The sequence below is a fragment of the Ambystoma mexicanum genome, chromosome 6p, assembly GCF_040938575.1.
Source record: "Ambystoma mexicanum isolate Mex_15411 chromosome 6p, UKY_AmexF1_1, whole genome shotgun sequence".
Lineage (NCBI taxonomy): Eukaryota > Metazoa > Chordata > Amphibia > Caudata > Ambystomatidae > Ambystoma > Ambystoma mexicanum.
Window position 1 is genome coordinate 1213030405 of NC_090935.1, and position 72089 is coordinate 1213102493.

The window sequence follows — 72089 nt, forward strand, 5'->3', positions numbered from 1 at the left end:
CTGTCATTCGCATTCTGTAGTTTCCACAGAGCCACCCTGTTTCTGGTGTTATGCCACAGGAACCCCTTGCACAGACTGTGTAATTTAGTAAAAAAGCGCCTGGGCACCATGTGTGGGACGTTTGTAAAGAAATGCAATAGCCTAGCCAGGACTACCATTTTCAGTAGGGCCGCCCTCCCCACCATGGCCAGGGGAAGTTTTTCCAAAACTCCATACTATTCCTGACGCCCTCCACTGCTTTCTCTGTGTTGTACTTGTGCTCTGCTGCCACTGTATGATAAATATCGATCCCCAGATAGCTAAACATTTTGGTATGCCAGGCTATCTGCAGGGTGGGTAGGTTCATCTGTGGTATACCTTTATATCTACCCAGGGGGAACATACTCGATTTTTTGGGGTTGCCCATTATTCCGGATAAAGCTGCATATCACTCCATCACTTCTAGGATGTACTGCAGGTTCTCCTCCGTGTAGCGCAGGTACAGGAGCATATCATCTGCATACAGTGATACCAGATGCGATACCCCTCTGGTGCGCACCCCACCTCGCTGTACTGCTGCCTCAGGTAAATTGCCAGTGGCTCGAGCGCACGGATGTACAGCATCGGGGACCAAGGACAACCCTGTCTCGTGCCTCTACTCAGTTGCCACCTCTCCGAGATGATCACCCCCGTTTTTACTCTAGCCATCGGGGAGCTATACAACATCCTCACCCACCTCAGATATCCGGGTCCCATCCCATATTCCATTAGGGCGGCCAGCAGCCAAGGCCACCGCACCGAATCAAAGGCCTTAACTGCATCTAGCGAAACTACTGCTATTTCATCTGGGTCGCCCTCTGTCTGCTCTATAATGTGATGGAGCTGCCTGTGATTATCAGATATACTCCTACCTGGGACGTACCCAGTTTGGTCGTGGTGTATTAATTTGTTTATCACCGGCTTAAGTCTATTCGCAAGTGCCACCGTAAGGATCTTGCTGTCTTGGTTCAGCATGGATAGTGGTCTATACGAGCCACAATCCACGCTGGACTTATCCGGCTTGAGGAGGGGAATGATCACCGCCTCTCTCAGGGATTCCGGCAGCCTCCCTTTCTCATATGCCTCATTCAGCATTGCCAGCAGCGGGGGGAGGATCTCTTGTCTATATGCTTTTTAAAAAATCTCTGGGGAGCCCATCCGAACCTGGGGCTTTACATGTAGGTAGCTGCGTCACCACTGCTTCTATCTCCTCCAGTGTGATTGGGGCTTCTAAGCTTTCCCTTTCCTCTGCGTTTAATTTGGGCAGTTCGATATCTTCCAGGATCTCCAGTGTCTCCCTCTCCATGTCCCTCCCCCTGTCTGCGTAGAGGTGCTTATAAAATCTGAAGAAGCTCTCATTCACTGTTTCCTGGGTATTCCAGACTTGCCCCGCTTCTCCCACTATCTCTCTAAGTGCGGGCCTAGGTGTCTCATTCTTATACAGCCATGCCAGCAGCCTCCCAGGTTTGTCCCCTCTGGCGTGTTGCCGTCTGATATATTTCTTGTAATTCAGGTTGCATAGTCTCTCCCAAAGTTCCCCACCAGCCACTTGCAGCTTACTCACCTCTTCTGCCTGTTCCCGTGTAGTTTCCTCTTTTCCCATCATTGTTTCCAGCTTCTTTTCTACCTCTTGCAGTTCTCGCTCTATGCCCCCCTGAAGCCCTTTAGATTTAGATATGGCCGTTCCCCTTATCACCACCTTAAAGGCCTCCCACAGGGCCCCTCCGACTCCACACTTCCCGTATTATGTGCGAAGTAGCTTACCATCTCTTCCCGGAGGCTCTCTCGGAATGTGGTGTCCCTCAGTGCCTCGGCTCTGAGTCTCCACGTTGGGATTCTGGCTCTCGGGGGCTGGTGTCGCCATTCTAGCACCAAAGGGGAATGATCCGATAAGATCCTGGCCTTGTATTCTGAGCTCGTGACTTCCCCGGCTATTTCAGGGGTAGTGAACACATAGTCCAACCTCGTGTATAGATCAAGTGGGGCAGCGTAATGTGAGTAATGTCTCGCTACTGGATGTTGCCGCCTCCAGATGTCCTCAAGCCCAAAATCTCTTAGCAGAGCCCGTAACATTCTCGCCGCGGGGGTGGGTTTGTCTAGTTTTGTATCCGATCTATCTAGTTTAGGATCTAGCATACAATTAAAGTCCCCTCCCAATATGATTGCTCCACCTGCAAGGGGGGTAATCTTGGCATACAGGGTTTTAAAGTAAGTCACTGTGTCGTGGTTGGGGGCATATGTGTTGTTAATACATAGTTCCCTGTTCTCCAGAAGCCCCCTGAGCGCTACCATCCTCCCGTCTGGTTCCACTATGGTCTGTAGTACCTGAAAGGCACCTGTGGTGCCACCCAAATGATCACCCTCCTAGCTTATGCTGAATATGTTGCTGTATTGCTAGATTAACACAATCCAACACTCTCTGCCAAATGAAAACAACCTTTTGCTTGCGATGTAAGCAAAGCCTATCTGCGTTCAAACAGATTCTTTAATATTTGGAGCAATTCATCACAAATATCCCATCCTCGTCGCCAAAAATGTATTGCTCGCCAAGAGTGCACGGACAGTCATTTATCACCAGTACAGTTGCAGAGCCAATACTTTGAACGCAGGTAGACGACGCAATGACTTACAACCACACGCACACTTAGAGAGTAAGTAGCACTTATACGGCTATTTATTCAGAGTTAAACATACATAAGCAATAAGTGATAACACAGGAATAAATCACAGATAAATCACAGAAAAGATAGTAAGTTAGCAAGAATACATCACCATGGGCGTAACTGAATCCCTCATCTCGCCAGAAGCGGCTGGAAGACCCGGTAACAGCCAGGCCGAGAGCACAACAGCCCACAGGTATGTCAGACCAAGGCGTCCCCCCTCCGACTGAGGTCTTTGTGCTTTTCCCGTCTGACCGCTGCAGAGCTCCGCATATATGCACTCCTCAAAAGGGGTGGCAATTTCTCGAACCTTCTGGTATTTGCGCTTGCGCATTGATGAGTGACCGTTGGTTGCCAGCTGGGTCAACCGACAGTAACCCCAAGGAGCAAAGCGCTTCCCTCTCCTAAAAACGCCACAGAAAACAGTTCTATAACTCATCTTGAAACCTTGGCGCGGACATAGCAAACCACAACAAACCTTGTTATCTGGTACCAGCCGGCACCTGCGGATACTAGCTTTCCCAGGGCTGTGTCCTTAGCTGAGAAGGCCTGCATTCCAGGCCCAGCAGTGAATAACGTTGAAAACATGTTTTTTCGCAAAGCAAGTGCAGCTTTCCACTGAGGCATGGATAAATATCCATTATGGCTCTGAGTGCCCCCAGAATGCATTGCGCAGCAGCGCCGTGTTTTAGATCAAGCATCATAATCCACCCTTGGATATTTACTTTCCATAGCCCAGTGGTAGAGGAGCTGGTCTTTGAAACCGACGAAATATTAAAACAAAGTTGGGAATGCATTGAATACAACAACAACCAGCTATTATGATAGCTAATATAATACAAATGCAAGCAAAAGCGTAATGCAGTGTACCCCCAATATCAGGAATCCATGAAAATAACCAATCCCACCAATTCCCAGTATGATCTTGGGACACTTGGGAAATGAGGTCCCTCAAACCTCGAATATGACTTTCAATGGATCGTGAATGGTCACTTAGATTGAAACAACACATACCTTCAACTGCGTTACAACCTAAATTATGCTTCAGCAATAGATAATCAACGGCAGCCCTGTTTTGCAAAGTTGCTTTTCTAATAACTTTGCTATGAAGGAGTAACTCTTCTAATGCTTGAGAAGTATGATTGAGTCCTTTTACTACTAAACATGCTAATTTTATTAAAGATTTGTAACCCCCAGCAGCTAAACCCCAAACTCCCACTAATGAAAGGGTTAATGCTAGAACCTCAGCCTCTGATAGCAAATGCACATGTGAATCACAATCTGGGGATAGACCCACGGACTCGAAAGTTGACCTTTTGCTTCAAGATATTGCTGGGTGTAAAGTGAGCATCATGAGTCCTAATCGAGTTAAGGCACATGGACCTACGGAAATGTTAGCTGGAATGTAAGTGTATGTGATGTTGCCACATGAAAAGAGCCATCCTGTTGGAAGTTTTACATGTTTTAGATGGCTGGCAGCTATCACTGTATGATTGCAAGACATAGTATTATTTACACTGGTACATGTGCTTGGAACTCGAGAACACAACATGTTCTCAAACACGGTTTGATTTTTCTGTTTGGTTAAATTGAGCTGTTGGCATTTGCCAATTTCATTTGCATTACAGTTCATAAAGTAACACACATCGCCTTGAGTTACATTGTAGGTTATAATATGTGTCAAGTTTCTCCATTTGCGATCCGTTTCCTGGCAAAACCTGCAGTACTCGTAGACGGAAAGGATTGCCTGATATCGGAATCTTGAACCAAAGAATCATTGTGCATGGCGCCGAAAATATGCTTTAGAACTGGAACTGGCGTTGGCACCGCTACTAAGCAAATAGTCAGTAAAGCTTCAGCGTTGGGCACATCAGTAAGGCAAAAGTGCGTAATGTTGAGCACCTGTTGTGCTAAATATGTCCACATATTCTCCGTTTGGGTGATCATCGGGGAATATTTTCGCCGCCCTAAAGACGTCTCTTGCATAGCTGACATTAATGTTGTTTTCACTTGCACCTGACGTGTTGCCGCATTCCATGAATCCATGTCTTCGGTCTGGCTGGCTTTTCGGCATCGGCAGAGGGCTGCTTTTGGATATCATGGCTCATCATCATCGGTTTCCCTTTGATTGCTGGCACGGATGTGACATTTTTCATTGGTAGCAGCATGCCGTTTGACTCTCCCAAACGGAGTCCATTTAGTCCCACAATTACACCAGCCAGACACAGGATCTACAAGGCAAATCCAGAAAAAAGGTATCAGTGTTGAAAATCACTCTCTTGGGTAACATTTGTCTGCGGGCACATACTGCCATTTCTTTCTACCGGGCTCCATCACTAAGACTACTTGGTCTTTGCCTGATGCAATAACATCTGCGGGCACTGGTGGGCCACTTGGCCTTTCAACCCACACCTTCTCACCCGGTACCATACTGTCTGAAGAGCCAAAACCATGATCCCCACGAGTAGTTAACACTGTAGGAGGCTCCCCTTTTTTAATCATGGACAACTTAACAGGAATAATAATTAACTGGGCCACCCGATCGCCCTTGTGGATCGGTAGCAATTGGTCCCCACTAGTCATCAAGATGACTTTGATCTCGTCTTGGTAATCGGCGTCAATGACCCCCCCTAACACTTGGACTCCCTTCAATGCTAAGCCAGATCTAGGGGCAATCCATCCCATATGCTCTGGAGGAATTTGTACTCCAATCCCTGTTTCAATCACAACAATCCCTCTCGGCTCTAATCTGATTTCCTCATGACAATGCAAGTCTACCCCTGCTGACTCTGGAGTCGCCCGATAGGGAGCTAAAGAACCCAGGGTAATTTCCCAATACAATAGGGTTCCTCTGACTGAGTTGGGTTGAATCTGAAAAGCAGGAGTCATTAGCCGCATCAAAGGAGTTTCATGATCATTCACAGGCCTATTGTTAACACTTGCACCGCATCAAACACACAATCACGCCAGCCTGCCAAACTGCCATCTCCAGATTTGCGCAGCTGTTCTTTCAACAAAGCATGCATCCGTTCAATTAATCCTTAAGCTGCAGGGTAATAGGGCACGTGGTAGAGCCATTCAATACTTTTTTCCTGACTGTACTATTGGATTAATTTGCCTTTGAAGTGTGACCCATTGTCACTTTGAATCTGCAAAGGCACCCCGTAGTGCAACGTGATCTGATCCAACAACTTAATGGTAATCAGTTGTGTGGCACGCTTGCACGGCAAAACCATCATGTATCCCGAGTATGTATCCACGATAGTGCATGCATACTGACAACCTTTACTGATTGGCAGGGGACCGATATAATCGATCTGCCAAATTTGACCTGGTAACTTTCCTCTTCGCAACGTACCCTGGACAATCTGAGGGATAGGCCTATGCTGTTGGTGTTGGCACACTGGGCATTGCAAAATGATTGTTTTCACTACCTCTAAAGGAATACTGATTCCTCAAGCTTGTACCCACCTGATAGTAGCCTTTTCTCCAGGGTACCCACATTTCTGGTGAGCCCACTTGGCCAAACCCTCCAAATCGTCTTCCTGAGCCTCCGCATCCACAGATGAAATCTTGGTGTGTTCATCTGCAACAGAATTAAACCAACGTTCATATGAGTCTGTAGCACAATGCGCGTCCACATGATACACAGTGACTTCACTTTGTGATAACATTTCCACAATATCTTGCCACAGTTCTTTTCCCCACAACTCTTTTGAATGAATCTTCCACCCATTCTTTTGCCAGGTTGGCAGCCACACCGCCAACCCATTCGCCCCTGACCATGAATCTGTGTACAAATGACATCGACCAGGGGTCTCTTGTTTCAATGCTTGGTAAACTGCGTAAAGCTCTGCAAACTGACTGCTCTTCCTTTTCCCTGACGTTGTCAAAATCTTTTTGTCTTGGGATTGTATGACGCCGCTTTCCAGTATCGACCGGGTCCCACATATCGGGCCGAGCCATCTGTAAACCAGGCATGTCTGTCTGCTCCACGGTCAAATCGACATAAGGTACTCCCCATTTCACGGGAGACTAGAGTTTTTCAGACACTTCCTGTGGTATGTAATCTGAGGGCGGTATGTTGGCTACTTGCTCATATAATTTTGCAACCCCACCCTTCCCTGATTTGGCTCTGTCTTGAATGTACCATTTCCATTTAATTATGCTGGCTTCTTGAGCATGTCCTATTATGTGTGTTTTAGGAGAGCTCAGCACCCATTGCATAATCAGTATTTCTGGCCTCATCAATACATCATGGCCCACCGTCATTTGGTCAGTATCAACAAGGGCCCAGTAACATGCTAGAAACTGCTTCTCGAACGGAGTGTATGAGCTACCAGCATCGGGCAACTTACGACTCCAGAACCCCAATGGCACACGTTTCCTGTCTTGCTTCTGCCACACACTCCAATTAGCATAATTGTCTTGTACAGACACATTCAATTCCACTTCACCTTCCTTTAATGGCCATAGATCAAGCACCTGCTGCACGGTGTCTTTCGCCAAATCAAATGCTTTCTGCTGCTCTTCCCCCCACTGAAACTCATATTTCTTTCGTGTCACTTTGTAGAGGGGGGCCAGTATCTGACCTAAATGGGGAATGTGCTGCCTCCAAAACCCAAACAGCCCTATGAACTGCTGAGCTTGCTTTTTGTTCATTGGAGTGGTGAACTCAAGTATTTTCTGTTGGGCCTTCAGCACCATTTCTCGATGCCCATTATGCCACTGAATCCGTAGGAATATCACTGTCTCAGCTGGGCCTTGAATTTTGTTCGGGTTAATCTCCCACCCTTCCTTCTTCAATCCTTCCATAATGACCTATAACTGGTTTTGCACACTGCGCTCATCCTTGCCCTTAATCAAGATATCATCAATGTAGTGAGATATTTGTATGTCAGGTTTACACAGTATCTTGTCCAGGTGCTCTGCCACCAGCCGGTGACAGATAGTCTGGCTATGTATGTACCCCATAGGTAACCTTGTAAAGGTATACTGACGCCCGCTCCAAGAAAATGCAAACTGCTCTTGGCACTCTTGCAATTGGCACAGAGAAAAATGCATTGGCTAAATCTACCACTGCATACTAAGTCCCCTCAAACTTTTGGACATTCTCAATCAAGGTAATGGCATCTGGGACCACGGGCACTAAGGGAGGAGTGTGTTTATTCAACTTGCAATAATCCACCGTCATCCTCCAAGACCCATTCCCTTTTTCGACAGGCCAGAGAGGGTTGTTCCACACGGTAGTAATAGGGCGTAACACACCCGCCTCTACATACCCTTTGATGGTGTCTGAAATTTCCTTGTGCCCCCCAGGAATGCGGTATTGCTTCATTGCTACCCGCTTGGTTGCCACAGGCACCTGTACTGGGGGCATCTTCAATTTGCCTACGGTAATGGGTGTGCAGGTCAATGCACTCACCCCAAACTAGTATGTTTTACCTCCAGGTCCCAAAGTCAACCCTTCTAGAATGTCAAAGCCAAGTATGTACTCGGGTATCGGGACAGTCAGCACTTGGTATTTCTGCCTAGTCAAATTGCCTATTTTCATCTCCACTTCAGTTTGTACTGCAGGGGTCTCCTTCCCCCCTAGACCTGTAATAGTAAATTGTCTGCCTTTGAATCGTGCTGGATTTCCATGAATCAGAGAGGCCTCCGCCCCAGTGTCTATCAATGCTCGCACCCCTTGCATATTTCCTGGCCCCCAAAAAATCTTAACATTAACATGGGGCCGCCTATCAACTTTTATGCGAGCAGACGCTGCCGGAGCTTGGCTGTAGCCCTAGTCAAATTTTGAATGAGTGTAACCTGATTCTGCCTCTAACATTGCACTTACCACCTTCCTCAAATCAGCATATGTTGGCTGGTACGGGGAAGGTGTCCCCATAGACCATTCTTCCGGTTCTTCCTCAGGAGGGGCAGAAGGTGAGGTGTCCCTCTGGGGCTTAGTCACCACCTGTTTCTTAACCTGTTTGTAGCACTCCTTGGCTGCAAGCCCTCTCTTTTTGTATAGTTCGTTCATTACCCTGGTTTCAATGCCAAAAACATGTCCTTTCTCCAGCATGGGGTCTGGCATGGATTCACATGCTCATGAATATTCCCCGTCGTCAGGCCGGGAATCCTCAGTATAGAAAAAAATCGGTATCAGTTTCGTTTCTGATCTGTCTTTCTTAGTAGTAACCAATCACTGGTCTCTGGGTCATACTGCCCCCAGCCAATGACTGCCCTCTCCCTAAGCCCCGCCTCCGGAAGCCATCCTCAGATTTTTACCGCACGTTCAAGTGTTGGAAGTCCTCGTGCTGTAACTCTCAAGCTTTTGCTGCGTTTTCGCGCTTTTTCAGGAGATTTTTTCTAAATTTTCGGTTAAATAGAGCCTCAAGCTCCACCGTTTCTACATCCGATCAACGGGGATCCGTTTCAGAGTTTTCTACGCCCCGCAAGGGTGAAGATTTCGTCGAGTTACGCTTTTGGAGGATTCCAGAAGTTCCGAGGCCTACCCCGGACATGGCCCAGGAGAAAGGAAGCTCGACGATCGGGAAGCTGTTCAGGACCTGCCCTGGATGCCAGCTCCAGAATGTTTTCAAGGAGGACGAGCATTCGTTATGCCTCTACTGTCTCCATGAGGACAAGACGCACAAGGAGAAGGACTGTGCGTTTTGTGGGAACATGTCGGAGCGGACCATGAGGGATCGCTACCTCCGTCTCGTCAACTGGCTGGAAGGGAAGAGCCCGTCAGGCGAGAAGAAGAAAAAGAAGTCCGAGCGGTCTTCTAAGTCCTGTGAGGGCGCCCCGGCGACGGGGGCCCAACAAAAGGCTAAGCACCGCGTGTCCGCGGGCACCAGGAGCGCCGAACGGTCGGGCTCCTTGGCCGCCAGGCAGGGCGCATACTCCCCGGCGCCATCAACCACGAGCCAATGCTCTGGCTCGGGTAAGAGGAAGTCCGAGAACCCGGCAAAGCTTCTGGAGAGGCCCCGGCCGATCTCGAAGATTTCGGCAGAGGGGGAGCGAGGCTCGGACCCTCCCCCCAAGGTGAAGGCCCCAGGCGTCCAGAAGGTGACGATGGCCTTAATTCACCCTGCTAAGACCTCGATTGAGGATGTCGCCGCGGCCCTGGCTCAGCCTGTGGAGTCTACACCAGTGGAGGCGCCCTCAGGACCCAGAGACTCCCTGCCACCGCGGAGGGAGTCGTCTTTCAGGCCCATTGAAAAGACCCCCACGAAGTCCTCGTTGGAAAAGGTGGGGGAGGGGCTGGTGGCCATCATGGATACGGACACGACCTCTGAAGAAGAGCTCATCGAAGTCGTGGAAGAGGCCCACCCCATCGGGAGGGATCCCGACGAGGGCGACGACAAGAGCGACGGTGTCGCCGACAAGACTCCTCAAGAGCCCTCACGCCCGTCGTTTCCGGCGCCGCAGGACACCTCGGCGGCCATTTTGTCAGCGATTCAGTCCTTATGCTCGGAGATGAGGACAAGGTTGCCCCTTCCCCCGACGGAGGTACCTGAGCCAGACCCGACGGGGGAACCGGAGCCAGGACCTTCGGAGAGTCCACTGCATAAGAGGAGGAGGACGCATCCTACGCCACCTCTCCCACCTCTGCCTTCCCCCCGGTCTACTACCCACGGGGATGATACAGGCACGGACACGGCTACGACAGGTACAGATGACGACGGAGGCGACGACGGGACGTGTCCCCCGTCGCCCCCTGCTCGGGCGTCCCCGCCCGACGAGATTGGATCCTTTCATGCCATGATTTCCAGGGCATCCAAGCTTTTACAGCTCTGCCCAGAAGAAAAGAAGAAAGAAGGGTTCCTTTACCAACGGCGCGAGGCTAAAAGGAAGACGGTCCTTGCCGTACCGCTTCTTGATGACATCTGGGATGAGGGGCTCGCCCTCCTCAAGAACCCTGCCACGGCACCGGCAAAGAGGGACCGGTACGAGAAGAAGTACCGGGTCCCCAACGCTGCCCCCTTGTGCCTTTGGGCACAACCTACCCCGGATTCGGTCGTCTCGGCGGCGACAAAGAAGAAAGCTGGGGGGGCATCGGCCTCGACATCAACTTCCCCGCCGGACGGCGTGGGCAGGAAGTTGGACACGATGGGACGACGGATCATCTCATCCGCAGCGACGACTATTAAGGCGGCCAAGGCCCTGGCTATCGTAGCCCGCTACGACAGGGAGTTGTGGTTCAAAATCGCCCCTCTGTTAGACTTCCTTCCGGACGCCAAAAGGGCTGAGGCCCTTGAAATCCTACAGGAGGGTGAGATTGCTTCGGACCACGCCATCACGGTGGCAACAGACATCACCGACACCGGTTTCCGTCAGTTGGGCAACGGCGTTTGCTTGAGACGACAAGGATGGCTCAAGGCCACGGATTTCCACCAGGACGTACAAACCAAGGTTTTGGACATGCCCTTCGACGGGAACAACCTGTTTGGGAAGGCGGTTGATGAGTCCCTTCAGGCCATCAAGACAGACACAGAGACTGCCCGGGCACTGGGAGTTCTCCAACAACGACAGCCGTCCTTTCGGAGCTCCGGAGGCAGACAAGGTGCCTCCAAGGGATCCGGCAGTAGCTCCTCCACTTACCGCCAAGCGGCAAGATCTTCGTCCCAGGAAGCCTACAAGGGACGCGGCAAGTCAGGTGGTGCCCGTCGTCGTCGACAAGGAGGCAAGGCGGCCTCCAAACAAGATTGAACCGACCGTGGGGTCGGGCCCCCGCCGAAGCACCCCAGTGGGAGGCCGGCTGGCGAGATTCGTCAGCGTGTGGGAGTCCATCTCCAATGACCGTTGGGTGCAGGACGCCCTGGCCCAAGGGCACGCCCTCGAGTTTCAGAAGAAGTGCCCTCATGTTCCACCCGTGGCCAGGAAGGAAAATCACGTCCCTCAACTACTGTTGGAAGTAAGGGCGATGCTCAAGAAGGGTGCCATCGAGCTCGTCCCAAAGAGGCTTCGGGGCTCCGGAGTTTACTCAAGGTACTTCCTCGTAAAAAAGAAGACAGGAGGATGGCGCCCCATCCTGGATCTACGACGACTGAACAAGTACATCAAGGCACAGAAGTTCCGCATGGTCACCCTCCAGCATGTGCTGGGACAGCTGGAGGAGGGCGATTTCCTGTCGTCGTTGGACTTGGAGGATGCCTACTTCCACATCCCCATTCTAAAAAGACACCGAAAGTTCCTCAGGTTCGTGGTCCAAGGGCGGCACTACCAGTTCAAGGCCCTCCCGTTCGGATTGAAGTCGGCACCCAGGGTGTTCACCAAGTGCCTCGCACCGGTGGCGGCGCGGCTGCGCCTACAGGGGATCCACGTCTACCCCTACCTGGACGACTGGCTCATCCGGGCAAGGACAAGGGAGCTCGCGTGGAGCACACTGCGAAGACCGTCCAGCTGCTCACGGACCTGGGATTCTCCATCAACTTTCCAAAATCCCACCTGGTTCCGTCGCAAGTCGCCCTGTTTCTGGGAGCCAAGCTCGACACAGTGGCGCGGCTGGCCTCGCCGTCCGAGGAAAGGACCAGGACCATTCTGGGCAAGGTGCAGCGTCTGCTGGCCACGGACATGGCCAGGGTAAGATCTATCAAGTCCCTCCTCGGGATGATGTCCTCCTGCATTTATCTGGTGCGCCCTTGCAGGCTTCGGATGAGACCCTTACAGGAGTTCCTCGACGCCCGCTGGATCCAGTCGACGGGCAGCTTCGAGGACAGGATCCCTCTCAATGAGACGTTCCGTCAGGCGATCCGGTGGTGGGGTACCCGCTCCCATCTGTCGGCGGGCACGAACTTTCAGACCCCAGCTCACCAGGTGACGGTGACGACGGACGCCTCCCTGGAAGGTTGGGGAGCACACTCCGGAGATCTTCATGCGAGAGGCCTTTGGCTCCCACAGGAGAAGTCTCTCCACATCAACATCTTGGAGCTCCGCGCTGTGTTCTGGGCCCTCAGGTCTTTTCTTCCGTCCCTCAAGGGCAAGGTGGTGAGGATCTTCACCGACAACACCACCACGATGTTCTACATCCGGAAGCAGGGCAGAACCAGGTCCCCGGCCCTATCCAAGGAAGCCCAAGATCTGTGGCATTGGGCCGTCGCCCAAGGGATGTTTCTGGTGCCTCTTCATCTGGCACGAATAAAAAACACAATCGCCGACTCACTCAGCAGGGAGCTGCGCTCGTGCCACGAGTGGGAACTACGCCAGGATCAAGTGGATCGACTCTTCCGACGATGGGGCGAACCCCAAATCGATCTCTTCGCGACGGCAACGAATTCCAAGTGCCGGAGGTTCGCCAGCAGGTTCCCCCAGCCGAGGAGCATGGGCGATGCTTTCTCGTTCCCCTGGGACGGCCTATTTCTTTATGCGTTCCCTCCGCTGCCGTTGCTGCTCCGGCTCATCAACCAGCTCAAGAGGTCCCGGTGCAGGATGATCCTCGTTGCACCGGCGTGGCTGAGACAGATCTGGTTCCCGGACCTTCTGGACTTGTCAACGTCCCCACCAGTCAAGCTGCCGACGGACGCAGACCTTCTCTCCAGAGAAGGAGGCGCCATTCTTCACCACAACCCGGAGTCGCTGAACTTGCAGGCCTGGCTCCTGCAGCACTAGAGTTTGGAGGGTACGACATCCCGGCCGACTGCAGAGAGGTTCTTGCAAAGGCCAGGGCTTCCTCAACTCTCAAGTGCTACGGACATAAATGGAAGAGGTTCTCTGTCTGGTGCCGTGCACAGAAGATTAACCCTCTGCGGATTACGGCCCCTCAAGTACTGCCGTACCTACTGTCGCTGGCCAAAGCTGGACTGGCTCACGCCTCCATCAAAATACATCTGGCTGCAATCTCCCGATATACCAGGACGACGGGATGGGCGTCCTTATGGTCTCATCGCCTGGTGAAAGAATTCATGAAGGGACTATTCCGATCATTCCCGCCGGTGAAGGCTCCTGCCCCGGCGTGGGAGCTTAATGTGGTGCTGACCAAGCTCATGGGGGCCCCATTCGAGCCTATGCATTCGGCGCCTTTGAAGTTCCTGTCATGGAAGACAGCTTTCCTCGTGGCCATCACCTCCGCACGACGAGTGGGAGAGATCCAGGCAATATCTTGCAAGCCTCCATACTTGACTTTTCATGACACGAGGGTGGTGCTGAGGACACACCCATCCTTTATGCCCAAGGTGCCGTCGGACTTCCACCTCAACGAGCCCTTGGTGTTGCCAGTTTTCTTCCCGTCGCCTTCGTCGCCGGCCGAGAGGACTTTGCACTCGCTGGATGTAGCTAGAGCGCTGAAGTTCTACGTGGACCGCACAAAGAGTTTTCGGAAGACGTCACAGCTGTTTGTGAACTTTGGGACTGTGAATCAAGGGAAGGCTCTCTCGAAGACTTCCATTTCCAGATGGCTCTCCGGCTGCATCATGCACTGTCACCGGTTGGCAAACCGACAGCTGCCCGACCGTCCGAGAGCCCATTCGACCAGAGCGATCGCTGCTACCACGCCGTTCCTGTCTGGTGTGTCCCTGCTGGACATCTGCAGGGCTGCGACGTGGAGGTCGACGCACACCTTCACAAGATTCTACTGCGTCGATCGGGACTCCAGGGAGGAGTCCAGGGTCGGCCAAGCAGTGCTGCGCAACCTGTTCGCCTAAGGTGAGCCTGGTGAGGAGGTAAGAGTTGCTTAATGTTGAGTTGTTGTATTGCTTAATGTTGAGCCTGTTGCCACCTCCCGTGGTTGTGCATGTGTGTACTGCTATGTATTCTCTTGTTCATGAGCATGTGAATCCATGCCAGACCCCATGCTGGAGAAGGAACAAGTTACTTACCTATAACTGTTGTTCTCCAGCATGGGTCTGGCATGGATTCGCATGCGAACCCTCCCGCCTACCCCTCTGCGGCTCTTCACTTGGTCATACTGCCACTTTACGTGCTAACAAATCTGAGGATGGCTCCCGGAGGCAGGGCTTAGGGAGAGGGCAGTCATTGGCTGGGGGCAGTATGACCCAGAGACCAGTGATTGGTTACTACTAAGAAAGACAGATCAGAAACGAAACTGATACTGGTGTTTTTCTATACCGAGGATTCCCGGCCTGACGACGGGGAATATTCATGAGCATGTGAATCCATGCCAGACCCATGCTGGAGAACAACAGTTACAGGTAAGTAACTTGTTCCTTCTGGTCACTCGGGAGTCTCTACTATCTTGCCTCCTGCCTTCAGTTCTTCTCTACTATGCCCCTCTCTCTCCCGTGGCTTGTCATCACTCTTGTCCCACTCCCCTAAATCTGCGAGTTGCCGAATGGCATCCACTACTTAATCAGTGGGTTTGCCTGTCATACCTACAAGCAAAGTCATAATGACACTTTTGTATGCGGGGGGGCAGTTCTGATCACCATATTCCTGGTTGAAACTGAAAGCGGTACGACCCCCATGTGTCTTGGTGCATCTATGTGAATTGCCTCTTTCATACCATGCTCTCTGACCTTTTGAATCGCTTCTTTCAAAGTATACCGCTTTTCCTCGCTGGGCTAGTCTGTGGTAATAGGATACTTTCGATTACATGCCTGGGCTGCTAGGTGCAACAAAGACACCTGTGGAGCTTGCCCATTCTCCTTGGGGGACGGCCCTGCCCTTAAGGCCTCCTGTACACTGGTGTCATTGTACAAAGGCAAAAAGCGCAGTGAGTCTATGGCATCTACCAACAACCCTGCTGCGCCGCCATCTAGCAATCTCACCATCCATGTCAATAAAGGCTCCCCTGACCTTTGCCTCAAACGAGTAATGATTTCCCCAACCTGAGTGTAATCTTCCAGCGTGGTTAAATCCACAACCCCGCCTGCAGGATTCTGCGGGTGGGGTCCGGCACGCCGTTTTCTAACCGGCTTAGCCGCCACTGTCTTTTGATTAAGTTCTGCTTTGGAATCTGACTCATTTGCCAAGCTGCTCTCTAGGCTTGTTGAGTCAAAAATGTCTCTATCCCACTTATCAGGGTCCCAATCCACACCTGCGGTGGCGATTACAGCTGCCACTTTCCTTTGGTTGACCCCTCCCCGTCTTTTTCTGTACTTGTACCGGGCTACTCTGACTGCTGCCCTCTCTGCCACAGCCCGATATTTATCAGCTTTATCTTTGAAAAGTTTCATTTGAATCTGCTGCATCAACGCAATCTGCTTTTCTGCAGCCAACTCTTTTTCTAATCACAAAATGTTATCTTTCATTTCCACATTTTTCTGATGTATCTTTCGGTAGGCATGCAGGAGAACCCAACCCCGCCTGCCCAGCGCGGTGCATTCCTTTCCCCTCTCTACTGAAATCTGTTGTAAACAAGACATTGCTTCTGATGGATCAGCGTCTCCCAATCCATCATCCCATGTTTCACTTAGCCCCGCGCCACATGCCCACACCTGGGCCAATTTATCATATGGGCTTTTAGCCCACCCTGGAATTATAACATCGGAACATTCACCGCCAGCGGGAACGCCCTTTTTCCTGAACAAACTATTCCTCATTACAGTAATGTACAAAACCTCTTTATATATATATATATATTTTTTTTTTACACTGCAGTCACTCGCGCAAACACGCACACACAAAAAAACAGATTAACACAATCCAACACTCTCTGCCAAATGAAAACAACCTTTTGCTTGCGATGTGAGCAAAGCCTATCTGCATTCAAACAGATTCTTTAATATTTGGAGCAATTCATCACAAATATCCCATCCTCATCGCCAAAAATGTATTGCTTGCCAAGAGTGCGCAGACAGTCATTAATCACCAGTACAGTTGCAGAGCCAATACTTTGAACGCAGGTAGACGACGCAATGACTTACAACCACACGCACACTTAGAGAGTAAGTAGCACTTATACAGCTATTTATTCATAGTTAAACATACATAAGCAATAAGTGATAACACAGGAATAAATCACAGATAAATCACACAAAAGATAGTAAGTTAGCAAGCATACATCACCATGGGCGTACCTGAATCCCTCATCTCGCCAGAAGCAGCTGGAAGACCCCGGTAACAGCCAGGCCGAGAGCACAACAGCCCACAGGTATATCGGACCAAGGCGTCCCCCCTCCGACTGAGGTCTTTGTGCTTATCCCGTCTGACCACTGCAGAGCTCCGCATATATGCACTCCTCAAAAGGGGTGGCAATTTCTCAAACCTTCTGGCATTAGCGCTTGCGCATTGATGAGTGACCGTTGGTTGCCAGCTGGGTCAACCGACAGTAACCCCAAGGAGCAAAGTGCTTCCCTCTCCTAAAAATGCCACGGAAAACAGTTCTATAACTCCTCTCGAAACCTTGGCGCGGGCAAAGCAAACAACAACAAACCTTGTTATCTGGTACCAGCCGACACCTGCGGATTGTAGCTTTCCCAGTGCCGTGTCCTTGGCTGAGAAGGCCTGCATTCTAGGCCCAGCAGCGAATAACGTTAAAAACATGTTTTTTCGCAAAGCAAGTGCAGCTTTCCACTGAGGCATGGATAAATATCCATTATGGCTCTGAGTGCCCCCAGAATGTATTGCGCACCAGCGCCATGTTTTAGCTCAAGCATCACAGTTGGGCCTATGGTTATGCCTTTCCACTTTTTTTTAATCATCTCTGGTTTCTCCTGAGTGAGGTGAGTTTCCTGCAGCAGGGCTATGTCTATTTTCTGCCTCTTCAAGTACATCATCACTTTATTTCTCTTCAAGTAGGTATTAAGCCCCCTGACATTCCAGGTTATTATTTTGAGGTCACCCATCACCCTTTCGATCCTTCCCTCCATTTCGCCCTCCACCATCTGTGGCTCGAGGGTACCCAACATGGGTTGTGCACAGAGGTATGCAGGTCCATGCTCATTCCTTAACCTCTATTCCTTCAAACCCCCCAATTCCCTTCCCCCCTCCCGTCCCAACCCCAACTGTTGCTCAACCCTCTCTCAAACGCTTCCCAACTGCCCTCCTCCCCCCCAAACTTCTCAACCAAATACACTGCACACATCCCCCCGCCCTCCCCTCCCTCCTCCCAACCCTTTCCCAACTGTTTGCCAGCTCCATCCCTGGATCTCAGGCTTCCCTGCATTTAGTTCTTTAATCGGCGATGCTGATCTCAAGAACGGAGCAGGAGGTTACCGGTCTAATGGCAACCCACCTAAACTAATAGTGGGGGTATAAGAACTGGCTCCACTGGTCTCCCGCATTTTGCGCTAGTTCGCCCTGCCTGGGCTCTCGTGCATATGCTACCCATTAAAAGCTGTCACAGCTAGCATTGCCCTAACTTATATTCCAGTCCCAATGTCTGATTAAGCGGCATCTCGCTGCCTGCCACCGCAGTTCTACTTATCTGTTCCATCTTCGTTATGGTTATCTGCGTCCGACGGGCAGTTCCGGGAGTCCAATCATTCTATCGCTTTTTCCGGGGTGTCAAAGAACAAGGCTTTGTTGTCATGATACACCTTCAATTTCGCCAGGTACATCAGCATATATTTGTAGCCCGCCTCTCGCAATCTTCTCTTCACTGACCCATAGTTCATCCGTCGTCTCTGCACCAGTAGAGTATAATCCGGGTATGCTGTGTTGTCCGCTGATGCTCTTCGTATAGTGCCCCTTTTACGGAAATGTTCAAGGATCTTCTCTCTATCTCGATAATTTAGGATTTTTGCTATTATCGGTCTTGGGGGAGCACCCGGCCGTGGCCTCCTTGTTAGGGCTCTGTGTGCCCTCTCCACTGCGAAGCCCTGAGAGAGCGCACATCCCCCTATTTCCTGTAGCAGCATCGTCTCGACGTAGTCCGTCGGGTTCGACCCCTCTGCCCCTTTTGGTAATCCCACGAGACGGATGTTGTTTCTCCGGGCCCGTCCCTCTGCTTCTTCTTTTCTATCTTCCAGGTTGCTCACCCATTGTCTCAGGACGTGTAGCTCCGATGCGTGAGACGCGCATGCCGCAGTGTTTGGGGCCAATTCTTTCTCCAGTTCGCCTGTACGTTCCGCTAATGTTCGAACATCCTGTCGAAGGAGATTCATGTCTTCTCGGACTTCTCCAACTTTAAGTTCCAACGCTACTTTGAGTTCCGCCATGGCGGTCTCCAATTTAGTTGCCCAAGTAAGTTTAAGGTCAGGGATTGCCTCCAGAATCTGCTGGTTGCTTTGCGCTGCGGTAGAGTCTGTAGAGGGGGTCTTTCCCTTACTTCTAACTCCTTCCTGCAGTTGCAGGGACCTAGCAAAATCCTCCAGCGTGGATTGTTTCACTTTGGGCTTCATCGCTCTATTAGACATCTTGCCGCTGCCTCAGTACTACAATTTAGCTGTCCTGTGTGTGTCCATCAGTTATCCGAGGCAATTTGTGGTCAGCCGTGGCAGCAGAAAGCTGCAGTTAATGTCGACTTTCAAGTGGGTTATCATCTCCAGCGTCGCCGGCTGCTGTGACCACCCCCCTGCTTTAGTGCGCCAGTCTCTGTTGGGCCTGGTTACAGCCGGCCTCCTTGCTCTTTGCACCTTGGTGGCTGTTGATTGTACCACTTGGTTGTGTGCCACGCCTTTGATTGTGCCTCTTGGTTGTGTGCTGCGCCGCAGATCAGCCCCCAAAATGCTCCCGTGGGGCACCCACGTTGCTACCTTCCATCAAATTAGTTTGCTGCCATGGGCTCCCTGCCACACCATGTCCGGCGGGTGTCTGTTATTCCTACACCCACTTTACTCTCTGCACATGTTACTGGGCCACCTATGAGGCATAGCATCCGAATGCCGGATGCCACTAAGTTTCCGGGCCGGTTTGTTCCCCCTGACGAAACCGCCACTCGTCCTGCAGGTGCTGCCTAGTCTTTGTCTCCACTTTCGCATCTATGCCAGCGCCGGCAAACTCTCCCGGGCTCACCGCCGGTCCCGCTCCAACTGCGGTATTAGCAAGCCTCACAACAGCGAGTGGCCACTATCTGGTCCCCTTCTGTAGTGAACGGAGGTGTCCCAGTATACCTATGTGCCTGTCCGGGCATGACGTAGGATCGTGTCCCCTCACGGGTGCTCGTTCCCGAGCGCAGCCCGTGTGTGCTGTGTCTGTCCCCGTGGCCCAGGTGTCACGCCTCGGGTGCTCTGCCCCGCGTACTAAAGGCGTCCGCGCCAGATCACCTAGTTCGCTGTCCCTATGTGCTGTGCCTCAGCACACTTTCGGCCCCTCACGCTTCCCATCCAACTCGCAGGGCTTGTATTCCGACAGCCTCTTCTGTGTTCTCCCCTCGCAGAGCGGTCTTCCGAAGCGGGGTGCTTTCCGTTCTTCCACGACTTCAGCTGCCAAGGTCTATGCTTCCAGCTTCGGCAGCCCCCATCGGGCTGATTCCACCTTCATTGTGCATTTCAGATTTTGCATGCACCTACGTTGCATGCTATGTTTCACGCTTCGACGTGACAACAGGTGCAGTTTCTCATTACATTCGGTGGGTTTGCAGCTGCATTAGGCATCGCTCTCCTTTGTTTGGCAGTCGGGTCCGGCCGACATTTTCTTCCAGAGCTTCGTCTCTCTCGCCCTTGCTACAATGTCTACGTAGCTACTTTGTAATCCTCCGATTTCGTCCAGGAAGCGATCGTTCTATGCCGCATACATTCCCACCATTGCCTCAAGTGCAATCCTGATGTCTCGTGCTGCTGTTTTAGGTATCTTTATGCCCAGGATGTTGTAAGGATCGGCAGGAGATGGTTTGGAACACATCCTATGTCATGGCTGCCTAGCCATGCCCCCAAGATAATGGTATTATTATGCGAGCATCTAAGTTTGGCAGACAGAGATTCACAATTGGGAATCTGTCATGGCCACTGGGCAACAACCACTTGTTCCATCATATAAAGGGTCCAGGTGGACCCAGTCTTGGCGCCTTTGGCGCCAGGCTCATGTGAAAGTGTGCTCTGCACACTTTATTTCTGGTGCACATGTTCTTTCCGCCCCTTCAGGGTCCCCACATGCATCCAGGTTGGCCGTGGACATAGGAAAACATTGAGCTGCATGTGCAGCATCCTCTGGGTGCGGCAAGGTGGGGCCACAAGGCGGAGCCAAGGGGGCATAGCTGGGACCAGGCTATTTAAGCCTACCCCGCCCGCATGCAAACGCTTTGTGTTAGTCTGCTTATAGCAGCGTAACGCTCACCGCCGCCTGAAGTGCTCTTACCTGTTTTCAGCAATACCATTGCTTGGAGCGCAGCTTACCTGATGTCAGCAACATCATCTCGTGCGCGCATCTGACCTGATTCCAGCAAAACCATTGCCAGAAGCGCATCTTACCTGATTTCCAACAAAACCATTGCCTGAAGCGCATCTTACCTGATTCCAGCAAAACCATCGCCTGAAGCCATCTTACCTCATTCCAGTAGTCACCGCAGTCGGAGCGCATCCTCACCTGTTCCGGGTGTCTAAGCAGGAGCTCGTCTCACTCCGCATCCTCGTGAATCCCTCCATCCAGCAACCGCTGGCAGGCCTTCGGATAGCTGCCTCTCGTCAGACGTCGCCAGGCCGCCTCTGCAGGAGAAAAGGAGAAACAAGGTTAGAAACAACATAAAGACTTTGTGCTAAGGTCCCGCGCAACACATTCCTCGCACTTGACCTTAGAACCAAACTTACTTTCTACATCATAAACTCCTCTGGCCCCCATTTGGACTTGCTTTCAACACTGCAACTCCGCTGGGCCCTTCACCACCTATTGGGGAGAAGGAAAGACATTACACGGGTTACGGACAATAATCACGGAAAAAAGACATTGCAAAAGGATATGGACAATAATCATTGTTGAGAAACACTTAACTTAGAAGTGGATCAGCCACAGCCAGTCTGGGCCGCCACGCACATGGACCAGTTAAGAAACTAGATTAATTAAAGGCGCCACTGCAGTTGAGAAGCAGGACGGAGAGAGCTCATCCTCATAAATAAACAGGTGATACTATATGGATAAACGCATGCTCATCTCGTTCTGGGAAAAAGGGTTCAAGGGAAATCAAAAGTCCGACCACAGCATTTTCACGGCCTCTCGTATTCTCTCAGTGGCAGTGTCTGCAACCAGCGCAGTCCACACTACCAGAGCAGGGGAAGAAGCCTGATCCAGAGGAGCCAAGTCCAGGGAGGGCTGCAACCGTGCCCCAACGCCCCCGCAGAGACCAAGTGAGCGTAACAGAACGCAAAGCCTCTCTGAATCTCTGTCTGGGCGTTAAGGACACCTCGGAAACTGACCAGTTCGCCCAATTGCTGGGGGAACTGCGGGCCGAAGTACATGCCTCCAGACAAGAAACCAATGCCTTAAGAAGGGACCTTATTGTAGCCCGAAAACGAACTGATGACTTGGCAAGGCAGATGCTTCAGACACAGGCCGGGCAGGTTCCATTACCTGGAATTGCACAGACTCCTATGCCGCAGCCATCACCAATAGTTCAAGTGTGCTCCTAGGGGCTGTGCCACTGCCCCCGCCTGAACGTTTTACCGGCAATCCTAACAAGTATACCATATTCATGAACCAATGTTGCCTTCACTTTTTGTGCCATCCTGGGGCCTTTCCTAACGATAGCGCAAGAGTCGCCTTTGTACTTTCATACTTGGGAGGCAGCGCAGCGGACTGGTCGATAACATTAGTAAATCAGGATGATCCTCTAATCCGAAACTGGAGAATTCCAACGAGAACTGGAGAAATTGTTTGCTAGACACACCCAAGGACAAGCCCTGGATAACGAACTATTGTCCCTCAGACAGGGAAACCATGACTGCTACAATCGGAAAACGTCACAGCAGTGGATGGTTCTCAGTTGTCATCCGGCCCAGTGACGCAACATACCGACAAAGTCATGCTGATGTGTCAGGATGGTCATCGGAAAGACATCTCTTTCGATCTTATCGGGGCTCCTCAGTTCCAAATGATCTTAGGAATGCCTTGGCTGGAAACCCATAACCCCAGGATTGACTGGCGAACACGAGTGCTGACCTTTCCTCAAGAATGCGCCAATTGCTGCTACCACAAAAGCGTGAAGCGCCAGGAACTCAAGGCGAAATCTATCCTGGGGCTCTCTGGTTCCCTACCCCCTGAATATCTGGATTACCTGGACGTGTTCCAAAAGGAGCAAGCAAATACCTTGCCTCCACATAGACCTTACGACTGCCAGATCGATCTGGTGCCCGGAGCACAAATCCCCTGCAGTAGAATCTACGCTCTAAGAGAGCAAGAAAACCAGCATCTGAAGTCTTACCTGGATCAGCACCTAGCTAACTGATTCATCCGCCCGTCTAAGTCTCCTGCCTCCTCTGCTCTCTTTTTCGTACTTGAGAAAGAGGGCGACTTAAGTACTTGTATAGATTATAGAGCCCTGAACCAGATCACAGTAAAAAACAGATATCCCCTACCACTCATCCCGGAGCTGCTAGATCAGGTGAAGAATGCTCATATCTGCACAAAACTGGACCTACAAGGAACCTACCACCTTGTGAAAGTTAAAAATGGAGACGAGTGGAAGACGGCATTCCAAACCAAATACAGACTTTTCGAGTATCAGGTCATGCCCTTTGGGTTATGTAATGCACCAGCCGCGTTCCAATTCTTCATGAACGATGTGCTTCACAAATTATTGGACGTTTGCGTACTCGTTTACATTGATGACATTCTTATCTACTCAACGTCCAAGGAGGATCATGGTGGCCATGTATCTGGAGAAGCTTTGTCAGCATCAGCCGTTTGCCAAATTGGAAAAATGCTTCTTCCATGTCACAGAAGTTGCATTTTTGGGCTTCATGCTTACCCCACAAGGAGTTCACATGAACACCCACAAGGTGGATGCTATCCTTCAGTGGCCATCCCCAACATCCACAAAAGAAGTACAAAGTGTGCTCGGATTTGCCCATTTTTACCGACGGATTATCCTAAAGTTTTCGCAAATAGTTAATCCAATCACTTCCCTATTGAGAAAAAATAAGAATAAGAAATTCTTCTGGTCCCCCAAAGCAGAAAATGCCTTCCAGGAATTGAAACTTGCCTTCACCATAGCACCAGTTCTTCGGCATTCCCAACTTGACCTGCCTTATGTGGTCAAAACGGACGCCACCAGCATAGCCATGGGAGCAGTATTATCGCAAAAGGACACAGACACTGGGCATTTACATCCCATAGCATTCTGGTCCCATAAGTTTTCAGCGCCGGAATTAAACTATGCAATCACTGACAAGGAACTACTAGCAATCAAAGGAGCCTTCAAAATCTGGAGACACTACCTTTTAGGGGCAAGACACACGGTCACAGTTATCACAGATCACCATAATCTGCAATACTTGAAAACTGCCAAGGCCCAATCCTCTCGCCATCTTCGCTGGGCTCTCTTCTTTGCTGAACACGATTTTGTCATTACTTACAGACCTGGAGTATGTAATGGGAAAGCAAAAGCCCTGTCACGCATGGGTGAGGACAAAGAAGCTTTCACAACACCCGAGCCACTGGCCATTTTTCCCGAAGAACGGATCCGAAACCAGATCGCTGCAACCACCTGTTGGGAGGACTTAAAGACCGATCTTCAATCTCAGATGAACCAAACAGCTCAACAGGAGTGGTTGGATAAAGGAGATCAATACTCCATCAAAAATGGACTACCCTATTTTCAAGGAAGACTATATATTCAGGACAAGAAAATGCAAAACCAAATAATAGCAAACTACCACAAATCATTAGTGGAAGGACATCCAGGGATTGCCAAGACTCAGAACAAAATTCAAAAGAGCTATTGGTGGCCAACCTGTAGAAAAGACGTTGCCCAATTTATTGTGACTTGTGGTGTCTGCGTGCAACACAAATCCCAGAAGTTTAGGCTTGCAGGGTTTCTGCGTCCATTGACTGTGCCACCAGCACCATTGCATACGCTGTCTATGGACTTTTTCACCCATCTTGCGACTGTAACGCTTACCTTGGGCTCCGCGGGAACACCACTCCTGATAACCTCAACTACTCTTCTCTGGGTGCGTGGTTCTCTCACTAACCCTTTCTTCTTCAATAAGCAGAAAATCTGTGGACTATAACAGGAACTAGTCAATGGTGGGTTCTGTGTAAATAGCAGTGAACTGTCTTCTTACTAGTCAACCCCTCCCTTGCCTACTGATTTCACCTTGCTCACCTCTGTTTATGTTGTAATGGGCTCTCCATCCTGCTTCTGGGCAGGGTCGCAAGTTCTGAAGAAGGGCACTTTTGTGTGTGGGAAGGTAAGGGACTACCTCTGGTTGGAAGGGTGCTAAAGAGTATCCCAATAACAACAAGAGATTCTTCAAGACAGCTGGGAGTGTTTAAGGTGATTACAATAGACACTAGGTGCGTGGACAGTGATGAAGGTGCTAACCCCAATCCTGAAGGAAATGCTACCTACACCAGTAAATTACCTCAAAATGTTCCACACACAATCTGGGGGTGTATGAGTGAGTTGCACCCTGACACTCGAACAAACACCAGAATAGAGCTATTCCTGTCAAGCGACTCACTATGCAAATTTCTTTCCTCACACAAACTCCAAGGGTAACTTGGAGCACAAGGCGTCAATGCTAAACTAGTGGTAATGGTTTGACGCGGTACGCACTGTCATGCCATGAACTAACGTGACAACTGTGACAAGGAATGCGCCAATTTTTTGTGAAACAATTCCGCCAGGCAACCCACAGACTCCGTAATGCTCTGCAGAGTGAAGCGCGGCTAAAACATGCCAATGCTCATAAACTACAAGGATGCGCTATTACGAGCTGTAACCATTAACAATGCTTGACATGGGAGCGATACTTGCGGTAAGTAGGAGGTGGCAGGAACACTTCTCCTGAACACTTTTCTCACAGAAGAACGCCAATTCCTCAAAGGGCACACGCAACAAGAGGGACAGGAATGAGACACAAAAGGTGAAATATGGAACTATGGAAGGAAAAAACTGAATGCAACGGGCAGAACTATTATAGTGTAACGAAGGAGGACTGTGGAATTCCTGTCAGTAGATGAACCGCGGTAAGCGTCCGCTGAGACAGCAAGAGGACGCGAAGCGCAGCACAACAAAGGGGAGGGGCTTAAATACTCACAGAGCTCACACCACTAGTCTACACTGCAGTAATCAGGGAAGGCCGCCTGGCGGCCATATTGAGCGATGAGGAAATGCCTGAATTGCAATTGGCCACAGTGTTCCTTCTGCTCTTAGCCCAGGAATGGTACGCCGCCACCCAAGACCTCCTAGGGGAAACTCCATGGAAAAATCCCGTGGTCATGACAGTATTCCCCCCCACAAAACCCCTCCTAAGCTGGAGCTCCCCTTCCTAGGTTTGCACGGGTTATCGCGATGATAGGCCTTTAACAATCTGGGGGCATGAAGATTTTCAAGGGGCTCCCATGTCCTATCCTGAGGACCGTACCCTTTCCAATCCACTAAATAGAATAATTTATTGCGCACAATCTTAGAGTCCAAAATTGCCTTGACTTCATATTCAAGTTGATCATTCTCTACTTCCACACGAGCTGGAGCATCTTGGATGCGAGTGTTCGGATGGACTGGTTTCAAAAGGGAAACATGGAAGACCGAATGGATTTTCATGGTTTTTGGAAGTGTTAGTTTCATGGTGACTGGGTTGATTATTTTTTCAATGGCAAATGGCCCCAGAAATCGTGGAAGAAATTTTCGTGACCCTTTTAAGGCCACATTTTTGGTGGCTAACCACACCAAATCCCCCACCATATAATCTGGAGCATCACATCTATTGCTATTCGCACATTTCTTCTGAGACTCCTTGGCCAAGGACAATTGTTCTCGTGCTTGATCTATGTCAATAGTAATCTTTCCGTGCAGAGATTTCACTGCTGGCATCTCCAAAGGTTCAGGTGGATCAAAGGCCGATGTGCGTGGGTGCCGGCCGTGCAAAGTGTAGAATGGACTAAGTCCAGTGGAGGCATGGACAGAATTATTATAGGCATACTTAGCAATCCACAAAACATTTAACCAGGTGTCTTCAATTTGATGCAACATATATCTCAGATACTGTTCCAAGGTTTGGTTGGTTTGCTCAGTTTGACCATCAGTCTTGGGATGATGGCTGGTGGACAGGCGCACATCGAATTTTGCCAACTCGCAACATTTCCTCCAGAATTTGAAGACAAATTGACTTCCCCGGTATGAAACTACTACTGAAGGAAAGCCATGCAGTTTCACTATGTTCTCCAAAAAGGTGTTTGCCAAGACTGATGCTGTAGGTAATCCTTTCAATGCTACAAAATGCGCCATTTTTTAAAATAAATCCACCACCACCAAGATAGTATCAAACCCTTCACAAATAGGTAAATCTGTAATGAAGTCCATAGAAATGGTATGCCAGGGAGCAGGTGGTACACTCAATGGTAAGAGAAGGCCAGCAGGTTTCCTTTTTTTAGTTTTATTTTGAGGGCAATTACCACATGTTTTCAGGGATTGAACGACATTTTTTTGCCAAGTAGACCACCAGTATGATCTCTTCACTTTCTCCAAGGTTTTGGTGATACCCGGATGGCCTTCCAACTGAGCACCATGATAGTTAGCAATCACTTGTGCTTGCAGCTGGGGGGTGGGCAAATACAAACGTTCCTGATAAAAAGGCAAACCATCTTGTACTGAAAAACATTCTCCCTTTGACTCCCATCTTATCAATTCCTCCTTAGAGGTGCTGGTTTTGATCTTATTTCTCAGCTCTTCAAAGGTCGGATCTGAAGTATCCATAATTCCAAGCACCTTGTCTCCAGAAATTATCTCCACAGGATCCACAGGCACATAAGCTTCTTCCCCTTTTCCTATGCGGGATAGGGCATCCGCCTTCCCATTTTGCACACCTAGTCGGAATGTAATGACAAAGTCATATTCTGCAAAAAAGAGGGCCCATCGCAACTGTCTGGAGGATTGCGCTTTTGCAGAGCGTAGATATTGGAAGTTTCGATGATCGGTGAAGATGGTTACCGTGTGCCTTGCTCCTAACAAGTGATGATTCCACTCTTTAAGCGCACACTTAATAGCCAATAGCTAATAGTCAGTAATAGTATAGTTCAATTCTGCAGAGGAGAATTTTTTGGACCAAAAGGGCACAGGGTGCAGTTCTTGGGTGTCAGGGTTGCGCTGAGACAAAACAGCTCCCATGGCTACATTTGAGGCATCTGTCTCAACCACAAAAGGAAGATCAGGTTGCGGATGTTGGAGCACAGGTGCGGTGGTAAATCGCTCCTTTCGTTTCTTGAAGGCCTCATCAGCTTCCTTAGTCCACTCAAACTTTCTGTTTTTTCGAAGCAATGATGTGATAGGATGAACCAAACGAGAAAAGTCAGAGACGAATCGCCGGTAAAAATTTGCAAATCCAAGGAAACTTTGAATTCCCTTGACTGAAGTGGGCGCAGGCCAGGTAAGAATGGCATCGACCTTCCTGTTATCCATCTTGATTCCATGTGCAGACAGAATGAATCCCAAAAACTCCACTTCAGGAACATGGAACTGACATTTCTCTAACTTGACATACAGAGAGTTGTCCTTGAGAGTTTGAAGTACAGCAGTCACGTGCCTTACATGATCTGAAGGGTTTGCGGAGAAGATTAGAATGTCATCCACATAAACCACCACACAGATGTCCAACAATTCTCTGAAGATGTCGTTCATAAAGGACTGAAAGGCCGCTGGAGCATTACAAAGCCCAAAGGGCATCACTTGGTATTTGAAGAGACCAAACCACGTTCGAAAAGCGGTTTTCCACTCATCTCCTTTCTTAATTCGAATAAGATGATAGGCGCCATGGAGGTCGAGCTTGGTGAATATCCGTGCCTGTTTCACCTGATCTAGCAAGGTCGAGATGAGGGGAAGTGGATATCGATTCTTCACTGTGATTTGATTCAATGCTCGGTAATCCATGCAGGTTCTCAATTCCCCTTCTTTCTTGGGCACAAAAAAGAGCGGAGAGGCCACTGGAGACTTGGATGGCCTGATGAACCCATTAGCCAGGTACTGATCCAAATACGACCTCAAATGGACATTTTCTTTTTCGGTAAGGGCATACATTGTGCTGCACGGAAGCTGTGCTCCGGGAGTGATATTGATTTGACAATCATAAGGCCGGTGTGGGAGGAAAACTTCGGCTTGTTTTTCTTCTTGAAAGGTATCCTGGAATCTTTGATACTCTCCTGGCAAGGAACCTATGAGACCTAGGGTAATCGGAGTACTTGGATCAGGCTGCAATAGTTACTGGATCTTCTGTTGACCTAAACCTTACTCTGACAACTAGAGGCAAACGTCAGAGTTTGGGAACACCAATCGATTAAGGGGTTATGCTTTTCTAACCAGGGTATTCCCAAGATGATCTGTAATTGTGGGGCTCGAAAAAGGTCAAAAGAGATCCTCTCCCTGTGTTCCTCCTGACAAAGCATGATGAGATTATTAGTGCACTGTGTTACGGGACCTGACACCAATGGAGTGCCATCCACCCCGGAGACGTTCTCAGCTTCTAATTTCTCCCTTAAAGAGAGTCCCAATTTGCTAGCCAGATTTAGATCCATGTAATTGCCAATAGCCCCACAACCAATGTATGCAGTTAATGCATGCCTCTTTGTGGGAGTCTCGGGACTAAAAAGGACAATAGGGAACACGAAGTGTGAGGTCACGGCAACCTTTTCCATGCTCGACAAGCTGACCTCTAAACTTGTCGGGCACTGGATTTTTCTGCCATCTGATCTTTCTTGTCCGGGTTAACACCCCCCAAAGGTTTCCTAGCAGGCTTCACTGGACAATCTTTTAAAAAGTGACCGGCCTTGCCACAATACAAACACAACTGGAGTTGACGTCTTTTCTCCCTTTCGGCTTGGGAGATTGGACCTCGGATTCCACCCAACTGCATGGGTTCAGAATGAGTATCTGAGCCTGGTTTTAACAATGGTTCTCTTGGGCGAACTACAAAGGCTCGGCTGTCTTGACGAGCTCGACCTGTTCTTCGGTCCTGTAAACGGTGATCCAACTGTATTGTTAAGTCCATGAATTCTGTGATATTTTCAGGCGGATTCACTACTTGAGCCAACACATCTTTCAACTCACTGCGCAATCCACGATAAAATAATGTTGTTCTTTTTTCCGAGGGCCAATTAGTTTCTGACACCATCATGTTAAAAGTGGCCACATATGCAAGCAGTTCCTGATTACCCTGCTTGAGCGACAGCAGTTCATTGACCAACGCCTGTCCTTGAGTGTGACGCGCAAATAGTTTTTCTAACTCTCGTTGGAACTCTGCGAAGTTCTGTAACACTGGGTCGTCCCTATTAACCAGGGGAATAGACCAATCGGCCGCATATCCACCCAAATAAGACAAGACAAATGCAACCTTTGATTGGTCAGTGGGGAACACTCCCGGCCTGCACAAAAAATGCAATCTGCACTGATTTAAGAAGACTGCAAATCTTTTAGGATCCCCTGTAAAACCTTCCAGGGGTGCCAGAGGAATATTCCCAGGAATGACCACTTGGACAGGAACCGGGGACGGTTTAGAGGTGGAAACCTGGGAATTACCTTGGGGTAAGGGCACCTGTCCCGCTTGATTCTGTAACAATTGAGGAGCCAGCTCCTCGGTCCACTCTCTATTTATTCCTAATTCTCTTCTAAGAGCACTGGTTTCGGACCGAGCAGCATGGACTTCAGCCCTTAGTTCTCCCAGAAGTTGGGTTAACTGGTCTACCTCAGGAGTTCCCATGGTGTCCAGGCAGAGCACATTTCCGTACGGCTTCGCGTTCTGTAACGCTTACCTTGGGCTCCGCGGGAACACCACTCTTGATAACCTCAACTACTCTTCTCTGGGTGAGTGGTTCTCTCACTAACCCTTTCATCTTCAATGAGCAGAAAATCTGTGGAATATAACTGGAACTAGTCAATGGTGGGTTCTGTGTAAATAGCAGTGAACTGTCTTCTTACTAGTCAACCCCTTCCTTGCCTACTGATTTTACCTTGCTCACCTCTGTTTGTTGTAATGGGCTCTCCATCCTGCTTCTGCGCAGGGGCGCAAGTTCTGAAGAAGGGCACTTTTGTGTGTGGGAAGGTAAGGGACTACCTCTGGTTGGAAGGGTGCTAAAGAGTATCCCAATAACAACAAGAGATTATTCAAGATAGCTGGGAATGTTTAAGGTGATTACAATAGACACTAGGTGCATGGACAGTGATGAAGGTGCTAACCCCAATCCTGAAGGAAATGCTACCTACACCAGTAAATTACCTCAAAATGTTCCAAACACAATCTGGGGGTGTATGAGTGAGTTGCACCCTGACAATCGAACAAACACCACAATAGAGCTATTCCTGTCAAACGACTCACTATGCAAATTTCTTTCCTCACACAAACGCCAAGGGTAACTTGGAGCACAAGGCGTCAATGCTAAACTAGTGGTAATGGTTTGACGTGGTGCGCACTGTCATGCCATGAATTAACGTGACAACTGTGACAAGCAATGCACCAATTTTTTGTGAAACAATTCCGCCAGGCAACCCACAGACTCCGTAATGCTCTGCAGAGTAAAGCGTGGCTAAAACATGCCAACGCTCATAAACTACAAGGATGCGCTATTACGAGCTGTAACCATTAACCATGCTTGACATGGGAGCGATACTTGCGGTAAGTAGGAGGGGACAGGAACACTTCTCCTGAACACTTTTCTCACAGAAGAACGCCAATTCCTCACAGGGCACACGCAACAAGAGGGACAGGAATGAGACATAAAAGGTGAAATATGGAACTACGGAAGGAGAAAACTGTGAATGCAGCGGGCAGAACTATTATAGTGTAACGAAGGAGGACTGTGGAATTCCTGTCAGTAGATGAACGGCGGTAAGCGTCCGCTGAGACAGTAAGAGGACGCGAAGCGCAGCACAACAAAGGGGAGGGGCTTAAATATTCACAGAGCTCACACCACTAGTCTACACTGCAGTAATCAGGGAAGGCCGCCTGGTGGCCATATTGAGCGATGAGGAAATGCCTGAATTGCAATTGGCTACAGTGTTCCTTCTGCTCTTAGCCCAGGAATGGTACGCCGCTACCCAATACCTCCTAGGGGAAACTCCATGGAAACATCCCGTGGTCATGACAGCGACGGGTTTAACACGATCTTGGTCATTGTAGACTTATTCTCCAAGATGGCACATTTTATTCCATTGAAGGGACTTCCCACTGCTTCCGCTCTTGCCACTGTATTTTTGGAACAGATTGTTTCCCGTCCGTATTGATTTCAGATTGCAGAACACAATTTGTCTCAGCTCTTTGCAGGCAGTGCTGTAAGATAGCCAAAACTGACCTTCAGCTATCCACAAGTCACCAACCCCAAACCGATGGTCAAACTGAACGGACCAATCAGACCCTGGAGCAATACCTGAGATGTATGTTCCAACAAAGCGAGGAGTCCTGGAAAAGTATCCTCTGGTTAACCGAATTTGCCTACAATAACTCTATCCACACCAGCACCGGACAAACCCCATTCTACACAATGCACGGTCAACGTCCTCGAACGTCCTCCTTTGATCCACTTAACCAACTGAAAATGCCAGCAATTACCATATTGCATAAAACCATTACTCAAACCCTTAAAGAAGCAACAGAAAACCTGACCAGAGCCAAAGAACAACAGAAAATGTTTGCAGACCAACATCGAAGAGAGGCCCCGCATTACCAAGTCGGAGATAAGGTATGGTTGGCATCCAAGAACATTCCATTGAAAGGACCTCAAACCTTCCGTCCCAGGTACCTGGGACCTTATCCGATCAAAGCCATCATTAACCCTATTGCCATGAAATTGGATTAACCAGCCAATATGCGGATCCATCCGCTATTCCATGTTTCTCTCTTGAAACCAATGAAACCAGAGACTCGGATTAAGGCACCACCCGAGCCTGATATCATAGGAGAACCGGAATACGAAGTTAAAGCCATTCTGGATTCCAAGATAGTGCAATCTAAACTGTACTACCTGATCGACTGGGAAGGTTTTGGACCTCAAAACCGCACATGGGAACCTGTTGAATTCATCCATGCCCCACGACTAATCAGCCAATTCCATTGTAACAATCCCGCCAAACCAGGACCTGGGGGAAGAACCCCCATGAGGGGGGCATTGAGGGGTAGTGCTGTCATGGCCACTGGGCAAGGACCACTAGTTCCATCATATAAAGGGTCCAGGTGGACCCAGTCCTGGCGCCAGGCTCATAAGAAAGTGTGCACTGCACACTTTATTTCTGGTGCACGTGTTCTTTCCACCCCTGCAGGGTCCCTACGTGCATCCAGGTTGGCTGTGGCCATAGGAAAACATTGGGCTGCACCTGCAGCATCCTCTGGGTGCGGCAAGGTGGGGCCACCAGGTGGAGCCAAGGGGGCGTGGCTGGGACTAGGCTATTTAAGCCTGCCCCACCCACATGCAAGCGCTTCACGTAAGTCTGCTTATAGCAGCGTAACGCTCACCGCCGCCTGAAGCACTCTTACCTGATTTCAGCAATACCATCCCTTAAAGCGCAGCTTACCTGACGCCAGCAACAATATCTCCAGCGTGCATCTTACCTGATTCCAGCAAAACCATCGCCTGAAGCGCATCTTACCTGATTCCAGTAGTCACCGCAGTCGGAGCGCATCCTCACCTGTTCCGGGTGTCTAAGCTACGCTGGAGCTCGTCTTGTTCAGCATCCCCGCAAATCCACCCTTCCAGCAACCATCGGAGGGCCTTCGGATAGCTGCCTCTCGTCAGCCATCGCCAGGCCACCCCTGCAGGAGAAAAGGACAAACAAGGTTAGAAACAACATAAAGACTTTACCCTAAGGTCGCGTGCAACACATTCCTCGCGATTGACCTTAGAACCAAACTTACCTTCTACTTGGGACATAGTAAACTCCTCTGGCCCCCATTTGGACTCGCTTCCAGCACTGCGACTCCGCTGGGCCCTTCACCACCTATTGGGGAGATGGAAAGACATTACAAGGGTTACGGACAATAATCACAGGAAAAAAGACATTGCAAAAGGATATGGACAATAATCATTGTTGAGAAACACTTACCTTTGAAGTGGATCAGCCACAACCAGTCTGGGTTTCCACGCACATGGACGAGTGAAGAAACTAAGTTCATTAAAGGCGCCCCTGCAATTGAGAAGCAGGACGGAGAGCTCATCCTCATAAATAAACAGGTGAGACTATATGGGTAAACGCATGCTCATCTCGTTCTGGGAAGAAGGGTTCGAGGGAAAGCACAGTCCGACCACAGCATTCTCACGGCCTCTCGTACTCTCTCAGGGGCAGTGTCTGCAACCAGCGCAGTCCACACTACCGGAGCAGGGGAAGAAGCCTGACCCAGGGGAGCCAAGTCCAGGGAGGGCTGCAACCCTGCCCCAACGCCAGAGACCAGGTGAGCGTAACAGAATCAGTGTTGTGGAGGAGGCATATAGTGGGAGACAGTCTTTATAGATGAGGGCTACTTATGGATAATTTTGGATAAGCAGCATTCGTCGAAACACTACTGTTGTCTCCCATATGTGGTGCTAATTCGATACTTGTAGAGAATAAGTGGAAGAGAAAGTCAGATGTGGTGTTTGCCACAGGAGGGGTTTTGGGCAGGTCCAGGGTGCTGCACGCAGAGTGAGGTGACGTGGAGACCTAACTGTATCAGAGAGCCTAATGTAGCATACCATAGTGCTAAGTTCACAATTGTCTGTCTGCAATCCAGGAGTGGTACACGACCAATGATCTCCGCCTGAATGCCTGTAAAATGGAGATCCTCCTCATTGGCACACCTGCACCCCTCTTTCCCCACCACTGTCTGGCCACCCTCCCAGGGCCCTCTTTTTGCTCCCACCTGTGAGGGTAAGAACCTCGGGGTTATCTTCGTCTCCACACTCCATCTCTCTTCTCATTTCCGACATCTCTAGGAAGTCAAACTACCAACTGCACCTCCTCAGAGGTATTCTTCCTTTCCTCTCGTTTCCCCAGAAGCTCACTGTCGCCAGAGCCCTGGTTCTCTCTAGGCTTGACTACTGTAACAGCCTCTTTTTAAATCTGCCCACCTCAACCCTCTGTCCTCTTCAACTCATCTAGAACAGTACTGCAAGACTTGTCCTTGGCCTCAAGCCCAGGGATCGTATCCCTCCAGCACTGAAATCTCTCCATTGGCTCCCAGTGACCACAAGGATCAAGTTCAAGACCCTTTACATTGTCCACAAGGCCTTCTGGTGCCAGGGACCAATATATCTCCAGCGTTCTCTTCAGAAGTATCTTCCTACTCAAGCTCTTCACTCCTTCAACTTCTTGAGAGTCAGTCGTTTTTCCAAGCAACGAGTTGGGGGCAGATCCCTCTCTTCAGCTGGTGCCTCCCTCTGGAACAGCCTCCCTGCCTCTCTGAAACTTAAGCAGAACCATCTCCGGTTCCGGAAGCAGCTCAAGACTTTCCTCTTTGCTTCTGCCTTCTCTTTCTCTTCCCTGCTGATCTCCTGTCTGATACTGGACTGGTTACCTGGCTACCCTCTGAACCATGGGCCTAGGTCCCTGCCCTCCCAGTTGCTCACATGCACTGCCTACTGGCAACCCTGCACTTGGGGCTGTATCTACGACCCTATGGTCCCCCTACCTGCACTTACCTAACACTTGTTGTCTGCACTTAACCTCTGCACTGCCACCTGCTGGCTGCACTTCCTGTTTATCGACTTTTTTGATCCTATGTCTTGCACGTTCTCCTACCCTTCCCCAGGCACTTTTCCCTTTGCCTCTCCCCTGCACTTGCACAATCTTAATGTCACTTGGCCTAGTAAGATTGTTGTCTTGTCCTTCCTTTGTTCTCCTCCCTTGTCTCGTCACACCTTAAAACACTTGTGTATAGGCGCGCTATAAATGTCATATCATATGCTTGCATTGCATAATATAGCATAGCATTGCAGAACATAGCTTAGTTTAGCACTGCATGTCATAGCATAATCCTGCCACATCAACCCCCTGTCTGGTCATCCCTGAGACAGGGCGTAGACCAAAGGGAGCAGGAGTGGGGAATAGCATCAATCAAAGATGCCCAGGCCCACTGGTGACAGAGGGATAAGGTCGATAGGCACAAAATGTTCACAAAAAGGATATTGTTTTAGAAACGGAGATCGTTGCCCTATAAAATCTCAATTCAAAGCGAAGTGTTGTAAGTGTTTTGCTGTGTGCTACGTGCTGTCATACTCCTTTGCTGATTTTGTCTACTTTCCAAGCTGCAAGCTAAACCTTTAAAAAGGTGGACAACGCTGAATGTATTTATACCAACCTGCTACGCGAAGCGTAGCGAAGTGTTGGAAGTGTTTTGCTGTGTTTGGCTGCGTTTCCCGGTGGAGGTCGGACTAATAAAAGGCACTCAAATAAGCAAACTAAGACATAACTTGACTTAACTTGATTGCTGTGCTAATAACATAGGAAGTCGAGATTTACAACATTGTCAGGTAAGCATGAAAGTGAAATTACATGACTTTCCTGGCATTATAGAAACATTGCAAGTCGCCTTCATAGCTTGAATAGTTGTTGTTATACAACTACCCTCTGCAAGTCGAGGCAACTGTGAGACTAATCAGCCTTTGAACCTCGTCTGTTCCTACCACAGTGAAAAAAAATACGGCACTCGCGTGATTCATAGTTGAGCTATCTGATGTAATTGTGGGCTGACTCAACCTCGGAAGCCTCTGTATTCTATTGGAGAAAGTTTTGTCATTTTCTTATTTTTTTTTTTATATAAGTGCTCTTTTACCAACACAGTGAGGTGACTGTCAGCTGTTTTCTGTGCCTTTGAACCTCACTGTTAACTCAGCCTTCGAACCTCTGTCTCAATTCAACGATTCATAATACGCGGCGTTGGACACTATGGAATTTTCCTATCCTACTGACAGCTGTGTTGTCAGAGGTAGTGGTAGTAGCACCTCTGTTAAGGACCTAGGTTGCTGATGTGATACCCATAGAAGGCAGCATGCTGTCATGATGCCTACCCCTGGGCATCCGGATCAAGCCCATCAGCCCCGGGAGCAGGCATCCAGATATTTAATAAAACCCCAGCAGCCCTGGCTGGGGGCTGTCTGGGTTCAGTCCTGGCGCCTTAGGCGCCAGGCTCATAATAGAAATCAGTCCTGGCGCCATCATAAACTTTACTCACCTCATGCAGACCATGCTGCAAATGAATCCAAGCCAACGTGAGGCCTGGATGGGACTATTTTACTACAGGGACTATTTTTTACTCGGGTGTGGTTCTAGGGACTTCTTACCTGGAACTACTTTGGAGGCTGTTTAAACCACGCCCGAACAGCAGCACATGCTTCGTGTTATTCTGCACCCAGCAGCGTGACACTCACCGTGCCTGCAGTCAGCATCCAGTCTTCAGCCACGCCCGTCTCGAATCCAGAGCTCCTAGCAATAGAAGAAAGAAGAAGGAAAGGTTAGAAAACGGATATTATTTCAATCATTAACTGAATTCCGGATCATCACATCTTCGAACTGAAAAAGACATTATTCTACACGCGTCGCATCGCCAGCTGCAACGCCGCGCCATACTCACCAGTCCTCACAGCATTTTTCGATCCGGCGCAGCCTCCATCATTTTCTCAGCCGAATTCCACCTTCTAGGGGACAAAAGAAACATAAGGTGAGCCGAGAGAGCCAACAAATACAACCTCTCCACCATAGACTTACCTGATTAACAACCGGAGGCATTATTCTGTAACAAACCGCAACTTCTTACGCCGCACCTGTAAGGAGAGAGAAACCAGCAATTTAAACACACGCATCTTTTGCCGGACAGTGTTGGGTAATACAGACTCTTACCTGAACACCATCAGCTGCCAGACGACAATCTTCCCTTGGACCCAGCTGCAACACAAGAAAGGAATGTACAAGAGTGAACATCGGACATATTCAACTCTTTGAACTTTATACTTACGGGTTCTCGCTTGGAACCTCGGAGTCAATATTCATCCGGAACTCTTCCAACGCCTTCAAACCAGTGAAGTAACTGGTATCTACGCGCCCCTGCATTTCACGCAGGATGGAGAGCTCATCATTTACAAACATAAGGTGAGCTTACTGAAAGTGAATATCGGTGGTGATTAGTGGGGAGAACAGTGGGGTGCCATTACTAAAATCCACGGGTGGCTAAATCCCTTTGTCCACTTGCAGGAGAATACTTCTACGGGTCAAGCAGACGAGATTAGACAGTCCAGTCCAGTCTGTCATCTCTGCACTACGCTTCACGTTGGAGGAGGTCGCAGCTGTCCGGGTCCGATCGACGCCCCTGTGGGAGCCAGGTGAGTGTAACAGAACACGAAGCCTATCTAAAAATTCCCACCCGGGCGTTGTGGAAACCTCCGAAACAGACCAACTAGCCCAATTATTAGGGAACTTCGGGCTGAAATGTACTCTGCGCGCCAAGAGACTAAAGCCCTCAGGAGAGAACTGATTGTGTCAAAGGAACGCACAGATGATCTTGCTAGACAACTGCTGCAAAATCAAGCTGGGCAAACACCCCTACCTGGACTCGGGGGAAACCCAGCTCCTGTTTCATCGAGCAATCCTGTGCAAGTAATCCTACCAAGGGCTATTCCTTTAGCTCCACCCGAACGCTTTGCTGGGGATCCAAAAAGGTTTGCAGTGTTTATGAATCAATGCCGCTTGCACTTTTTATGCAGACCTGGAGCTTTTCCAAATGACCAAGCCCAAGTAGCCTTTGTACTATCATATCTTAGTGGCAGCGCAGCTGACTGGTCAATTCCACTAGTCAACCAGGATGACCCTCTTTTTCTGGATTTTCAGGATTTTCAAAGAAGCATGGAAAGACTATTCGCCAGACATTCACAGGGACAGGCCCTGGATAACAAACTTTTATCCCTTCGACAGGGTAATCGGGATCTGCTAACCTATATCGCAACCTTCAATAGGTTGGTGGTGGAAACCGGATGGCCTGAGGAGAAACAAATTACATTATTTCATCGTGGGCTTCGGGGAGAACTCAAAGATGTTTTGGCTCAAGTTGTGAACCCACCTCAGGATTGCGCAGAATATATAGACTTAGTGGTCCAGTTAGACCACCGACTTCAGAATAGAAAGGCTGATCGAGCTAAGTTCGAGAGTCGGGTGTGGGTTAAACCCAATGTTACCCCCAAAGGAACAGATGCATCAGAACCTATGCAGATCGGGGGGTTAAAGGACCCTTAACTCAAAAGGAAAGAGAAAAGAGACGGCAGATGCAATTGTGTCTGTACTGTGGAATCGCAGGACATTTTCTACGGGATTGCCCTATAAAACCACCCAAGAAAGTAGTAGGAGTTGCTGACAAAAGTCAAATAGAGCCTGATTCGGGAAACGACCATGCCCGACAAGCGTAGAGGTCCGCTTGCCGAGCTTAAAGAAGGACACTCAGACCTCCCACCTAATTATACCAGTGGTCCTAATTGATCCAAGGCAGCCATCACGTATGCAAGCAGTAAGGGCATACATTGATAGCGGGGCCGTGGGAAACTACATGGACCACAAATTGGCCTCAAGGATGAATCTACCCCTTTGCAAAAAGACCGCTTCGGATGTCATCACCACAGTCAATGGAACTGAAATTGCCTCTGGGCCTTTAACTCATTCCACTTCTGAGCTGACACTGTTAGGTTAAGATGGGCATCGAGAAACTATTGTGTTTGATTTAATCAAGGCCCCGCAATTCCAAATAATTCTGGGAATGGCATGGTTGGAAACACATAATCCTTGTATTGATTGGCGAGAGAAGAGAGTGACCTTGCCAGATTGTGCACACACCTGTTACCCGGAAAAAAACTTGAACAAAAGCCTGGCCACCGTTACTAATCCAGTTGTGCAATTACCTCAGGAATATCAAGAATTTCAGGATGTTTTTCAAAAAGAACAGGCAAATACCTTACCACCTCACAGATCATACGATTGTCAAATTGACCTAGTACCCGGTGCACAACCTCCATGCAGTAGAATCTACGCCCTTATGGAACCCGAAAATCTTCACCTACGACAATATCTGGACCAATACCTTGCTAATGGCTTCATTCGTCCATCCAAATCTCCTGCATCCTCAGCTCTATTCTTCGTGCCTAAAAAGGAAGGTGACCTTAGAACGTGCATAGACTACCGCGCATTAAATCGGATTACGATAAAAAAACGATACCCATTGCCTCTGATCCCCGAATTACTAGACCAAGTTAAGGATGCTTGTATCTACACTAAGTTAGACCTCCGAGGGGCATATCATCTGGTACGTGTAAAGAAAGGCGATGAATGGAAGACTGCCTTTCGCACCAAGTACAGGTTATTCGAATACCAGGTGATGCCCTTCGGGTTGTGCAATGCACCAACAGCCTTCCAGTATTTTATGAACGATGTCCTTCGTGAACTCATTGACGTCTGTGTTGTCGTATACATAGACGATATTCTAGTGTACTCCTCCTCAGAATCAGACCATGTGAAGCACGTTCGTGCAGTACTAGAGAAACTACGCCAGCACAAGTTATACGCAAAATTGGAGAAATGTGTTTTTCATTCGACAGAAGTTGAATTCCTGGGATTTATCCCGACTCCAAAAGGAGTTTGAATGGACTCTCGAAAGGTGGACGCAATCCTCAAGTGGCCGTCACCCAGTTCTGTTAAAGGGGTACAAAGCATGCTTGGATTTGCTAATTTCTATCGCAGATTTATTCCTGAATTCTCACATATTGTACACCCCCATCACAGCACTTTTGCGAAAAAACAAACGTTTTTTGTGGACTGAAGAGGCTGAAAGAGCCTGCCAAGAGCTAAAATCGAAATTCACGTGTGCACCTGTCTTAAAGCATCCACGCCCTGAGCTTCCATACATAGTTGAAACCGATGCATCCAGTTTAGCCATGGGAGCTGTCCTGTCCCAGAAGGATCCCAAAACTGGTCAACTTCATCCAGTAGCATTCTGGTCAAGAAAGTTCTCAGCACCCGAATTAAACTATGCGGTTACTGATAAGGAGTTATTAGCCATCAAGTCTGCCTTCAAGGCTTGGCGACATTATCTTCTCGGTGCCAGGCATACCATCACTGTAATCACCGATCACAGGAATCTGCAGTATTTGAAAACAGCCAAGGCCCAATCATCGCGTCAACTTCGGTGGGCATTATTCTTTGCCGAATTGGATTTCGTGATCACTTATCGACCAGGTTGTAAAAATGGCAAGGCAGATGCCCTATCCCGAATAGGGATGGGAGAAGTATATTCAAACCCGGAACCGGTACCTATAATTTCAGAACAAAGAATTCTTGGCATAACTACTCTACAGACTCTAGAAGACATTCATTTAAAAATCCAACAACTTTTCGATCCAGCAGCCCTGCAGGACTGGATAAAGAAAGGCCAAGATTATTCAGTCATCAATGACCTGCCTTACTATCAAGGACATCTATTTCTACCACCCAGGTATCGCAAAAACTGAAGCTAAAATTAAAAGACAATTCTGGTGGCCCACCTGGCGAAAGGACGTAAAGTAATTTGTGATGTCTTGTGGTATCTGCGCCCAAAACAAAAGTCAGAAGAAAAAACCAGCTGGCCTTTTACAACCTTTGGATATTCCACCTATACCATGGCACACCTTGTCTTTAGACTTCATTACAGATTTACCTCTGTGTAATGGATTTAACACCATTCTAGTTATTGTGGATCTTTTTTCCAAAATGGCCCACTTTATTCCTTTAAAAGGATCACCTTCCGCCTCGATTTTGGCCAAGGAATTTCTCGAGAACATTGTTCGAATCCATGGATTTCCTTCCGTATTGGTCTCTGACCGAGGTAGTCAATTCATTTCGCAATTTTGGAAGAAATGCTGTCAATTGGCGCAAATCGACGTAAGGCTATCAACCAGTCACCACCCCCAAACTGATGGTCAGACGGAGAGGACCAACCAGACTCTTGAACAATACCTACGTTGTATGCTACACCAAACCGAAAGCAATTGGAAAGATATTTTATGGATTTCCGAATACGCATACAATAACTCTGTACATTCAGGAACCGGACAAAGCCCCTTTTATACCATATATGGACATCATCCTCGAACCTCAGAACTCGATTCGCCTCAACACTTAGAAATGCCTGCAGTGACTCATCTGCACTCTACTATTACACAAGCCTTTAAGGAAGCAATAGAACACTTGAAACAAGCAAAGGAGAAATACAAGAAAAATGCTGATCGACATAGAAATGAAACTCCACAATACCAGATTGGAGATCAAGTTTGGCTGGCTACAAAACACATACCTCTAAAAGGAACTTGAACTTTCAATCCTAGATATTTGGGACCTTACACCATTAAGGCCATTATCAACCCGGTGGCCGTCAAATTGGAATTACCCTCTAATATGCGGATTCATCCTGTCTTTCATGTTTCACTTCTAAAACCAGTTCAGCCTGGGACAAGATTAACCAAACCACCTGACCCCATCCTAATAGATGGAGAACCTGAATTCGAGGTAAAGAATATCCTGGACTCTAAGATGGTTAAATCAAGACTTTTTTATTTAATCGACTGGAATGGTTACGGACCACAAGAAAGGTCATGGGAACCTAGTGACCACGTTCATGCACCTCGGTTGGTGAAGAAATTCCATCGGAACTTCCCAGACAAACCAGGACCAAGGGGAAGAGCAACTTTAAGAGGGGCCTTGGGGGGGGGAGTGCTTATTGATGCCTCCGGATCAAGCCCATCAGCCCCGGGAGCAGGCATCCAGATATTTAATAAAACCCCAGCAGCCCTGGCGCCAGGCTCATAGACTTTACTCACCTCATGCAGACCATGCTGCAAATGAATCCAAGCCAACGTGAGGCCTGGATGGGACTATTTTTTACTCAGTTGTGGTTCTAGGGACTTCTTACCTGGAACTACTTTGGAGGCTATTTAAACCACGCCCGAACAGCAGCACATGCTTCGTGTTATTCTGCATCCAGCAGCGTGACGCTCACCATGCCTGCAGTCAGCATCCAGTCTTCAGCCACAACCGTCTCGAATCCAGAGCTCCTAGCAATGGAAGAAAGAAGAAGGAAAGGTTAGAAAACAGATATTATTTCAATCCTTACCTGAATTCCGGATCATCATGTCTTCGAACTGAAAAAGACATTTTTCTACACGCGTTGCATCGCCAGCTGCAACGCCGCGCCATACTCACCAGTCCTCACAGCATTTTTCGATCCGGCGCAGCCTCCATCATTTTCTCCGCCGAATTCCACCATCTAGGGGACAAAAGAAACATAAGGTGAGCCGAGAGAGCCAACAAATACAACCTCTCCACCATAGACTTACCTGATTAACAACCAGAGGCATTATTCTGTAACAAACCGCAACTTCTTACGCCGCACCGATAAGGAGAGAGAAACCAGCAATTTAAACACACGAATCTTTTGCCGGACAGTGTTGGGTAATACAGACTCTTACCTGAACACCATCAGCTGCCACAAGACAATCTTCCCTTGGACCCAGCTGCAACACAAGAAAGGAATGTACAAGAGTGAACATCGGAACAAGAGTGTGTTCCCTGTTGGCTAGAGTAGCCCAGTGATTTTCGAATAGTAGAAATAAGTATTTCAATTCAAGTCACTGTTTTCTCTGTGGATCTGTTTATGCAAATAAGACCAAAAGTAGTCAATTCACAAAGTCTTTTTTCTTTAACGGTGATTTATTCCAAATGTATATGCCCAACGCGTTTCGAGATTCATTCTCTTCATCAGGGGCTGTGAGTTCAGTCAATCTCCATTTATCTAGAAATATTCAACAAAAATACGAATCAATAAGTGTATAACATTCAAAGTAATCATAGTGTAAATCATCTAAAAATTGTTCTTGTACAGAAATCAAGTTCAATCATCATATGTCAACACCTGATCAGATTTCTTATAATGTGACAATTTAAAGGAACCAGAATTTTTTACAATGTTGCCCATCCTCAATTATAATTTCTGAATATAATTCATGATTGTGAACACAATAGGGAAGTTTTGGAAAAAGATAAATACCATGTCAAAAATAGAGAAAACATATGTTAATTCTGTAAATGGTGAGATATGCTAGAGATAAGCCTCAAGAATATGTCTATGCTTTGGACTAAGTGTTCTGACTACATAAGTGAAAGAGAAGTTCAAGCACTTACTCCAGTATAGGGTGTAGCTAAATTCCAGACGTAGCAGAGACGCAAAATAAGTGTGGCTGAAGCGGGTAAGCCGAGAACAAGTCTCACGGTCAAGAAGTCTGTGTTCCTACGGACAACAAAACGGGGTAAAAGTAAAGAAAAATAAGGATCCGGGCTTGAAGTATGCCAAGGAATGGTGCAGAACGAGCTAAAAAGTACTTAAAATAGGAGGAATCACGAGCTATCCAGTTCTTGCCTTGTCCAAAGCAGCAGAACATGGCGGCATAAATATACGTCATGCGCGTGACGTCATCACGTCGAGAGCGTGTCTAACATCACAAAGGTAAACAAGTGGCATTTGTTGGCTATGCTTGTGACGTGATTACGTTGTGAACACAGTTCTTATTACTATTGTAATGGAAGGAACAAAGAGTAATGTGCGAAATATACAACCAAATTATCTGATCCTGTCTGCAGGTCAAATCGCGTGTTGTGAGTGTATGAAAACAAATCAAAAGAATCTTATAATGGGAGCAATAGCATGCGATCTGGGATACCTTTCACTGCGTAGTCCATATCAGTAAGGGTATTTCTAAGACTCAAAGGGCAGTGAAGTGTCAGAAAGACTGTCGTTGTCAGAATAAATAGTAAGCTGCTATGGTATATATGGTGTATAACTAAGATGGTTCCTGTCTCCTAAAACTGGAGTGCACAATCTGATACAGTACTAGACATTTCACAAAATAATATATATTTAGGATATAAGGATATAAACGTGACATTGAACAACGAAAAATAAGAAAATTCAACCGGGACACACTTGACTACGCACGTGATATCGTCTACACGTGGCAAGAATTCTTCAACAATCCTAGACCGGGACCTCCAAGACCTCCAAGACCATCAAGACCATCAGGACCATCAGGACCTACAAACAATAGTGATAGTAGCGACGTGACTAGTGGAGAACAAGAGACCCCATATCAAACTCCATCCACATCACAAACAAATCCTCTCCGGGATTTATCACAAACACATCCTCCGCATAATGGAATAGAAACACCTACTCAACCGGATACATTAGCTGCTATTACAACTGCTCCCGTTTTTTAGGAAGAGGAAAACCCGAAGAGGGAAAAAGAAAGCCGCGACAAAAAAACAAGTAGTAGACTCCATCATTGTGAATATCTCCTCTAAACTACTTACCACGTCACAAATGGATACCCTTAACCTAGGATTATCCTTCATTCCTACCACTAATACTTCAAACTTTGAAGACGAAGTAAACTTGTTTAAATTGATAAGAAAAATGGAACTCAAAGTTTTCTTTGATTCACTTCCGGAAACCCCAGACCGACAGAAAAAACATGATTACTTGGAATTAAAGAATAAGAGCTCTTTTCACCCCCAGATAAATCATCCGATCATTCATTTATTCAAATTAAAGACATCGAAAGATTTGAAACGTCTCAAATACAGTTCCACCAAGAACATCAATATTAGAAAACATCAATTGAAATTGATAAAAGAACTAGCGGATGACACTACTATTATATTGAAACCAGCTGATAAGGGGGGAGCCCTTGTCTTGATGGATACTGAGTTCTACAATGAGGGTTGTTTGAATTGGATATGGATTGGATATCGGACAAGACATGTGACTTCCTGATTAAAAAATTCCCGGTTATTCCGGTCTTTTACGCTTTGCCAACAATACACAAAAATAAAAACAACCCCCCTTTTAGACCGATTGTGGCGGGCACAGAAAGTGTATTTCACTGTCTAGCGGTTTATTTAGACCAGGCCTTACAACCACTGGTCCAACAAACATCAACTTACTTGACACATACCACTTCTTGAAATTACTTGAGGAAATACAAATCACTGATCCTGCAGTGATCCTATTTACATTAGATGTCAACAGTCTGTATACCTCGATCCCTCACCAACAAGGAATTGATTCTCTAGAATGGTTTCTTCTCAAACATAGGGACACTACAATCCATAAGACTTTTGCTATTGAATTTATTACCATCATTCTTTTTAACAACTATTTTCGATACAACGGCAAATATTTCTTACAAACCGCAGGAACATCAATGGGCTCACCGGTGGCCCCATCGTATGCGAACATATTTATGTTCCACTTTGAGGAAACACATGTACTTAACAAAGAACCCTGGAAAGAACATTATAAGAAATCTGATCAGGTGTTGACATATGATGATTGAACTTGATTTTTGTACAAGAACAATTTTTAGATGATTTACACTGATTACTTTGGATGTTATACACTCATTGATTCGTATTTTTGTTGAATATTTGTAGATAAATGGAAATTGACTGAACTCACAACCCCTGATGAAGAGAATGAATCTCGAAACGCGTTGGGCATATACATTTGGAATAAATCGCCGTTAAAGAAAAAAGACTTTGTGAATTGACTACTTTTGGTCTTATTTGCATAAACAGATCCACAGAGAAAACAGTGACTTGAATTGAAATACTTATTTCTACTATTCGAAAATTACTGGGCTACTCTAGCCATAGATAGTGTGCAGGGGACGGGAGTTCCCCAACAGGGAACACACTCTTGTTCTATTGTATTGACAACCCATATGCCAGGGCTGTTTCTTTTCTCCTCTGCACCTTAAAACCTGTTTTATATTTTCTTGAATTGTTTACTATAATAATCGTACCATACATTTGGAGTGCATGGTGTCTAATTCCCCAAGAGTGAACATCGGACATATTGAACTCTTTGAACTTTATACTTACGGGTTCTCGCCTGGAACCTCGGAGTCAATATTCATCCGGAACTCTTCCAACGCCTTCAAACCAGTGAAGTAACTGGTATCTACACGCCCCTGCATTTCACGCAGGATGGAGAGCTCATCATTTACAAACATAAGGTGAGCTTACTGAAAGTGAATATCGGTGGTGATTAGTGGGGAGAACAGTGGGATGCCATTACTAAAATCTACGGGTGGCTAAATCCCTTTCTCCACTTGCAGGAGAATACTTCTACGGGTCAAGCAGATGAGATTAGGCGGTCCAGTCCAGTCTGTCATCTCTGCACTACGCTTCACGTTGGAGGAGGTCGCAGCTGTCCGGGTCCGATCGACGCCCCTGTGGGAGCCAGGTGAGCGTAACACATGCCTATCGCAGTCAAAGAGATCATAATGCGTGCAGCAAATGCGGTCAGTAGCTTGGGCGGTAAAATATTGGCATAGCTGGGGTAGAAGTATCCCTGGGGAAAGGGATGGGTCATGTTGGGACAAGAAGCGTCATTGATAAGGAGGTCATAACACCAGTCAGCAAGATTGAACGGGACAGGAATTAAGGGAATTGCCGCCCCCCACCACTGTTGTACATAGCAGTGTGGGAGCATATATAGCAATCAGAGGGCATTTATTAGGTCACTGTAGGACCAAGAGAAGTTGATTAAGGTGTTGCCGTCTGGGTGTATTGAAGTGGGAAAATGGGAGAACACACTTCCCCCATTCTCATCCAGACCCTGGCCTAGAGGATCACGGCCCAAGCATCCCCCGCGAGAGGAGTTTGACCCGCTCACCTCCTTACCATACGACAAGGTACCATGTGTTCGTGGCCCACATGCACGAGGAGCATGTCCACTACCATGCCCTGGCAAAGCCGACACCTGCGATATGGACCAGATCGACTAAAACAACAGCCACAAGTATCCACATCATTAGAGATGCCATGACGGCATAGCCAACAGACAAGAAAACACGTGCCACCATGCACACTGGTCACTCACACACCAACCTACACGAAGAACCTACTCAGTGCTATGACGTAGCGGACTGACACACTCACGGACATGCATCGTTGTTATTTTTCACATAGGCCTCCTACAGCACCGCAGAAACGCAAGATGCCTGAAGAGCCAGTGTATATGCTTGCAGACGCTTCATGCTACCCTGTCCTCATAGAGACGCCTTCGTATATATCCACTGCTACTTGTGACACTCTGTCGCCCTACGGCACCCATGTGATGGATTATATACCACCTCCCAGAAACTAGGCCCGAGTAGGCCGCAAAGCGAGAGTCCCCAGGCCGGAGCCTTTAAGACAAAAACCCTCTCGAGATGAAAAGCAATGCGCCGACCATGCAGAACGAGTCCCAGCGAGAGCCCACCGCCAAGGCCACAATGTTGCAACCCACATGCCGAGCTCTCAGTACCAAGGTTACACCTGCCGCTGCCAAGCGCCCCTCTGGGCCGAAAAACAAATCAAATGCTCATAATTCTGCTCCAGCTACAGTCTCTACACGCGTGACCAAGCCAAACTGACAAGATGCCAAGCTCGCAAGACAGAAAGTCACCGGGGTCCCACGTCTGGGACGCAGGCTGCAACAACGAAGCGACAAGTTGGACACCTACACCGATGGGAAAGGCGTGATCATCAGCCGCCAGCAAAGATCTGCCCATTGTCCGTCACTAACACATAGTTGCACAATGTTGCCAACACCAGGTACCTCGCGGGATGGGAACAGCGATGGTCCCAGGCTTGGGGGCTCACGAGGGAACCAATCGGAGTACGAGGGGCTCCTCACTCACGCCATTTCAGTTAGCCAATCACCAAGGGTCCCTGTGTAACCAATTTATATTAACAAGTGTTAGGGAACAACCCAAGTGTGCTACCTGACCCGTCCTTATACACTAATATTCCTCCATTTGAGCATCTATACTAACCCTATCACTCGGGGAGCCAACCCGAAGTGGCGATAGGTTTTGTGACGGTTTTTCCCAGGTGACGCGAGTAGCGCGCCATACTGCGGTAAAAAGGACCTACGAGCCCCACTAAGAACGAGAGCGTCTCCCCGGATGCATACGGACGGAGAACAATCCCTGCCGTTACTATAATAAACAGCAGTAATTACTTTGCTCTTGTGTGTGCCTCATACTCCTTTTGGGACGTGGCAGGAGTTGCGGCCTTCTCAGACCCAGTGGTCTGCGGACGGCTCTGCCGGCCCCCGGAGATCACCCCGACAAGTTGGAGGCACTGCTGAGATCTGTTTGAGGTCTACCTAACCACCCCAAGAGCATAACTACCAGGCCTCCTGCAGCGAGGCAACCCGGCGGCGCGGCCCCCTCTGCCGTTGCCTCCTTTCGAGGACCATCGCGGAACTGCGAGATGACCGGACAGCGCAATCCGGACATCGGCCCTCGGGAGCCGACTTGAAAAGTATCCCGCCTGCGGTTGGCGAGTGTCCAGACTTGGTCCAGATGAGGGGCGGTGGCAAGCTGCTTTGGAGGGGTGCCTGCAGTCTAGCGCCCCGATTCACGAGGACTTGGTGAGTATGGCACATCCAACAAGCAACGTAATGTTGTGCGTGAGGGGGGAGGAGTTGTAAAGAGGGAGGAGGGCAGTTGTAACAGTGTGTGGAAATTAATTTTGACTGTTCCGCGGCAATAGAGGTGTGAGGTGTAACGGGACAGGCACGAGGACTGTACCCTACAGCGTCACGGCGCGGATTGGTTCGAGATCGCGGACACCTGTGTAAGACCTGTGTAAGAGGGGGGTGTGGCTTTCCTATGAGTTGACGTTATAGATCAATGAGTAGATGAGGTTCCCTGCTAAGTGAGTGTTGAAGCTCGTTAAGTAGATGACGTTTTCCCGCAGGGGGTAGCTAGATTGTTTACGGAGTGCGGAAGATAATTGGCTGGTTAAGTTCCTCTGGAGAGGGGACGTATAACATGCGAGGCGACGCATCGTGCGCAGACCGATTATATTAAGTAAATTGATTGTTGATTACCTTGCTCCAAACGAGGCGAGAAGACAGCTGTGGGGTTAATGGGGGATAACAGTGTGAGAAGAAGAGCGCATTTGTGAAGTTTTGAAATGTATAAGTACTTAGTGTGTTGTAGAAGTTGGTGACGTCACCCATAGGGTTTGTATAATACATCGCGATATACCCCGTGTCCATCTAGGGGTGGCTGGGGACAGATGGTGCGAACAGGTAGGAGGCAAGGGGGAGAGGCAGCCACGCACTGAGAACGCCGGCCGCGTTCAGGAGGGGCGGTGCAAAGGGAGGAGAGGCGGCCGCGCACAGAGAACGCCGGCAGCGCTCGACAAGGGTTTGTGAAAGTTGGGGGTGTGGTTTGAGGGGAAAGAAGAGAAGGGAAGGAGGAGGAGTTGCTTTGAAGCTGTGACGAGTACAAAAGGAAGAGGAAGGTGGGGCAGCCCAGAGGCACACCGCACAGGGCACATCGCCACAGGGGGCTTTGTGTGCCACGGCCAAAGAGGGCCGTAGTTATAAGTAATAATTGTACCATATAAAAGATTTCTTTCCTTTTCAGCGGACAGTCGAAGTCCCTAGTTTACGGGGCCAGGTAAAAGGTTGACATTTGGAAAAGTAAAGTTGTAATATTGCCCTCTACTATGGATCGGGGGCAGGAGCGTGGTGGAGGAACATGGGAAGCGCGTTAACCACTCCACTTCAGCACATCTGTACGACATTGACACCACACAGGGAAAAAATAATTAAGTACAGTATCGAGTGGACACAAGGAATGGACAACAAAGTAAGAGTACCGTGGCCGCCCAACGGTAGCTTTGATACGTATACACAACATAGTTTGTTAACATACATTCACAATACCTATAAGGGGAAGAAATTAGCAAACCACTTAGAAGTTTTTGTTGACCTCTGGAAGATATTCCAGGGAACTAGACCTGGGGATACAGGTATGTACACAGTGCCGGCGGTAAAAGAGGAGAAGGGGATAAGGGAGGAAAATGAGGTAAAGGAAGAGAAACAGAAAGGAGGGGGCGGGGATAAGAAAAACAAAAATACACCCAGCACTGAAGAAAGTAAAGAAGAGGCGGAAGGATCATTTGCGGTAGCAGAGGCAAAGGTCAAACAAGAAGGGGCAGAAGGCGTGCAAGTGGCTAAGGTAGTGAAGAAGGAGGAAGGGGGGCTGTACCCACTAACAGAACTTAGAGAAGCGGCCAGACAGCAACTAATGGTTGCTGAAGGATACTCCAACCCCGCATACAGCCCCCACCGTACGCACCCCCGGATGATTGCCAAAAGAGGACGAGGAGGTAGGTACGGTAGATTCGACAACTACGCAGGTAAGGAAGGGAGATTACAGGAGGCCATTGGGGAGGTTTGCAGACGTAGGGCCAGAGGATTGGATAGCAGCGCAGGTGCTTTTGAAGCTCAGAGGAACATTAACAAAGGAAGAGGAGGACGCAGTGAAACTGGTAAATAAGGAAGAGAAGGAAAACACGCAGACAGGGTTTGAGGTAAGTGGAGAAAGAGAAGGGCGACTCTCACAAGAGGAGGAAGAGATACTGGAGGAAAGGTTGGCGGAATTGAGGTACGTGCGAACCGCCTTGCTCAGGCAGTTCGAGGAAGAAACACGGAGGAGGCAGAATGAAAAGAAAGCACATATGGAAGAGATGGCGAGAATGAAAGTGAAGGCGGAAGAATGGAAAAAGGAAGGAGAGCGCATTAGGGCAATAGCAGAACGAATGGCACGTGCAGAACAAAGGGAGATGAGAAGGAAGGCGGAGGAGAGGGAAGAAAACGATAGGGAAATGGGAATGTGGAAAAGAGTATTTTAGCTGAAAGCGCGCGGACGTATGAAGAAGCGAAGGTAATGGAAAGCATATTAAGAAGGGAAGGGGGAATACAAGGGAGACAGCAGGATGAGGAGAGGATATTAGCAAAGGTAAGTGCAGAGGTATTGGAAGAAATAAAAAGGAAAAGAGGAAATACGTGGTGAAGTAGTGGAGAAGAAGGAAGGGGAGGGAAGAGATAGGAGGATGGAAAATGGAGCAAGGAAATACACACGCCAGGATAAGGAAATGGCATCAACATCAACACAGGTAGCTGTGGGTAAAGGAGGTGAGTACACAGATGAAGATTTGATAGATTTAAAGACAGTGACAGTAAGGGGAAAACGCACAGAGTGGGGATCGACATTAGCTGATGGGTTTTGCAGTGAAGAAGAGGAGGATTTAAGCATAAATGGAAGAGATGGAAGTAGGGAGAGTTTAGACAAACTATACATAACGCGCACTAATTGCAAGTCACCATGGGCATGCGAGAGAAGGGGAGGACCAAACGCAGGGGAAACAAAGAGCAGGGAGACAATAGGGAAAATGCCACACCCACTAACAGCCACACCCGCACAAACACCGCACCTACTGACGCCAACGCCCCCGCACACCCCATATGTTGGCAGGCTTAGGGACCTCCCAGGACGCAGGCAGGAAGAGAAAGCAAGCACGCCCATGGTAGGACCAGAAGGACACAAAAAGGGGAGGAGGGATATAGGGAGTGAAAGAGCAAACCCCTGTAACATTGACAGCACTGAAGAGCCACCAGACATGGAGGAAAATTATGAATATAGTGACATAACCACACACAGGAGGATGAAGGGAGAGGAGAGGGGGTACAATTTAATGCCACTACTAGAGAGGGGAGGAACAAGACCACAATACATCCCCTGGAAGCATGCAGACAAGGAAAATATAAAATGCAGACTCCCATCACTGAGTGCAGGAGCTGGAAAATGGATATATGAGATGGAAAAACACACTGCGGGGCAACATTAGCAATGGGAGACGTGAAGGGCTTCCTAATTTCCATACTGGGGGATGCTGCTGATGACATATGGAAGAGGACGGGATTCCCCAGGGTGACAATACATGACACAGCACATGATGGAGCACCATTTGCCAATTGCAGACATGCGCTTTGGCAAGCATTGACAGTACAATTTCCAGACACTTCAGACATCGGAGCAATTACATCACGAAAGATGCGTGAGAATGAAGATCCTGTTGAATACATACACGAGATTCAGGAGAAGTGGCGCTTGGAAACACGGGAACCGTGGGACAAAACACTAGCAATTTTCTACCATATACTAATACAAGGGCTCCTGGAGCAAGTACATAGACAGTTAAAGAAGTTAGTGGGGATGGAAGCTAAAGGATGGCCAGAAATACAACTGACAATAGTACACTATTGCAGGATGTAGCAGGAGAAAATGAAACAAAAGGAGGAGGATAGGAAGGCCGAGGAAGCAGAATTGGTCCAGAAGAAGTTATCGAAATATGTCATGGAGAGAGCACTGATAACAGCCCCCGCACAACCACAGGCAACAGGGACACACGACACAACAACAGGTAGCACCACCACAGCAAGCACAAGTAGTGACATAGGAAATGCTTCCTCCCCCGACATACACACAACAAATGGGGGGAGGGTATATGCAAATGGGAAACGGGTACTCAAACAACTACAGAGGGAGGGGCGGGCAAATGAGAGGGAGAGGATATGGCCCACCCACCCACCAGCAAGGGGAGGGTTCAGAGGTTACTATCAACGGGACAGCAGGGGTATCAGGACTACATGGGGGGACTTCAATGGCAAGCACGGGAACCACTGACATATTGGATATGTGGGATAGTAGGTCACGTCGTGCACATGTAGGATGAGACCAGCACAGGCAGCTTGGGGGGAGCAGGGACAGCAAGGGCCTATGGGGGAACAACAGGTTTACCAACAGCAGGGAATAGAGCAACAACTACCACCACAACAAACACAAATGCCACAACAACAACAGCAGACACTGCAAACACAACAGCAGCAACAACCACACATGCAAACACACGCACAAACGCAGCAACAGCCAAACATACAGCAGCAACAACAGGTCCTAACTGGCCAACAATTGGCACAAATACAAGACAATGCAATAACATCTACTGACACTCCTGTTGCCCAGACACGGCTTGGAAGGGTGACAATACTGGGTCACAACCCATACACAGGAAATGGACAGTCACTATACCCAGAATAGAACAGCCCACAGATGTCTTTGATGTGTCCCATCCTATCAGTAACACCTAACACTGCAGAGGAGCTACACATACAGGTGACGATAGGTGACAAAATATTCTCTGTCTTAGTTGAAACAGGGGCCACTAGGTCATGCATACGAGAGGGGAAGTTTCAACTGTCAGGCGAAGCTATGAACACACAAGGATTCTCTGGGGCTCGAGGGTTGGCTCCTTTCACAGATAACATCTCCTTATCTGTAGGTGATCATGATATGTCACTACCGCTGCTATACTCAAAAAAGTCACCAGTAAACATACTACGTAGAGACATTATGAGCAGATTGAACATGACTATCTCCTTCACTGACAAAGGAATAATTTGCTCTACACCAGGCATAAGCATGCTCACAGCACAACAAATATTACAGGCCTATTGCGGCAAAACAGTAGCAAGAGCCGAACCAATAGATGAAGAAATATTTCAATATGGGACAGACATGGCAATAGCATGGCTGCCAGGAATTGAAGGGAAGGTTTGGAGGAGGCCAGCAGCTTACCTTTTCAGACCCGAAACACCAACCAGTGAACGGGAAGGGACGAGGATATCACTGAGCATTGAGAGCATTGCGGCAACACAGGACTACATTGCGATGCACGCCCAAGACAGGGAAGGGAGAGCATGGAGGGCAGTTATAGCTCTGGCAGAGGGGTGCCGACTAACACAAGTATCTGATGAGGAGCTCTTCTCAGATGATAATGGTGAGGGGGAGATGGTGTTTCAAATGAGCGTCCACATCTGGGCGCCGGTAACATACAGAGACGTAGCACAGAGGATGGCACTGGCGCTAGAATTACCAGCCGCTACAGTTTTGCCGTTTTATGAGGAGGATCTGACGAAAGTACCTACATCTCTATGGACCACCAGTCTATATGACGTGGGCTGCATCAAAAGCATTGGAGGTATGAAAATAAAGTTGAAAAAAGGGGCCATACTGGCGAGAGTGAAGCAATACCCACTATCAAAAGAGGCAGATGAAGAATATATGAAACAATAACAGCACTAATAGAGAGAGGTATACTAGTACCATCAGAGTCTCCATGCAACACTGCTGTGTATCCTGTGTGCAAGGCTAAGGGAGGGTTTTGGCGTTTCATACAGGATCTAAGACCCCTCAACCACATTGTAGAGGCAGAATACCCTGTAGCAGCTAACCCAGCCACTATACTATGTGGAATACCAACAGAGGCATCACGATTCACGGTGATTGGCCTCAAAAATAAATTTTTCTCAATACCGCTACACCCTGACTCACAAGATTTGACAAGTTTCACATACACAATGGAAACACACGAGGTTGCCCCAAGGGTATTGTGAGTCCCCATCCATATTTAACAGAGTGATACAAATGGACTTGGGAAATATTGAGATGGAGAGCACAGTGCTACAATATGTAGATGACATAATCATCTGCAGCACAACAGAAGAGAAGTGCAGGAGAGACTCTGTCAAGATGCTCACTGTGTTAGCAGAAAAAGGGTACAAGGTAGACTAGGAAAAACTACAGTACTGCCAGGAACAAGTGCTCTACATAGGCCAGCTCATTTCACAAAATGGAAGAAACATTGCACCTCAACGGGCACAGGCCATAACAAACACACCGCAGCCGCAGACAGTGAGAGAACTACAGCAGTTCTTGGGCCTATGCAATTACTGCAGGGCTTGGGTTTTTGATTACAGCTCATACATAAGACCACTACTTGAGGCACTAAAAGAAGCACAGAGAGGGGAAAGGAAATTGAGATGGACCACAGAAATGACAGAGGCATTTCAGGAACTAAAACATGCCATATCTTCAGCACCAGTACTAGCCACCCCAAATTATGTAGCACAATTTTTCATCTTTTCACATTGCAGCTCAGCAGTGATGAGAGCAGTACTGACACAAAAGACTAGCATGGGGCACAAACCAGTAGCATTTTACAGCAGGCACCTGGTTCCTGTAATATTAGGACACTTCCTGTGCGAGCCTTTGCAGTGGAAAAATCATCCTCAATAACAATGAGTTGCCCAACAACACTGTATGTGGAGCATGCCCTTTTTGCCATTCTGAACAAACCGAAATCAACACTGACCACTCAAAGGGAATCTGGGTACGAAGTTATCTTGTCCAGACCTGAGTTAACAATTGTAAGGTGCAGCAACGTGAACCCGGCAAGGTTCATAGCAGAGGTAGTAGAAGATGGCAACTCTGCTCATGACTGCACACAAGCTATCAACACATATTTAAGCACAAGAAAAGTTGAGGAAAACGCCCTAGAGGGTGGAGAAATACTGTACATTGATGGGTCCACAACAATTGACCAAAGTGATGGGGTCCGCAGAACAGGTGCAGCAGTGGTAAGATTAACAGAGGATTGGACATATGTCCCAGTGAAATGTGTTCAGCTACCACAACATTACTCTGCCCAAGCAGCAGAGTTAGTGGCCCTAATTTTAGCACTACAAGAAAGCAATGACAAAAGAGTAACTATATATTCTGACAGTGCATATGTCACATCAACTGTACATTCTGGGTTCATTAAGTGGCAGCGAAGAGGGTTCAGAAGGGCAGATGGCACCCTAGTGCAACATGCCCTACTGCTTGCTGAACTAATTGAAGTGATTAAAGAACCCAAAGAAGTGGCCTTGGTGAAGTGTCAGGCCCATACAAACGGAGATGATCACATTTCCAAAGGTAATGAAACAGCAGACGCACATGCTAAACATGCTGCGCACTACAGGGAGATTTGGATCCCCCAGAAAAAGAAAAAGATAAGGGGAGGGTGGGGGCAAGACAGATCCTTATGAAGGATGGGCTCACTCATATCCCAGAGAATGAAATAATGGATATACAGGCAGCAGCACCCATGGCAGAGAAAGAGCTCTGGGTCAAAAGGGGATGCACAATGTCCCCCACAGACGCGTTATGGCGGCAAAACAATACAGGCAAAATAGTCATGCCCCTGGCCTTATTGAAAACAGCCCTGGCCCAACTACATCATCCCGCACACACAGGAAAAGAGGTGATTGAGGCAACAAATTAAGGAGGGATGGTTCTGTCCCGACCTAAATTCACACGTTGCAAATTTCATTAGTAATTGTCTCACTTGCCAACAGTTTACGGCCGGTCACACGCTGCAAGTGATCAAAGGTATTATACCCCGGCCAGAAGGACCCTTCCTACATCTCCACATTGACTATGTTGATGTGATCAATGTATGTCAAGGGTACATATACATAATTGTGGTAGTATTCCCATTTTCAAGGTGGATCGAAGCAGGTCCATGCTCCCATGCAGACGCCTTTAGAGCAGCAAAGTTCCTGGTGAGGGAGGTGTTCCCAAAGTGGGGGGTGTGTGAAGAATTGCGGTCAGACAATGGCCCACACTTCACCAATGAAATGTTTCAGCACATAACTGCTCTCCTTGGCATCAAGCCCAAGTTTGTATGTGCGTAGCACCCACAGGCGAATGGCGTGTGTGAACGCCTCAACGGCCTCCTAAAAGAAGAAATAGCAAAAATTCAGCAATCTACCAAGAAAAGCTGGCTTTACTGTCTCCCCTTAGCCCTATTTGAGTTAAGAAACAGGCCAGGGTCGGATCACCACCTCACACCCCACGAGGTGGTGACTGGACGCCAAATGCACCTCCCACTGACACCACCATCAAGGGCCATAACAGATTGCCACTATGTTCAAACTGATTTGGTGATGAAATGTACGAATATATATCTTCCTTGATTACTAGTGTCACCTTTATCTCTCAACAGCTCGATAAGACGCGGGGCGGGTCGAACACCACCCAACAAGAAGACAAAACAATTGAAGGACAGGAGCAAGCAGCACAGTGGACAGTAAGAGAGGGGGATCGCGTCCTCCTTTGCAATTTTAATAGAAAGTGGACTAGCCCAAGGTTCACTGGGCCCCACCAGGTCGAGAAAGTAACTACTAGAGCAGTGAAGCTCAGGGATAAACAGGTCTGGACTCACCTGCACGACATCAAGCCCTACAAAGATCAGACCCGCCCTTGCGTCGACGACAGGGCCAACGCAGCAGCAACAACAACAAAAGACAATGGCGACACAGCCCCTGTCCCCTCCCAAACTCCAGACACCCCTAAGGACTCAAATGGACAATTGCCCACAGCCCACCCCATGGTCACGAGGTCCCTGTAACGCTCACCTGGTTCCCACGGGGGCGCTGGTCTAGTCTGGATTGCTGTGGCCTCTTCTAGCGTGATGCGCAGGACCCGGAACACCGATTGGACAGGACCTCCAAATCGTGCTTGCCTGGCCCGTAGGAATATCCTTCTGCAGATGAGAAAGGGGATTAACAGTCTGCAGAATAGTGTGCTAGCTCCCCCCTTCCCCCTTCCCCCTTCGTTCCTCTCTAACCTCCTCCAAACCCCGGTTTAAGCTCACCTTATGGTTTGGAAGGATGAACTCTCCATCCTGCTTCTGGTGCAGGGGCGCGTGTTCGTCCAGTTACTTCACTGGTTTTCAGAATGGCGCTGGCAAAATCCACTTGACTTTCCTGAGCGATGCGCCGTAAGTATGAAAGTTCAAAGTTCAAGTGAGGCCCCCTTTATGTTGTCTTTCTAACCTGTGATCTGTCCTTTATTTCAGGGGCAGAATGAAGGCGATGCGTCGAGGGGTTAAACTGCCGAGGTGAGTAGTGATGAGAGCGATCCCTCTAAATGTCCTTATCATTCCCCAGAAATGTCTCTTGTCCTTTCCCCATAGGGGCCGGGGTACGGTACCTGCCAACGGGGCGGCGCCGACCCGAAATGTGGAAGAAAAGCCGGTAAGTATTATGGCTGTTAATCAGGCTTTCCTTCTGTGTTCCTTCTGCTCACCTTTTGTTTCTTCCTCTCTCCCCTAGGTGCAGAGATGTGGCGTCCGATGCTGACAGCCGCGATGGAGCCGGGAGATGTCTCGAGGACAGGTGAGTGAAGCGTGGCACTGCAGCGAGCAAAGCGATGCTTTTAAATAGAAGTCTTTCTTCAGGGATGCTGGCGAGAAGATTCCGGATGCAGGTAAGAAGTTTGAAATAGTCCTTGGTTTTCACTTTTCTCTTCTCTTCCTTCCTTGCAAGTCTTCCAGGTTTGAGGCGGGCGTGGCTGGAGTCCAGGAGCAGGAGCAGACACGGTGAGCGTTAAGCTGCAGGAAGCAGAACAACGCGAAGCATGAGCTGCTGTCTGGGCGTGGCTTAAATAGCCTCCAAAGAAGTCCCAGGTATGTATCCTTCCCCAACTAGGTATGTATCCTTCCCTGGCCACGCCCGAGTGAAAAAATAGTCCCTATGAAAAAATAGTCCCTTTCAGGTCTCAGGGAGGCCTGAAGCGTGCAGCATGGTCTGCATCAGGTAAGTGCACAAAACACCTCCCTTTATGAGCCTGGTGCCTATGGCGCCAGGACTGATGTCCAACATGAGCCTGGCGCCAAAGGCGCCAGGACTGAGTCCAAAGAGCCCCTATAAGGGGCCGCTGGGCTTTTACCCGAGGGCATGATGCCTGCTTCCAGGGGTGCTGGGCCTGGCCTGGTGCTCCGGGGGTAGGCATCATGACAGCACTCCCCCCCAAGCCCCCTCCCAAGGTCGTTCCTTCTGGAGGTTTCGGTTTGTTTGGGAAATTCCGATGGAACCTTTTTACCAGCTGAGGTGCATGTACGTGATCACTGGGTTCCCAAGACCTTTCCTGAGGCCCGTACCATTTCCAATCAATTAGATAGAAAAGTTTTGATTTTGAGATCTTAGAATCCAAAATGTTCTTCACCTCGAATTCAGGCTCCCCATCTATCTGAATCGGTTCTGGTGGCTTTGTTAATCTGGTTCCTGGGTGCACTGGTTTCAAAAGTGACACATGAAAAACGGGGTGAATCCGCATGTTAGCTGGTAGATCGAGCTTGACTGCCACTGGGTTGATTATAGCTTTGATCGAGTAAGGGCCTAAATACCTTGGATTAAAAGTTCGAGGCCTCTTGAGTAATAGGTGTTTGGTAGCCAACCATACTTGATCCCCTATTTGGTATGGAGGCGCCTCTCTTCGATGCAGATCCGCATTCTTTTTGTATTTCCCTTTCGCATGTTGCAAATGTGCAGTTGCATCCTTGAAGGCTTGAGTAATCGTAGAATGCAAATGGTCCACTGCGGGCATTTCAAGGCTCAGAGGTGAGTCCAAGTCTGAAGTACGAGGGTGATATCCATATAGGGTATAAAAGGGGCTCTGACCAGTTCCAGAGTGTATCGAGTTATTGTATGCATATTCTGCCACCCATAAAATTTCCTTCCAATTACCCTCCGATTGGTGCAACATACATCGTAGATATTGTTCAAGGGTCTGGTTCGTTCTCTCCGTCTGACCATCGGTCTGTGGGTGGTGGCTGGTCGAGAGTCTTACGTCGATTTGTGCCAGTTGACAACACTTTTTCCAAAAATTAGAAATAAACTGGCTTCCCCGATCGGAGACTAGTATGGACGGGAATCCATGCAAACGGATGATATTTTCGAGGAATTCTTTGGCAAGAACAAAGGCTGAAGGTAATCCTTTCAACGGAATAAAGTGGGCCATTTTGGAAAATAAATCCACCACGACCAGAATAGTATTGTAACCATTACAAGAGGGAAGGTCCGTGATAAAATCTAGTGACAGGGTGTGCCAAGGTGCTGGTGGAATGTCTAAGGGCTGAAGAAGACCGGCGGGTCTTGTCTTTTGGCCTTTGTTTTGGGCACAAACTCCACAGGACATCACGAAAGATTTAATATCTTTTCGCCAGGAAGGCCACCAGAATTGTCGTTTAACCTTTTCCTCTGTTTTGGCAATGCCAGGATGTCCTTCCATCAGGGTATCATGATGACGGGAAATAACCAGTTCTTGCAATTCCTTTTCTGGCAAAAATAAGCGTCCTTGGAAGTAAGGTAAGCCATCCTTGACTGAAAAGTTAGACCCCCTTTTGATCCAATCCTGCAAGGCTGAAGAGTCCAGGAATTGTTTCACTCGTGCTTGAATGTCTTCAAAGGTTTGTAAAGTGGTTATCCCCAAAATTCTTTGTTCGGGAATTATCGGCACAGGTTCTGAGTTTGTGTCTATTTCTTCCATTCCAATTCGGGATAGAGCGTCCGCCTTACCATTCTTATAGCCGGGGCGGTAGGTGATTACAAAATCGAACTCGGCAAAGAACAAAGCCCATCGGAGCTGTCGAGACGATTGAGCCTTGGCAGTTTTTAAATATTGTAAATTTCGGTGATCAGTGATCACGGTGATGGTATGCCGGGCGCCGAGGAGATAATGCCGCCAAGCCTTGAAGGCGGACTTAATGGCTAATAGTTCCTTATCAGTGATCGCATAATTTATCTCCGGCGGCGAGAACTTTCTGGACCAAAATGCTACGGGGTGCAGTTGGTTGGTTTCAGGGTCTCTCTGAGACAGGACAGCTCCCATGGCTAAGCTGGACGCGTCGGTTTCGACTATATATGGGAGATCGGGACGCGGGTGCTTCAAAATAGGTGCGGACGTGAACTTAGCTTTCAACTCCTGAAAGGCCTGTTCGGCTTCCTCGGTCCATTCAAAACGTTTATTTTTTCACAAGAGTGCAGTGATGGGTTGCACCACACGTGAAAACTCCGGGATAAACCTGCGATAAAAGTTGGCAAAACCAAGCATGCTTTGGACACCTTTCACCGAACTAGGTGATGGCCATTTGAGGATGGCATCCACTTTCCGTGAATCCATTCGGACCCCTTTAGGTGTCAGGATGAATCCGAGAAACTCAACCTCGGTGGTATGGAAAACACATTTTTCCAGCTTGGCAAACAGTTTGTGCTGGCGCAGTTTCTCTAGGACGGCCCTGACATGCTTTCTGTGATCAGATTCCGAAGAGGAGTACACAAGAATGTCATCGATATACACGACAACACAGACATCGATGAGTTCCCGAAGGACATCGTTCATGAAGAATTGGAAGGCTGCAGGCGCGTTGCACAACCCGAAAGGCATCACCTGGTATTCGAATAGTCCATATTTTGTACGGAAGGCCGTTTTCCATTCGTCGCCTTCTTTTACTCGTACCAAATGATAAGCCCCCCAGAGATCTAACTTGGTGTATACGCAAGCGTCCTTCACCTGGTCAAGGAGTTCAGGGATCAGAGGCAGAGGGTAACGATTTTTAACAGTTATCTGGTTCAATGCGCGGTAATCGATACAAGTTCTAAGGTTGCCTTCTTTTTTAGGCACGAAGAACAAAGCTGAGGATGCCGGGGACTTTGACGGGCGAATGAAACCATTGGCAAGGTATTGATCTAAATATTGTCTCAAATGCAGATTCTCTGGTTCAGTAAGGGCGTAAATCCTGCTACAAGGGGGTTGTGCACCGGGCACCAGATCGATTTGGCAATCGTACGATCTGTGGGGAGGTAACGTGTTGGCCTATTCCTTTTGGAAGACGTCCTGAAAGTCTTGGTACTCTGGAGGTAGTTGCACGGGGACAGAGGTTACTGATGCTAGATTAATCTTTGGATTTTCTGGGTAGCAGGTTTGTGCACAATCCGGGAAGGTTATTCTCTTCGCTCGCCAATCAATTCGAGGATTATGTGTCTCTAACCAAAGGATTCCGAGAATAAGCTGAAACTGTGGAGCCTTGATTACATCAAACGCAACTGCCTCCCGATGGCCATCCGGACCTACAAGTGTCACCTCAGCTGTGGAATGTGTTACCGGTCCAGAGGCAATTTCGGTTCCATCTACTGTGGTGATGACATCTTTGTTGGTTTTAGGACGCAGAGGGAGGTTTATCCTAGAGACCAATTCTCGATCCACATAGTTTCCTATAGCCCCGCTATCGATGTATGCCTTTATAGCATGCAACCGTTAAGGCTGTTCCGGATCTACGAGGACCATTGGCACAATGAAATGCGAGGTCTGAGAGTTAGTTTTCAAGCTCGGCAAGCGGACCCCTATGCTTGCCGGGCGTGGTCGTTTCCCGATACAGAGTTTCCATGGATTTTATCAGCGGCTCCTACCACCTTCTTGGGCGGCTTAACCGGGCAATCTCGTAGAAAGTGTCCAGAGGACCCACAATAAAGGCATAATTGCATCTGTCGTCTTCTTTCCCGTTCTTTTTGAGTTAGGGGTCCTTTAACACCTCCGATTTGCATAGGCTCCGAGGCATCAGCCCCCTTGGGGTTAGCGTGGGTCTTGGCCAACACCCGGGTTTCAAACTTGGACCGATCTGCTTTTCTGTTTTGCAGCCTGTGATCCAATTGGACCACTAAGTCTATATATTCAGTGCATTCTTGGGGCGGAATTACAACTTGTGCCAGGACATCTTTAAATTCTCTGCGTAGACCTCGATAGAATAACGTGATTCTTTTATCCTCTGGCCAACCAGTTTCCACAATTAGTCTATTGAAGGTTGCAATGTAGGATAGAAGGTCTTGGTTGCCCTGTCGCAGAGATAGAAGTTCGTCATCCAGAGCCTGTCCCTGGGAGTGTTGAGCAAATAACCTTTCCATGCTTGTTTGAAATCCTTGAAAATCACAAAGAATCGGGTCATCTTGAGTTACCAGTGGGACTGACCAATCGGCAGCACAGCTGCTGAGATATGACAACACAAAGGCTACCTTGGTCTGATCATTAGGGAAGGCCCCAGGTCTGCATAGGAAGTGCAAACGACACTGATTCATGAATACGGCAAATCGTTTGGGGTCCCCAGCAAAGCGTTCAGGTGGGGCCAGCGGCATGTTTCCAGGTAGATTAATCTGCACCGGGTTACTGGAAACCACAGGAGCGGGGTTCCCCCGGAACCGGGTAAAGGAGTTTGTCCAGCTTGACCTTGCAAAAGCTGTCTAGCCAGGTCATCAGCTCTATCCTTTATTACAATCACTTCCCTCCTGAGGGCACTAGTCTCTTGATGAGCGGCGTGTACTTTGGCCCGTAATTCCCCCAGTAATTGGGCCAACTGGTCAGTTTCGGAAGTTTCCATAGCGCCTGGGTGGGAATTTGTAGGAAGGCTTCGCGTTCTGTAACGCTCACCTGGTTCCCACGGGGACGCTGGTCTAGTCTGGATTGCTGTGACCTCTTCTAGCGTGATGCGCAGGACCCGGAACACCGATTGGACAGGACCTCCAAATCGTGCTTGCCTGGCCCGTAGGAATATCCTTCTGCAGATGAGAAAGGGGATTAACAGTCTGCAGAATAGTGTGCTAGCTCCCCCCTTTCCCCCTTCCCCCTTCGTTCCTCTCTAACCTCCTCCAAACCCCGGTTTAAGCTCACCTTATGGTTTGGAAGGATGAACTCTCCATCCTGCTTCTGGTGCAGGGGCGCGTGTTCGTCCAGTTACTTCACTGGTTTTCAGAATGGCGCTGGCAAAATCCACTTGACTTTCCTGACAGATGCGCCGTAAGTATGAAAGTTCCAATTTCAAGTGAGGCCCCCTTTATGTTGTCTTTCTAACCTGTGATCTGTCCTTTATTTCAGGTGCAGAATGAAGGCGATGCGTCGAGGGGTTAAACTGCCGAGGTGAGTAGTGATGAGAGCGATCCCTCTAAATGTCCTTATCATTCCCCAGAAATGTCTCTTGTCCTTTCCCCATAGGGGCCGGGGTACGGTACCTGCCAACGGGGCGGCGCCGACCCGAAATGTGGAAGAAAAGCCGGTAAGTATTATGGCTGTTAATCAGGCTTTCCTTCTGTGTTCCTTCTGCTCACCTTTTGTTTCTTCCTCTCTCCCCTAGGTGCAGAGATGTGGCGTCCGATGCTAACAGCCGCGATGGAGCCGGGAGATGTCTCGAGGACAGGTGAGTGAAGCGCGGCGCTGCAGCGAGCAACGCAATGCTTTTAAATGGAAGTCTTTCTTCAGGGATGCTGGCGAGAAGATTCCGGATGCAGGTAAGAAGTTTGAAATAGTCCTTGGTTTTCACCTTTCTCTTCTCTTCCTTCCTTGCAGGTCTTCCAGGTTCGAGGCGTGCGTGGCTGGAGTCCAGGAGCAGGAGCAGACACGGTGAGCGTTAAGCTGCAGGAAGCAGAACAACGCGAAGCATGAGCTGCTGTCTGGGCGTGGCTTAAATAGCCTCCAAAGAAGTCCCAGGTATGTATCCTTCCCCAACTAGGTATGTATCCTTCCCTGGCCACGCCCGAGTGAAAAAATAGTCCCTACGAAAAAATAGTCCCTTTCAGGTCTCAGGGAGGCCTGAAGCGTGCAGCATGGTCTGCATCAGGTAAGTGCACAAAACACCTCCCTTTATGAGCCTGGCGCCTATGGCGCCAGGACTGATGTCCAAAGAGCCCCTATAAGGGGCCGCTGGGCTTTTACCCGAGGGCATGATGCCTGCTTCCAGGGGTGCTGGGCCTGGCCTGGTGCTCCGGGGGTAGGCATCATGACAGTCCCAGAGCAAACTAAACACTGCCCGGGCCAACCCCGCCCCTGCCACTACCTGAATAAAGGACATTGTATAACCAACTGTCATATTGCACCACACTTGTAGACACATTCATGTTCTTTTTCTCATTTTTGTCTCGCACATGCAAGTACCACGTATTACTGTTTACGTATAAAGGAAACTGAAGTAACTAACTGTCATGATCACTGCTTCCACGGAGCCAGGACCAGCCCAACGTCCTTGGAAGCAGGCCCCTAACCCTAATCCTAGGCACCAGCCGGTCCCAGCTGGGACCTTTTGGACCTTGTCCTGACGCCGGTGGCACCAGGCTCATCAAAACCATTGGTCCCGGCACTGGAAGCACCGGGCTCCTAATAGGTGTAAGGATGCTTGGGTGGACTTACCTGCAGCAGACCATGCTGCTTACTTACCAGTCACTTAGAAGCTATCTAAGAACAGGGACTACTTTCTTACCTGGGTGGGGCAGCTCCACTCCCTGGATACAGCACTGGAACTCTTCTGGAAACTGAAACTCTTTTCATACCTAGGCGGGGCCGTGGAAGAAGACCCCTCATCACCCCAAGGCTATTTAAACCACACCCGATAGATGAAGCGTGCTTCGCGTTATTCTGCATCTGCAGCAGAACGCTCACCGAGTCTGCTCCGGCTTTTCTTCTTCTGATCCTGGACCTGCAAGAATCTACTTACCATTTCCGTATCCAGACATCATCAGCACCTGCAAAGAACCGAAATAACAGGTTAGCAAGGCGAACTTTACACGCAGCTCTTACTCACCTGATCCATCGGCTGCGGCCGCTTCGTCACGCCGCATCTCCACTGCAAAGGCAAAAGTATTGCCATACTCACCGGCACGCAGTGGATTCCGGATTTCCTCTTTCTGCATCACCGCCTGTAAAGACAAAGCATCGTTAACTACTTACTGGCATTCCGCGGACTCCGGCGCTGCAAACCAACACCTGAAAGGCAAAAGAAAAGACATTAAGCAGGTATTTACTTACGTCCATCCCGCTCGTCGCAATAAAACGCCTGCAAATACTCCGGCGTCACTTTAACACGAATTAAGCTGCAAGGAAAGAGACAATTAGAGCGCTTGCCATACTTACAAACTTCCAGGCGCTTTACTTCATCTTCCATCTCAAGAGCCCTGCAATACATAAGGGAAAAGCATTATATAGAGTCTGCATATAAACGTGCCACGCATTTAAAGACTATACAGACAAAAGGTGTCCAGAAACTCACCGCTCGTGCAGACAACGACGGTAACCATCCTCTGAATTCAAGAGGCCTATGTTTCACCAGTGAAGGAACTGGCAACGGCACCCTGCACCAGACGCAGATGGAGAGCCCAGCATTCACCTATATAAGGTGAGCACGTTGACCTGGGGGCTGTACGAAAAGGCTGGGAAGAGAGAGGGAGAGAGGGACATTCAACTACCCAGACCATTAACCCCCATATTCTTTCACCTGCAGAAACCTCACTCTTCGAGTCCGACACACAGTGCGAAGAGGTTCGACCCCAGAAGCCAATCGAGTCCTGCACATCACTTTTCGAGTCACAGACAGCTTCCTGCCAAGACCCGCGCCTCTGTGGGAATCAGGTGAGCGTTACAGAACGCGAAGCCCACCACAAAACTCCTACCCAGGCGCAATGGAAACCTCAGACACTGATCGACTAGCCCAGTTGCTCGGGGAATTAAGAGCAGAAGTACATGCAGCTCGTCAGGAAACGAACTCTCTAAGAAGAGAACTGATAATTTCCAAGGAGCGGACAGAGGACCTTGCTAGGCAGTTGTTACAAACGCAGGCAGGACAGACACCTTTGCCCGTTCCAGGAGGGAGTTATCCTTCTGCATCAGCTTCAAATCCAGTGCAAATCAATCTGCCCGGTAATGTGCCCTTGGCTCCGCCCGAACGCTTTTCTGGTGATCCAAAGAAATTCGCAGTGTTCATCAACCAGTGCCGCCTACACTTCTTATGTCGACCAGCTGCATTCCCAACAGACCAGACCAAGGTGGCTTTCGTGCTTTCTTATCTCAGTGGCAGCGCTGCAGATTGGTCGATCCCGTTAGTCACCCAGGATGATCCGGTTTTATATGATTTTCAGGCCTTCCAGTCCAGCATGGAGAAACTGTTCGCAAGACATGCACAAGGGCAGGCCTTGGACAATGAACTTCTCTCATTACGACAGGGTAATCAAGACCTCTTGACTTATATAGCCTCCTTCAATAGACTCATAGTGGAAACACAATGGCCTAAGGACAAGAGAATAACGCTTTTCTACAGAGGCCTGCGTGGAGAGCTCAAGGATGTGTTAGCGCAAGTTGTGAATCCTCCACAAGAATGTTCTGATTATATTGACTTAGTTGTCCAATTAGACCATAGACTACAGAACAGGAAGGCAGATCGTTCCAGATTTGATACCCGAGTGTTTTCTAAACCACAGACCTTGAATAAGGGAGCTGACACTGTGGAGCCCATGCAAATAGGGGGCATGAAAGGACCTTTAACCCAGAAAGAGCGGGAAAGAAGAAGGCAGCTGCAATTATGCCTCTATTGCGGAAACTCAGGACACTTTCTTCGGGACTGTCCAGTGAAACCAGCTAAGAAGACTGTAGGAGCCGCGGATACCTGTACCACAAAGTCAGAGCAGGGAAACGACCTCGCCCGACAAGAGTAGAGGTCCTCTTGCCGAACGTTAAGATCTGTCCCGTGACCTCGCATTTCGTGATACCCATGGTCCTCATTAGTCCTGAACGTCCGGATCGTTTACATGCAATTGAAGCTTACATTGACAGCGGAGCAATCAGTAACTATGTGGACCGTGAAATGGTATCAAGGATGAATCTACCCCTTGTCCCTAAGGCAGTAAAAGACGTCATCACTACTGTGGATGGCACGGAGATAGCCTCCGGACCAGTAACGCATGCCACCCAAGAAGTGACGCTAGTGAGTCAAGATGGACACCGGGAGAGAATCGTGTTCGATGTAATCAAGGCCCCTCAGTTCCAGATCATTCTGGGAATCCCTTGGTTAGAGAAGCACAATCCTCAGATCGATTGGCGAGCAAAGACGGTTCAGTTTCCAGAGTGTTTTACCACTTGTTATCCTCGGTCTGATGTTTCACTGGCGGCAATCTCTTCTGAGGAGGTTCCCAAATTACCTCCCGAATACCAGGAATTCCAAGACGTCTTCCGGAAGAATCAAGCTAACACCCTGCCTCCTCATAGGTCTTACGACTGTCAAATAGATCTGATACCTGGAACAACTCCTCCTTGCAGCAGGATTTATGCCCTCACCGAGCCAGAGAACCTTCACCTCAGACAGTACCTGGACCAATACCTAGCTAACGGGTTTATCCGTCCTTCAAAATCTCCAGCTTCATCGGCTTTGTTCTTCGTTCCGAAAAAGGAAGGAGACCTTAGGACTTGCATAGATTACCGCGCCCTGAATCAGATCACCGTTAAAAACAGATAGCCGTTTCCTTTGATCCCTGAACTCCTGGACCAAGTCAAAGATGCATGTATATACACAAAGCTGGATCTCAGAGGAGCCTACCACTTGGTACGGATAAAAGAGGGCGATGAATGGAAAACGGCCTTCCGCACCAAGTACGGGCTATTCTAATATCAAGTGATGCCCTTTGGACTGTGTAATGCTCCTGCTGCTTTCCAATATTTTATGAACGATGTCCTTAGAGAACTCATAGACGTGTGTGTTGTTGTCTACATTGACGACATCCTCGTCTATTCATCATCTGAAGAAGAACATCAAAGACACGTTAAAAAGGTTCTCGAGAGACTGCGTCAACATAATCTTTTTGCTAAGCTTGAGAAATGCGTTTTCAACGTAACGGAAGTCGAGTTCCTGGGATTCATATTGTCGCCTAACGGAGTCCATATGGATTCAAAGAAAGTTGATGCAATTATCAAGTGGCCATCACCAACCTCTGTAAAAGGAGTTCAAAGCATGTTAGGATTCGCTAACTTTTACCGCAGATTCATTCCTGAATTTTCTCGGATAGTCCAGCCCATCACCGCTCTGTTGAAAAAGAACAAACGTTTTGAGTGGTCTTCTGAAGCAGAACAAGCTTTTCAAGACTTAAAAGCTAAATTCATTTCTGCACCTGTTTTAAAACATCCTCGCCCAGAACTTCCTTACATCATGGAAACGGATGCTTCTAGTCTTGCTATGGGGGCAGTGTTATCACAAAGAGATCCGGTCACACACCAACTACATCCTGTTGCCTTTTGGTCCCGCAAGTTTTCGCCTCCCGAGATCAACTATTCAATTACAGACAAGCGACTTTTGGCCATCAGATCGGCCTTTAAAGCCTGGCGGCATTATCTTCTAGGAGCCAGACACACAGTCACCGTAATGACTGACCATCGCAATTTACAATATCTAAAGACAGCCAAAGCTCAATCTTCCAGACAGCTTCGCTGGGCTCTGTTTCTAGCCGAATTTGACTTTATAATTACTTATCGACCAGGCAGTAAGAACGGAAAAGCAGATGCCCTCTCCCGGATGGGGGTAGATGAACATTTGACCAATCCAGAACCAATACCCATAATTCCAGAACAAAGAATTTTGGGTTTGGTCAGCGCTCAATCTTTTGAATACATCAAGACCATGGTTAAATCACTCCTAACTCCGGGCGATTTACGAGTCTGGCAATTAAAGGGGAAAGAATTTTCAGTGGATCAAGACCTACCATATTTCCGAGGACGATTGCATTTACCCTGTGAGAAAATACAAAAACAAGTAATCTCCTGTTATCACGACTCTCTAATGGAGGGTCACCCTGGCATTACCAAAACAATGGAAAAGATTAAAAGACATTTCTGGTGGCTGTCATGGAAAAAGGATATTAGAGACTTTGTAATCTCCTGCGGTGTGTGTGCCCAGAATAAAAGTCAGAAGGAAAAACCAGCCGGCCTACTACAGCCACTAGACATCCCTCCCTGTCCATGGCATACCATGTCCATGGATTTCATCACAGACTTACCTCCATGTTCGGGGTATACTACCATTTTAGTAGTCGTGGATCTATTCTCCAAGATGGCTCACTTCATTCCCCTAAAGGGTCTACCATCAGCCTCAGTATTGGCCCGAGAATTCTTAGAAAACATTGTGCGGCTACACGGTTTTCCCTAGATTTTAGTCTCCGATAGGGGAGGTCAATTCATCTCTCACTTCTGGCGCAGTTGCTGTCGTCTAGCCCAAATTGATGTAAGACTTTCAACTAGTCACCATCCCCAAACTGACGGACAAACCGAAAGGACAAATCAAACTCTAGAGCAATATCTACGTTGCATGCTCCAACAAACTGAAAAACCCTGGAAGGATATTCTTTGGATCGCTGAATACGCTTACAATAATTCGATTCATTCTGGAACAGGGAAGACTCCCTTCTTCTTACTATACGGACACCATCCTAGAACCTCTAACCTGGATCCTCCCCAAGAATTCGAAGCACCTGCTGTGGATCACTTGCACTCGGAGATCACCCGTGCTTTTAAGGAAGCCTCAGCCCATCTGCAAAGAGCTAAAGCTCAATTCAAAAGAGGAGCAGATCGACACCGTAAAGAGGCTCTTCATTACGCTGTAGGAGATCAAGTCTGGCTATCCACTAAGCACCTGCCTCTAAAGGGACCCCGCACCTTCATCCCGAGATACCTTGGACCCTATCTCATATCTGCCATAATTAATCCGGTGGCTGTCAAATTGGAGTTACCTACGCATATGAAAATACACCCAGTATTCCATGTTTCCTTATTAAAACCTGTGCAACCAGAAACCCAATTGACTAAACTCCCAGAACCAGTTTTAGTAGATGGAGAACTTGAATTCGAAGTAAAGAACATCCTAGACTCCAAAATCTCCAAATCTAAGTTATATTATCTGGTTGATTGGAAAGGTTACGGCCCCCAGGAAAGGTCTTGGGAACCTTCAGAATACGTCCACGCACCTCGTCTGGTCAAAAAATTCCATCTGAATCACCCCGACAAGCCGAACCCCTGGAGAAGACACGCTTAGGAGGGGCCTTGAGGGGGGGTACTGTCATGATCACTGCTTCCACGGAGCCAGGACCAGCCCAACGTCCTTGGAAGCAGGCCCCTAACCCTAATCCTAGGCACCAGCCGGTCCCCACTGGGACCTTTTGGACCTTGTCCTGGCGCCGGTGGCACCAGGCTCATCAAAACCATTGGTCCCGGCACTGGAAGCGCCGGGCTCATAATAGGTGTAAGGATGCTTGGGTGGACTTACCTGCAGCAGACCATGCTGCTTACTTACCAGTCACTTAGAAGCTATCTAAGAACAGGGACTACTTTCTTACCTGGGTGGGGCAGCTCCACTCCCTGGATACAGCACTGGAACTCTTCTGGAAACTGGAACTCTTTTCTTACCTAGGCGGGGCCGTGGAAGAAGACGCCTCATCACCCCAAGGCTATTTAAACCACACCCGATAGATGAAGCGTGCTTCGCGTTATTCTGCATCTGCAGCAGAACGCTCACCGAGTCTGCTCCGGCTTTTCTTCTTCTGATCCTGGACCTGCAAGAATCTACTTACCATTTCATTATCCAGACATCATCAGCACCTGCAAAGAACCGAAACAACAGGTTAGCAAGGCGAACTTTACACGCAGCTCTTACTCACCTGATCCATCGGCTGCGGCCGCTTCGTCACGCCGCATCTCCACCTGCAAAGGCAAAAGTATTGCCATACTCACCGGCACGCTGTGGATTCCGGATTTCCTCGTTCTGCATCGCCGCCTGTAAAGACAAAGCATCGTTAACTACTTACTAGCATTCCGCGGACTCCGGCGCTGCAAACCAACATCTGAAAGGCAAAAGAAAAGACATTAAGCAGGTATTTACTTACGTCCATCCCGCTCGTCGCAATAAAACGCCTGCAAATACTCTGGCGTCTCTTTAACACGAATTAAGCTGCAAGGAAAGAGACAATTAGAGCGCTTGCCATACTTACAAACTTCCAGGCGCTTTACTTCATCTTCCATCTCAAGAGCCCTGCAATACATAAGGGAAAAGCATTA